Source organism: Phyllostomus hastatus, unplaced genomic scaffold (genome assembly GCF_019186645.2).
Source record: "Phyllostomus hastatus isolate PE091 unplaced genomic scaffold, TTU_PhHast_1.1 phas_contig_283, whole genome shotgun sequence".
In the NCBI taxonomy this organism is placed as follows: domain Eukaryota; kingdom Metazoa; phylum Chordata; class Mammalia; order Chiroptera; family Phyllostomidae; genus Phyllostomus; species Phyllostomus hastatus.
The window spans coordinates 18122389-18192097 of NW_025333833.1; the positions used below are offsets into that span (position 1 = coordinate 18122389).

Below are 69709 nucleotides of genomic sequence, written 5' to 3' on the forward strand. Positions count from 1 at the left end.
AATATGAGCTATTCTTATTGTTGAGCATTAATCGCTGTCTAAGCACAAGTTCCTATTAAAACGAATGGAACAGGAAGGATGGAGAGGAGTCGGCTCTCTGCTCCCGGATGAGTGTGGCGTGTGCCTGTGTGTGTAGGGAGATGAGCAGACTGTAAAGACCAGGCCCTGAGAACATATTCTTCTGAGATCCAGGACTCTCCTGTCTTGTGATTTCCTAAGAGGATTTAGGGTAGGACCAATATAAATGTATTAAAGACAGATTCTGGGTGACAGGGGAATTTTATAGCCTCTTGCTAATTTGCCATCATCAGAGTCTGCAGTCTAAAATGTATGAACTTACGGCCAGTTTGGATAGAGGCCTTGCACCGCCGGTGTTAACCACATAGAGCATTTCTGTCAGTTTTGACAAGCACTTGACAGGCCAGATAGGAATCATGCTATAGGCATGCCAGGCCCCCCGAGACCTGCCTGCTAAGAACCTGGGGAATCCAGAGAGAGGGAAAGATGCTTCTTTGGCCTATCACAGTTTAATATGGCATAATCCAATTAGTAATGTATTTCCTCTATCCTATGTCTTTAGGAAATAAAATGCTGTGGTTCTTTCTGTGAAAGAGGCAACCATATTGGGAAAAGCAGGAGGATGCACTCCTAGAAATCATTAAGACAACAGATTGTTTGGGACTTCTTGACATGACCGTTAGCTGCCCTGGTGACTACTGTATGACCAACTACATTCGGAGGCAAATACGTGTTACTCCACAGGGTGCCTCTGCACAACAACCTGATTCTTGGAATCAAGGAAGAGTTTGCTCTTAGCGGGCAGGGCACTGGGGTTGAGAGGTGAGATGACAGCAACTGGCATCCCTTCTGTCTGGTCCAGAGCTAAGGTAGACACTGTAGCTCCAGGCTCTACCATTCACCATACATTTTTAACGAGTTTATTTATTTATTTTAGACAGAGGGGAAGGGAGGGAGAAAGAGGGGGAGAAACACATCAATGTGTGTTTGCCTCTCACCCCCCACCCCCCACTGGGGACCTGGCCCACAACCCAGCCATGTGCCCTGACTGGGTACTGAACCAACAACCCTTTGGTTCACAGGCTGGCAGTCAATCCACTGAGCTACGTGAGCCAGAGCTCACCATGTGTTTTTGATGCAGGAAAGTAGGCACAGATATGTCCCAGGAGAGGGTGGGATATAGCTGAGTTCCTTGTTGTGGTGAAGAATCATCTGAAAAAGTTAAAAAAAAGTCCTAGGGTGGATGGGAACAGGGAGAGGGACTTCTAGTCAAGCCCCAGTATTGGATTAGAAGAGGTTGGCCATCTCTTGAAAGAGTGAGATAGGCATTTTTTTGCAAGAAGTGAAGTCCCCCAGTTTTTTACCGTGCTATGAGAAAAGTCACTTTTAATTATGCTAATTACAACAACAGAACACTTAACTCCTCAGGAGAGCTTTTCATCTTCAAAGGGGCTCCAGGATGGAGCATTAGCTGTTGACAGGAAAGTCTGCAGTTTCAAAGCTGGAAGTAAGAGGGGCCCCAGCTCTGTGGGCTGGAGTGACTGGTGGGGGCCTGAAGGGCCAGTGCCCAAGGACTTCTCTGGCTTCAGGGTGGGGAACAGGTCAAAGCGAGGATGTGTGTCCAGAAACTGGCCCTCATCTCCCTGATATGGGATGTGGGGGGGGTGGGGGGGGAGGTGAGAAGTGTGGTGAGTGGGTGGGGGGAATGTCAGCCTCAGCATAGTTCTCCTGAGCCCTGACCCTCTATATTGGGGTTGCCAGATGAATACAGGACATCCAGTTAAATTTGAATTTCAGATAAACAATAAACACATGCATGAGCCACACACACACACACATGCACACACGCATACTCATACATACACAGCTCATGTGCTATCAGGGGCTGGACTTTCTACCTGATAGACAGACTCTTTCCTACCTCAGAGGTCAGCAAGTCAGGGCGTGTTCCCCAGGGCCACAGGGAACAAGCTGGCTCTCCAGACCTGCCCAGACCCAGCCCCTTTCCCACCCTCCTGTGGGAATCAGCGAAAGTCCTCCTTACAGCTCTGGAGGGGCGGGAACTCAGAGTGTCCATCCTTCTCACCTCCTTTAATTGCCTTGGATTTGGCGATGAAGCAGTCCCAGACGTGGAATGTCTAGAGTTTCCCTCCCTTCCCCTTCCATCTTTTCTTCTTTACACCATGACATTCACCCTACCACCCTGGTGCCACCTCCTCCCTTTGCCCTGAGCTGCTGGAACAGAAATTCCTCTGTGACAAACAGCAGAGAGACATGGTCACTGGGCTGAGATGAGCTTCCTGCCTAGGCAGTGGAATCCAGGCCGCCAGGACGGGTCTGGGCCTGAACTAGAAATGCTGCTGGTTTCCTGGGCTGGGCGGGAAGGGAAGACAAGCTGGCACTTGCCGCAGCACAGAATAGTAACTGGGCGGCGGGGATGCCTGCTTTGAACCAGAGCGAAACTCGCGGGGCCTCCAGACATTGACTCACAGGGTTTCCCAGGCCCCTGAAACCCCAGATCCAGCCCCTGGGCTCTGTCAGCCAGGGTCAAGGACAGAGCGTGTTGCCTTCTTCACAGCCCCAGGACAGACAGATGGGCACACACATCCTGGGATATTACTTCAGGCCTGTGGGCAAGATTAAAAGTTCAAAGCTTGAGTTCTCCTCCATGACCTAATGGCATGGGCACGAATGAGACAGAGTGGGCGCGGTCAGCTTCCTGCTCACCATCTACCAGCTGAGTGACCTCGGACAAGGCTCTTTTGAAAATTAATTTTTAAAAAATCCCTCAATGTGCTTGAAAATAAATCCCTTCAAGGAAAATGGAAGTGTATGAAAGATGAACCTGGCTGACTGGCTGGCAATGCTGTGCAGGGGGTTGGGGCACTGGGCCCCAGCTCTTCCTTCTACTGCAAGATTCTGAAAAGATCCCAGAAAAGCCCGTAGTGGTAAATGACTCTTAGAATTGTATTGGGGAATAACAACACCTTTCCTGTGAATGGTAGTATTAGTAAAACATGCTAGTAGTGTTTCCTTCCCTTCTTATTCTTTTTTCCCCTTAAAAAAAATGGTCCCAGAAAGAAGGGAAGGGAGGGAGAAGGAGGGGGAGAGTAATGTCAGGGTGAGAGAGAAACATCGGTCAGTTGCTGCACACGCCCTGACTGAGGACTGAACCGCAACCCAGGCATGAGCCCTGAATGGGAATCGAACCTGCCACCTTTCAGTTTGCAGGATGATGCCCTACTCACTGAGCCATGCTAGCCAGAGCCCTTTTTATCCTTTCTTAATTAAACTAAAAGTGTATGAATATATGAATAAAATGTGACACACTCAGTTCATGGGTATCATTCAAATTTACCTGCCAGTTATGGAAATATTTTACACTCTGGTCAGTAAATGTTTATTGACTGAATAACTAATCTACTGTCTGATTAGAGGAAAGGGGGAAGTGAGGCAGAAAGGAAGGAAGGACTGACTTGATGTCAACTAAGTGGATCTTAGTAGAAATCTTGACTCTCATTTTAAAAGCCTCATCTCTGGGGTTCTATTTCCCCAAGTCCCCCTTCATCATAGAGCCAGAAAATATGACTGGCTCTACTATTTTCCCACCTTCTTCCATTTCTATTTCTGCAGCAGCCTTGCCCAAGCTCTGCTAATAATGTTTTGTAAATAATGAACAGAAAGAGCTTTGAAGCTCCCTGGCTGCCCCAGGGGGTTTAGTCAGCCAGGCGCCTAACCAGTGAGGGCCTGGAGGGTCCTTCTTTGGATCTGAAAGGCTACTGCAAGCAGCTAACGTTAGGCAGATGTCGCTGTGCTGGGGAGGGACAGGTGGTGTGTGGGCTGCCTCAGTCTCTGATTCCCAGGTCTGAATAAAGTAAGAGTCCCAGAGAGTGGGATCAGAAGTTTCCCAGGGGGGTTAAAAACAGGTGGAATCTCACACAGGACATTGGTAACAGGTGGGGGCAGCTTGGGGCTAGTGGGCTGGTGTAAGTGTCTAATGCAGAGCTATTTCTAATCTTAGTCGGTTTTTCTTGCCAGTCATTTAGTCTATTTCAAAGTTCAGAGATTTGAACCTGGGCATGGCCACTTCCCTAGTGACCTATTATCCTCCACGAGCTGTTTGCTCAAGTGTAAAATCCACATACTAATAACTGACCCATAGATACAAGGTCTGGCACAAATAAAGCCCACTTTTTCGAATTACAAAATAATAAGCATGTAATTCTGTAAATAACAATATCATACTCAAGCTCATTATATGACCTGTTAGGTGAAATGTTCAAATTAAAACTACAAATGATTACACCCATATTATTACCCTCCCAACCACACTCAAGCAGGCCTTACTTCTGCTGGACCCTGTATGAATTTAGTCAGTATGTGCTGAACACCCACTGTGTGCCAGGCCCTGGGTGCTGCAAGCCCTGAGAACACAGTGGAAACAAGACAAAGTCCCAGTCCTCCTAGAGCTCATTTATACTACAGGACAGAAGCCCCCAAAGGCAGCTCCTGTGGGATATTGTATATAACACATGCAATTCAAATTAAAAAAAAAAAAACGTTGTTGCATACATATAAAAAGTTGGAAGATTTTAAGTAGAAATCTAGATTTCCCAGCAGCAAAGCTGGGCCTGTGTCTCTTTGTGGCAACCATCAGCCAGGGCTTAGTGGCTGCCTCCTTTAAAAGCAGGCATACTCTCCAGGTAGCCAGTCAGCATCTTTAGGCGCTCTTTAAAAAAAAAATTAATTTATTTTTAGAGAGAAGGAAAGGGAGGGAGAAAAAGAGAAACATCAATGCATGGTTGCCTCTCGTGCGCCCCCCCAACTGGGGTCCTGGCCCACAATCCAGGCATGTGCACTGACTGGGAATCGAACCAGCGACCTTTTGGTTCTCAGACTGGCACTCAATCCACTGGCACCGAGCCACACCAGCCAAGGCATCCCTAAGCACTTTTACCTTGCTCAATCTTAAGCAGTATTTATTTTCATTTGTTTGTTTTACATGAAACCTTTTGATGCTCTCTCATTGTACAGAGGAGAAAGTCTGGCTCTTTAACAGGACACCCAAGGTCTTCCAGACCTGTTTCCAGATCTGTTTCCTGCCTGACTCATCCCTGCAAATGATACACTCCCACAAATAACAGTTTCCTGTGGTACCTCTGAACCTTTGCCTGAAATGTCTTTTATTTTTCTATCCAGGAAACTGACATTGACCTTTAAGGGTAATCTTAAAGATTTCCCTTGCCCCCTACCCCTTCCCCTTTGTGAAGACTTCCCCTGAGGAAATGCCCAGAGGGTCACATGACCTGGAGACCTTCAAAGATGCAAATGATCCACTTGAGACGGAAGGGCCATCCATAGTTCTTATCTTATGATTGGGCCCAGGGACATTGCAATTGGTGACAATTGGTAAAAAGTCTCAGCTTTCCCAATAAATGGGGACAACATATAAACATGAAATGAAATTATGTGCGTAAAGGAACTTCATATCCTGCCTGCCCTAAGAGTAAATATTTAGCAACTCATTTCTTAATTCTTCAGGTTTTTATGAAGTAAATGCTGGGGCCCAGAACTGTGTCAGATCCTTGCCTGAACATGGGAGGGTGCAGCAGCAAAGAAAAATAACTGTTGCTGGGACCTAGTACTGTTTTGTTTATTTCACTGAATTCTCTTGTCAACCTTGTGAAATAGGCAGGACCCTCGACTGTGAGACGAGTGAACTGAGGCCCAGCTAGCTCATACAGCTAAGAACTGAGAGAAGGATATTGGAGACAAATTCCCAAGCACAGGCTGTTTTCGTGAGGACAGCAGCGCCGCCACTTGAACTGAATCCTGGAGCTAGGACTCGCGACGGTTAGAAGGTGATTGCTCCTTCAGCTCCTTCAAGACGAAGGGCTCAGGCTCAGATGACAACAGGGACAAGTGTGACCCAGTGCCAGAGAAAGGCCTGACACCCAGGTCTCCTGACTCCTGAGAGCTCTTTGTTCTTTCTTTTAAAAAACCACAGTAATGATAATATTTTCTCAAATATTATGCATATCTGCTTTAAAAATCAAATAGTACTGACAGCTTTGTAACCAAGCCACCAGCCCTCTCCACTCCCTATTTTTGTTGAAATAATATTTCTTCTCCTAATGTTTCTGGTGAACTCTCTCATTCCTTCTTAACTCCCTTCCCATGCTTTTCGTCCTATCTTAAACTTGTGGGTCAATATCTTTTTAAAAATTCCTTCATTGTCATAGACTGGAATGGTCTGGAGAGGGAGAGGGGGTAAAACATGCTTGATCAACCAGTCCAGTTTCTTATCTCACTGCCCCCCTCCCATTCTATATACCCAGATAACTCATTTTTCTGAAGCCAACACACTGTCCAGTGCTCGCAGAGCTTACCCTGAGGCTAGCCCTGTGCCAGGACCTCCTGGTTCACACGAGGCCCTGGCTGGCCTGTGCCTTGCTGTCCCCCAGGATGTGACTGAGACCTGGAGAGAATCGTTTATAGGAGGAGACAAAGAGCAGATAACAGCAGTGGCGATCTCTGAAGTCTGCACAGCAGTTGGCCAGCTTCAGAGAGCTTTTGTATCCTCAACCCCACCCCACAGCAGCATGTAATCACTCAGTAGGTTGTTTGGTGTTGACCATGAAGTCAGAATCAGGACCCTGATCTGTCCCAACAGGGCAGTGTATTTGAAATCAGGACTGTGAACCCTCATATTCATGACAGTTGTGGTTTCTTATTGGGCTCTTTTGTCTGCAGGGCCAATGGAAGCTTCCTTCTCCAGGGGAGATGGAATTGGATCCCTAGTATGGCACTGAAGGAAATAAGGAATAGATGAAGGGTCCCCAGGAGCGGGGGTCGGTGGGTAGCTTATTTCCAAGTGATTTACCCGGCCTTGTATTTCCTCTTCCTCCTCCCACATAGACCCAAGTTTGGAATGAAGAAAGCTGCTTTTTTGAGAACACTTACCAGTGCCCAACTTGGTTCAAGGATAAAAAGAGTCTGAAAACTTAATGAGAATCCTCCTACATTCCCACAGCAGTCTGTTTCATTGACTGGGCTAGAAAGTGAGATTCATTTATGAATTTATTTCTGGTGCAGCTTCTGTTGCAGAAATAGCGACAGTTCTAGGATTTGTATAGCAGTCAGGGATAGAGTCAATGGAGGGTAAGGGGACAGAGGAAGGGGCAACAACTGATACACATTAAAACTTAGCCCTGGCTGGTGTAGCTCAGTGGATTGAGCGTGGGTCTGCAAACCAAAGGGTCGCCAGTTCAGTTCCCAGTCGGGGCACATGCCTGGGTTGCTGGCCAGGTACATTCGAGTGGCAATACCACACTTTGATGTTTCTCTCCCTCTCTTTCTCCCCCCCTTCCTCTCTCTCTAAAAATAAATAAATAAATAAAATCTTTTAAAAAAATTAAGCTGTAGTTCAGGCAATGTGTAGGCTCATCTGTACCTCAGTACCTTAAAACACTTGAATGGAACCAGAGGGAAACCAAGATGGAGAGAGGACTGGGGTAGACCTGATGGACTCCAAATGCTTTCCAGAGGGCTGTTTGGGGTCTGAGCGCCTCTGAGGGCACAGAATTGGATTGTATTGCACCAGCAGCCCCACCAGCCTGCAGCTCAGTCTCAGAGAGCATGTGCTATCACTCACTCCAGGGGCCCTAAGCTCTCTACTGCATGGAGCCACTGAGAGTCTCCCTAGTTGCCATGCCCTCTGCTCTGCTAAGGAGAGTGGGTTTGGGGTCACATGACTTTATTGTCCCACGCTTGATATTGTAGAGGCTAAAGCCTCTGAGTGGTGAAAGAGACCCCTCCTCACCAAGTCAGAGCTGACTGGGAGCTGGAGTGGGGAATCCCCATTCCCTGTCATTGTGAATCAGAGACCCAGTGCTGAAACGTACATCCTACTGCCTGAAACTCGGACTCAGTGGTGAGTCAGCATCGCCCTACCTGAGCAGGGATGGAGAGCACACAATGGGAACATCGCAGGCCTGAGCCACACAGGGGATGCCTGAATCCTGAGGACCTCTTTAGGGACGTAGAACTGATTCCTCCAGAGCCTCGAAGGGCTTCACAATATGTTTTTATTCCCTAGACCAAGCAGCTGAGGTGTGCATCAAGCCAGATTTCACCATTCGAAGAGTCAAGAAGTTCCTCCTGAACTCTACTTTAATTCCTCCTGCTTCATCCCCTTCCGTTGGTTCTTCAGCAGTAGCCCGAGTGTTGGGACTTAGTTTTGTTCACCGTAGTATCAAAAGTGCCTAGATACATAGTGATTTTTAGAAATGAACAACCAGTGCAGATCTAACAAGAATAAACTCTCACTGGGGTGGTGAGCCAGGTCCAAGTGGAAACAGCCCTAGGTTTGGGTTCTAGTCTTGGCTTTGTGGCTAATTTGCTGTGTGACCTTGAGCAAATCATTTGACCTCCCTGGACCTCAGTTTTCTCACCTATAAAAAGGGGGAATTTGGACTAGAGGTTGCAAACTAATGCAGGCAATTAAAGTAAATAATGGAGTCCAATAGGGTGGGGTTGTGCTAAAGGCAATGGTAGACCCCTCTACATGGGTGGCTGTTGTCAGGTGGAACCGCTGGCCCAGGGTGCTGAGAATTCGGTTGTTATATGTGAAGTCTCCTGGTGCTAATACTGTGTGGGTCAAACAAATATAGCTAAGCCAGTTTCACCCTCCAGACTAGAGGATGTTAAGGGCCCTCCCAGCTTGAATTTTCTGCCTCTGAAATATTTGTCTTCTAAAGAAAATCCTTAATAAATCACCTTAGTTATGGCAATTTCAGCCAGTGCAAACGTGAATGCCTATGTGTGGGCTTATGCTCGTATGCCTTTGGCTTTTAGCTCCCCTAAATGAGACCCTCCTGGTCGTCTTCCTCCAATCCCTTCCACCTGCAGCAGACTGTTTGTCTGGTTTTTGGAGCCCAGCCTTGGGCTATATGGAAGATGCTGCTTGTCCACTGAGCTCCTCAGTAGTCAAGATCTGGCTGTGCTGATGAGATAGCCCTTCCCGTGCATGAAGGGAGGGTGGCCACAGGCAGGAGCTGGGACAGAGGCTGACTGAGTCAGGCTTGGGGATTTCTGTCTTTCCAGGCCTTGGAAAGCTATGTCCCCAGGCTTAACTGGGACTGGGAATCAAGTCCACATTATTACGAATCTGGAGCTCTCCAATCTACCTGTATTGTAGTTTGTCAGGGCTATCAAAAAAAAGTACCATAGACTGGGTGGCTTAAAGAAGAGAAATTTATTGTCTCGCAGTCCTGGAGGATGGAAGTGCAAAGTCAAAGTGTCTGTAAGGTTGGTTCCTTCTGAGGGTTTTGAGGGAGAGATCTGTTCCAGGCCTTCTCTTGGCTTGTAGATGCCCTCTTCTCATCATCTTCCCTCTGTGTCTGTCTTTATGTCCCAGGTCCTGTTTTTATAAGCAACAGTCATATATTGGTTAGGGCCCATCTTAATGACCTCATTTTAATTTGATTACCTCTGTGAAGACTCTATCTCCATGCCCTGGTGGGATAGCTCATTTAGCTAGACCATCATCCTGACACACCAAAGTTGTAGGTTTGATCCTCAGTCAGGGCACATACAAGAATCAAACAATGACTGCATAAATAAGTGGAACAACAAATTGATATTTCTCTCTCTCTCCTTTCCTGTCTCTCTCAATTTCAATTTCAATAAAGAATGTGACCCTTAGTAAGGTCACATTCTGAGATACTGCAGGTGATAGCACTTCAACACACAACATATGACTTTAGGGGTGATACAGTGAACCCATGACACTGCTCCTTCGCAGTCTCTCACTCATTGCTTTAAACTCCCAAACCTGAGTACTCTGCTTATGCCCCTTCCTACCTGGGACAGCGCAGTGCTTTCAGGGCCTCATACAGTGGTATACAGCTTACTGTAAGTACTGTAAATGTAACTTTTTAAATCTTCACCTGAGGATATGTTTTTTATTAATTATTTTAGAGACAGAGAGTAAGGGAAAGAGAGAAACATCGATGTGAGAGAAAAACATCGATCGATTGCCATCTGTAGGTGCCCCAACTGGGGTTTGAACCTGCAACATTTTGGTGTGTGGGACAGCACTCCAACCAATGGAGCAACCTGGCCAGGACTGTAAGCATGTACTCCATACCGACGGGGGTTCACTGCAGAGGGAAAGGTGAGCTAAATGTCATGGATACCTGTTCGGGCATATACAGGCCTTGAATTTCAGGTAATAACAGGAGATCCCATCTTGTTCTGTCAGGTGCTGTTTATATAGGACTTTTATCTTCATGCACTGATAAAAAATTGCAAGTATTTACATAGCACTTGATAAGTGCCAAATATTGTTCTGAGCACTTTATATTAAGTAACATTTTGATTCCCCACAATACCCTTCAAGGGGGGGGGCTATTATTTACCTTGTCCAACCTCAGATAAGAAACTGAGGTCCAGATAGCTCAGAAATCTTCCCCAGTCTGTAGTAACCAATGGAGTTGGGGTTTGAATCCCAACACTTTGAAATGAGATAGCAACTGGGGTGCGAATCTCCAGAGGCCATGTTTTTCATCTCTAGGAGAGCGTTACTAGAAAAGGCAGGGAGTATTATTCTCACTAACAGGAGAAACTGAAACCAAGAAACTAAGTACCTTAGCCAGGGTCACACAGGTAAGAGGTAAAGGCAGAATCCCTGCTCTGAAAGCCACCGGGCTTCTTTTCCCCCAGGAGGGACCAAGAATACCTTCCCCTATCCTGCATCCACAGGCCCGTGGGTAGTCGGGCCAACCCAGAATCTTTAAACACTTATCTGTGTTTAACAGTCTCCATACCGCAGGGTAATTAAGGGGCATGAAGGAGGCGTGTCACCCTCTAGACTTAGATGTGACCTCCCAGTCGCTTCCTGTTCGCTAGACCACCAGACCCTCAGCATAAGGTGTGAACTTGAATATGGAAAATTTCTCAGCCTGGCTAAGAAGCAGGGCAGCGTTGTGGGGCAGGGGCAGGGGCCGGGGCCGGGGCTGGGCGGGGCTGGGCCGCTCCAGAACAGCAGGTTCATATTTCTCGCACCCCGCCAATCCTGAGCTCAGGAGGGCGTGGCTACACCTGGGAGGCGTGGCCAGGTGGTGAAGGGACTGCGGCGTCCAGGGAGAAGCGCTGACGTGAGCTGGGCGCACCTAGGCGGAGCAGGTAAGGGCTGGTGCGGGACTGCGAGCGGAGCCCGCCGTCCTTACCTCCGTAGAGCCAGGCATTACTTGCCCGACCCGTCGAGGAGCACAGTGGCGACTGGCGATCTTAACTGGGCCCATGGTTCGGAGGGACGCCCGCTTCTGGTAGCCGGATTGAGGAAAGGTGGGGACACCAACTTCTGGAGGCTAGTCTGAGGGAGGAGGGACACGCCCGCTGGTGGAAAAAGGTCCGCTTCAGCGTTTGTGGGATCAGGGAAACTTGCTTCTGTATATCTTTTTTTTTTTTTGAGGGTTGTGCCCTCTGGGGCTGGCTGCCTGTCGCCCTGTCCAGATGGCTTTTGGGCTGTCCCAGCCCCAGAGCGCTGGGCCCTCCCGACCCTACCTTCTGTTGACTGCCTTTCCCTCCCCGCCCAACCCGCTCTCGGCTCCTACCCACTCACCGGCTCCTACCCACTCACCGTCGGATGGAGCTAAGACGTCTCCACCCCTCCGGTCTTACCGGCTAGCTCTGCCGCCGGCCTCTGTGTACCCAAGGAAGGAATTCCGGGGTCCGCAGGCCCTAGGTGCTGGGAAGGGGGGGAAGGTTGGGAAGTTGGGGGTGGGGAAACCAATTTATCCAGTTTGTTTTCTCTCCCGAATTTGTTTAGCACAGTCAGGCCCACCGCCCTGGTAGACACCAGTGGGTTTCCAGGTAGACCAGCTAGGTGTAGGGAGGGTGGTGCCGGGCGTGGTTGCTCGGGGGTGAGGCCCTTTTCCCCCTTAGGGGCTGCAGGGCAGGTGTGGAGAAATGTGGAAAATCTCCCAGGCTTACTGGAAGGGAGGCCCGGGGTGCCACACTTTACAGGGATTCTGCTCGGTGGCAAAGAAGTCATCGCTGCCCCAACCCTGCTGTTGGTGGATGTCAAAAGTGGAAGCCAGGGAAGGGAGAGGAGGAAGACGCTCCAGTGCATTGGTGAGGGCTGGGCCGTCACCAGGAGCATCGAGTAAGGTTGAATGTATACACGAGGGATGCGTGACAGCAGCACCCAGTACCCTGCACATTGCTCTCAAACCCCAACTTCCCTCCAGCAGAGAAGGAAGGGCACGGGAACTGTGGCCACCGACGGAGAATTTACTCCTGAGCAGGGCTAAAGTAAGGCAGGAAAGACTGGGAACCTGGAGGTTGGCATTTTAATTCCGTCCAGGAGGAAGGGAAAAAATGCAGACCACCACTGAGGCCTGTCTGCAGGAAATAGGGGTGTGTTTTATTCTGTGGAAAACCACTGACAGCCAAATCTCAGCTCTGGGGGAGCTGTGTCCCTGGAAACTGTCTGGGCAGGGGCTGCAGAGGTGTCTGTGGTGTGTTCATAGAGCACTTGCCCTCTGGAATGGGGGTGTGAGAGAGGACAGTTAGTGCCTTGGGGAGGTTGAAAGTGTGCCTGCTCAGTGCCCCGTGTGAGGGGAGTGGGTGGGCTAGCATCTTTGTCTTCAGCTGGTTAAATACATGTTGGTGATACAGGCCTTGAATTTCACTGTGATGGCAGTTAGAGATACCAGGGCCAAGTTCAACCAGACCAGGGTTGTTCTTCTGTAGGCATTCGGGTTTGGGTGGTGAGAACGTTTTGAAAGAAAGCTCTGATTTAGGTGTGTTCGAAGGTGGGTGCCATGCAGTCTTCTCCTAACCACTTCATTGGCTCTTCAGGCTGCTGGCATCTTTGTTGCTGTTTTTGGTTTACTCTCAGTGTGGGAGAAGGGAGGGACTTGGATGGCAGGGTGCAGTGGTAGGATTTGGTACAGCACACTCTGACTCAGGAGTGTTGGATCCAGGCCCCAGATAAAGTACTTAACTTTTTTGTGTCTCAGTTAACCCAGCTATAAATGGGCATGAGAATGATACCATTTCCAGATCAGGAGGGTGAAATCAGACATGTTAAGCAAGCACTCATGTAAAAACTGTAAAGCCTAAGATATAAAGGGTCATTGTCAACATGGTCTCATTAGCTAAAGGCCATTACCTTTTGTACCTTCCAGTGGCCAAGAAATGTCTAAGCTTCCCGTGGTTAAAAAAAATACTACTTGTAGTTTATTTTTTTTTGAAAAAAACAATTGAAACATGTCATGGCAGGAAGATGTAAATTATATATAAAATTATATAGGCAAGTATAAAATTCACTCATAATCTTATCACCAGGTTTTCATTGAGAATATCTTCTTGCATTGGTGTACTCTTTCCCTTTTGAAAATTCTGTGTGTAGGTGTATACGTACCCACGTGCGTTGTATGTTACAAAAAGGGGATACTACTATACAGTTGGTATTATATGCTGCATTTGCCCCCTTTCCCCCCAAATTCAATAAAAATTCCTCAGATGCCCTGTTGTTAATGGTTGCTTAATATTGCAGCCTGTGAACGTGTAATTAGTCACTCTCCTCTGTTATTTGGTTGCTTCCAATTTTTCCCTCTCTGACTGTTTCTAGAGTCTTAGTTACTGGGTGGCAGGTGGGGTGGGGAGATCTCAGCTGACTTAAGAAGGTGGAGAGGTTAGCAGCGATGGAGGTGCGGATGGAGGTGCGGCGTGGAGGAGGGCAGGCTGGGGCGGGGCTGCTCCTGGCTACTGCCATCTTGGGAGAACGCTGAGAAACCAGGGCTCCAGATCTTAATCTTCGGACTCTATGGGTGGCTGCTTCTCCTTCCCCATCGCTATGTGCAGTTCCTTGTGTTGGCCTGGGTGCCTTAATTTTATTCTTCATGGGCTGTGGATCAACCAGAATGAGCAATTTTCTTCAAAGTCCATGATCCATCCATCAAGGGGTGGATTTCACGTGTCAGACAGGCCCAGACACAGGACTTAGATGTGTTGCAATATAAATTCTCAAAAGCCCCTTGCTGGGTTGACTGATTCGCTGCCCGTTTTTCTGTTCTTTTCATCCTTCCCTTGCCCCATCCCCCTTGCAGTAGACTAGGACTGGGGAGGAGAAAGTAGAACTTGCCTTTGGGAGAGTGTGTTTCCTCCTCCTTATAAGGTAAATGTTCCCTGTGTTTTGATGGCTTGTCTTGCTTCCCTGCAAAACAACCTAAACCAGGGCCAAGACCGGGGGGTGGGGGGCGCTTGAACACAGCACGCCAGCCAACCGGACCTGCCCACTGAGCTGTGCTCCCAGGGGGAAGGTTTCAGTTGCAGGAGTTGGTAACTGGGTCAGAAGGCTCAGGTGAGAGCAGTTCCAGCCCTGCTTTTAAAGTGCCAGGGGTGGGTCTGGGTTTTCCCCACTGGATGGGAGTCTGGCTGGGGAGAGAAGTGGTGTTAGGGGCCACCCCTGCAACTAGGCTCCTCTGAGTGGGAGCCTTCCATTGACTCAGCTGATTTGGTTTCTGAACCCTGATCCTGTTGGGGACCTTTCTGAGTGTGAAGGTGACTTAAGTTCCTTTCCTCCGCAAGTCTTTGTGGGACTCGAGCAGTTAGTTCCACTGTGGATTTCTCCAGGCAGGGGTCTGACGAAAACACTGAGCTTGAGTGTTTGGTGACTAGCATAGTGCTGATGACCAACTGTTTGTTGAATGAATGCTATGTTTCAGATGTTTCTTTCTCACCTTAAGTGAAAACAAAGTAAAATAAGAACACCAAACAAAAAGTTTAATGCAACATCGCAGGCAAACAGTTCTCCAGTGACTGGCTTTTCCTTGGGGCACACAATCCGGGCAAGCCTTTGTTTCCCGCTGTGGGTGAGGACGCCCTAGTGTTATCTGCTCTGCTTGGGTATTTTTATGAGAATCAACTGCAGACTTTACCCAGCCTGGCTCTGCAGCCAATCAGTTCGCTTCAGCCTCTGTGGGCAAATAAACAAATCCGGGTAAGCAGTCTGTCCTAGCAGTGCACCGACTGTCTGTAGTACTGTAGGGTTAGGAACAGTGGTCTTTGATTACGCTAGGGCTTCTGAGCCTTACCAGACTCGGTTGCAGGGCAGGATTCTCGGAGCCTTTGTCTCCAGCGTCCCCCAGTCTTCTCCCACACACTGGATTGTTCTGTGGATAACCGGGTACGAACCCTTTTTCTTGGTGCAGAATCCTTGGGTGGCCCAGAGAAAGGACAGCTGACCCCAGGCCCAGCTCTTCACATCCCTACGGACACACTGCCTGCTCACCTCTGTAAGTGAGGCCATTGGAGCTGGGTTCCCCGTTTCCTGCCCAGTCCACTCTCTCACCACGATGTTGTCATTTTTTACTGAAATATTCCCATTTGTCTTTAGTTGTCTTGTCAAAAAAAGAGAGAGTGCTTCAGATTCTTGCCCATACCCTTATTGTTTCCACAGCTCTTTTTCCCCCCTTTCCTGAGAGATGAGATTGAAAAGAGCAACTTTCCTTCTCTTCCAAAGCCCTTGGTATTTCAGGAAGGACTGTGTTCCAGCAGGGATGACATCATCTTTTCATTTTTCTGTTTCAGGGTTTAAATAGAAGAAATGTGATCTACTTACATGATAAGTCTGATTTGGCTAGAGCATGAAGTATAAATGGCTTTGGAATAAGAATCAAAAGAACCTTTTAACCTCTTTTCTTTTCTTCCCCACCTGGCACAGTTTATTCCCATATTTAGTTTCTTTGCTGTAATCTAATGAAACTGTAGCTCTATCATGAAGGAACGGTGGCTGGGAAAAGCTCCCAGTGACTGGCCTAATTCTCCTGTTCTCCCCATTTCTTCCCCCTCCCCCACGCAGATCATGGCCCTCCACCCCCGCAGAGTTCGGCTGAAGCCCTGGCTGGTGGCCCAGGTGGATAGTGGCCTGTACCCCGGGCTCATCTGGCTACACAGGGACTCCAAACGCTTCCAGATTCCCTGGAAACATGCCACCCGGCATAGCCCCCAGCAAGAGGAGGAAAATACCATTTTTAAGGTAAAGGACCTTACCATGTGACTTGAAAGGTTTTCTGGTTCTCTCAGACCATTTTGCTTTTATGTCCCATTTTGTTTTCTCTTTTGACATTTCCCTAAATCCAAAATGCTGATGCAGCAGTGTTTGTGGTGCGGGTGCTCAAACACCGCAGGCGTAGTACTTTCTCTTGTTGGGGCACGTCTGTAACGGTTGAGGTCATCTGTTCTTTCCCACTGGTCGAAGGTACTCCTCTCACATTCCAAAGGGTCCCAGGTACAGTTGGCCAAACTCCTGTGAGTTGTTCCGAAAGCTCCCAAGTGCCAGCAATCGACCGTTCCTCTCCCTTCACCCCGGGCTCTGGCTGTGAAGGAAGGCGTGTGAGCCCGGGGAGGGCTCTGTGGGTGGGGCAGAGCTACTCAGTGTTAGCGGGCTCCCGGCACAGTCTGTGGGAAGGGTGCAGAGGGCCCTCTGCAAGTGTTTCTTTTGCTATTAAAATATTGTGCCCCATCCAGACCTCTGCTTAAAAATTAATGGTGACTTCCCATCGCCAGATAGCTCAGTTAGAGTGTTGCCCCAATATGCCAAGATTGTGGGTTCAGTCCCCTCCGAGGGCACATATAACAATCAGCCAATGAGTGCATAAATAAGTGGAACAGCAAATTGATGTGTTTTTTCATTCTCTTGTCTTCTCTCTCTAAAATATTCAGTAAAAAATAAAAAATTAAAGGGGATTTAATTTTATTTTTATTATACAAATTAAAAAAATACAAAGCAGCAAAGGGGATATAGTCTATAATATTGTAATAATTATGTAAATCGTCAGATGGGTACTAGATTTATCAAGGTGGTCCCTTCCTAAATTGTATAAATGTCTAATCACTATGTTGTACTCCTGAAATTAATATATTATACATCAACTATAATTTAAAAATAATTAACAAATTAAAGAAATAAATAAAAATACATGAAAGCAAAAAAAAAATAGCTCTGCTATGAGGGTAATTTAACTTAACTGAAAATAAGATTTAATCACCTGGCATTTTCCAGAACTGAAGTGCAACCAGAGCTGGACTTAGAAGACCTAGGCGGGAAGCTGGTTGTGGGAAGGGGTGTGACGTGGTCGGTCACTTGGGAGTGCAGGTTGGCCTGGACCCCAACTCTGGGCCCACTTCTCTGTGCTGGTCAGGCTCCCATCTCATGAATAGCTTTTGTTACTGCACCTCCAAGACACCAAGAAGTGATTTCATCCTTTTTTTTTCTGACTATGAGCTTCATGTCACGAGTGAAATCCAGTCTCCAGCATGGGCCTCTTAAGATTGATGCTTCAGGTTCTTGCTGAGGTTGGATCAGGAAAGGAGGGCTCACATCTCCAAGGACAGCCATCCTGCAGGTGGCTCTGACCCAACTCAGTTATGTCAGGTATAGAGACAAGAGGCAGAGACAAGATTGGGCTGAGATTACTTAGAAAGTAAGTGAGCACTTAATTTAAAAATTAAACAATGGTATAAAAGAAATAGGCAAACATCTGTAGACCAGCACCAACTGTTTGAGTTGGCAGGGAGAGGGGGATGGGCCTGCCCTGCTCAGCTGGCCAGTTGTGGCCTTGGTCTGAAGCTGGGTTTGCTGTTGAAGTGTCTGCTGGTGGCTGGCTATGGGGGAAGAGGCTGGTTCCTGGAAGCCCCACTCAGGAGAGCCATCTGTGTGCTTAGGACTTGAGAAAAAGGTGGCTGTGGGAAGCTGCTTTGTCTTCTTCCTTTCCTATTTTTAAAGATTTTATTTACTTATTTCTAGACAGAGAGGGAGAAAGAGAGGGAGAGAAACATCAGTGTGTGGTTGCCTCTTGCACTACCCCCACTAGGGATCTGGCCCACAACCAGGCATGTGCCCTGGCCAGGAATTGAACCAGTGACCCTTTGGTTTACAGGCCGGTGCTCAATCCACTGAGCCACATGAGCCAGGGCTGCTTTGCCTTATTTCCATCTGTATATCTGTTTGCAGAATGCTAAGGGAGAGCCTCAGAAGTTAGGAGAAGAGTGAGGTTGCTTTCACAGATCCAAAGCTCTGATGGACCTTTGACAGGATTGTGGGGCAGGGGTACTAGTTATAAAGTGGGTGCCTGGTCCATACCCTGTGTCCATTATCTCATTTAATTCTCAACAACTCTGTAAGGGACATGTTGTAGATGCAGAGGCTGAGTCTCTGAAGGGTGAAGTAACTTACCAAAATCACAAAGCCAATAAGTGGTGGAGCCGTGATTTGAACCCAGGCCTCCCTGTTCTCCCATTCTCAGACCTTACCTTCTGACTAGAAATCGGAAGACCTGGCCTCAGACCCTGCTACCATCAGTCGCATACGTGGTCTCTTTGGGCTTTAGCTTCCCCTCCAGTAAAGTTGGGATGAACCCAGTCTTGCTCACCTCACAGGACTGTTGTGAAAATTGAATGAAAGAATATATGGGAGGGGCCTTATAAATTATCATAAAAATGGAGGGGTCATTTCCATTTTAAAAAAAGATTTTATTTCTTTTTAGACAGAGGGGAAGAAAGGGAGAAAAACATCAATGTCTGAGAAACATTGATAAGTTGGCTCTTGCACGCCCCCAACTGGGGACCTGGCCTGCAACCCAGGCATGTGCCCTGACTGGGAATTTAACCAGCAACCTTTCAGTTTGCAGGCTGGTGCTCAATCCAGTGAGCCACACCAGCCAGGGAGGGATCATTTCCATTTTAGGAAGTGAAATAGGGACCTGTATGGTGACCAGAATCTCAGAAACATGACTCAGAATGGGCTTGAACAAGTGATGTTTATAGAATAACTCACCATGATGGCCATGTGGTGAGTGCTACCTTCGCTGCACCAGCATGGGTCCTCCATGTCATCTGCGTGGGCCTGGGGGAGTGCTCTGCTGTGGGTGGGAAGACTGGGGCTGTGGATCTGAGTTAGTCTGGCTGCTTTCCATGGAGGCACAGGGATTTAGGGAGCCACAGAAATTTGCAGACCTAAGCCAAAGTCAACACGGCCCAAGCCAGTTGGGTGGGGCCAGAGTGGGAGTGGACACAGAGGATCAGATAAACAGGGGACACGTGGTGAGGCCAGGTAGCATGAGGCACAACTGGAGATGTGCTTCTCAGGCACTAGGGACCAGTGAAGTTGAGATCTCCAGTAGAGGTTGGATGGAATGGTGCCTGCTAAGCCACCTGGGGTGGCATGACTCTGTGAAATCTCTTCACTTTATACTTTATAACAAATGGAGGAGCCCCCATGTCTGGAGAAGATGGTAAGAAGTGAGCCTGAATTGGAGAAGAATTTGCATTGGGTATTGGAAGAAACTTCTGCATGATTACAAGGCTCTGCAGGGAGTGACTGAGGCCAACCAGAGATCTCAAAGGATGGGGCAGAAAAATTGCATTTCAGCTTGAGGAAGAAGTCTTTGGTCAGGAGCAGAGGTGGGGAGTTGGGACTGGGCAAGGGAAGTGTATGCCCTGGTAGCTCCAACAAGTTGAGCTTCCTGACCTTGAGTACCCTGCTGACGACATCCCCCTTTCTGCATCAGAACACGTCACCCTCCTGGAGAAAGCATAGAGATCTGAGAATATGTTAGCAGGAGGAGAGTGTGGCCGTCCTGCCAGCAGATATGTAAAGACCTGAAGGAGGAACCAGGGAGGAGGAGCCAAAGTGGTTTTGGCCCATGCCACCAGCCACTGGTGTTTCCAACAGAGTGTTTCCAGTGAGGTGGGAGTTTGAGGAAATAGGAAAAGGCAGAGGGTGCGGGCCTTCAGCCTTAGGCTGAGTCAAGCTGACCCCCCATTGTGCTTCTTGTCCTCCTATTACTCCTGAAGGCACTTGCTTTCTACAATTATTTATGCATTGAATTAAAGACTGAAGGGGGAGGGAACAGCACAGATAAATTCTTCATATTGCATGCTATTTTCTTTGCCTTATTATTAGATAAGTAATTCATGTCAAAAATAAGAAACCCCTCTCCCCCTCAAAAAAAAATTACTGGAAATCCTGTTATTTGAAGTTACCATTAGCATTTTGGTGAATATTTTTTCCAGAGTTTTCTTTATTTCCAACCCTTCATTATAGCCAGATGGTGCTAGTACTAACACTCGAGATAAGGCTCCTCCTTTCCAAAGACTATGTTTGCATATGGCTTAATATCCCTTAGGCCCTGCCTTGCCTGGTCCTGAGCATGATATTTTTCACTGCAGTCTCAGTAAACTGGGGTCGGATGATGGGGCAGTCAGGCAAAGGTGTGTGTGTGTGTGAGAGGGTGAGTGCACTTTGCAGAGTTTCTGGACATCAGCAGGTACTCACCGCTGTTTCCTGTTCCTCAGGCCTGGGCTGTGGAGACAGGGAAGTACCAAGAAGGGGTGGATGACCCTGACCCAGCTAAATGGAAGGCCCAGCTCCGCTGTGCTCTCAACAAGAGCAGGGAATTCAACCTGATGTATGATGGCACCAAGGAGGTGCCCATGAACCCGGTGAAGATATATCAAGTGTGTGACATCCCCCAGCCCCAGGGCTCCATCATTAACCCAGGTGAGGCCCTAGCTGCTGGGGTGAAGGTGGACAGTATGCCAAGTTCTAGGCTGGACTCTTAAAGAGATAGTCAACTTGAAAATTGCCTGGCTTAAGAAAACCTTTTCTGGGAAGGACCCAAAGAACAGAAGATGTAAACTCAGCAAAATCTTCTTGCCCACTTAGGGGAACAGATAGTAGCCTGATTGCTTAAAGAGGATGATGAGAAAGTTAGAGGGAATATAGATTCCTACTGAAAAATAACTTCTCTTGGGACTCAACACTAAGAGGAGAGGCCAGGTAATTTAGAAGAAGGAGGAATTAGAGCTTAAAAGGTTTGAGTTCTAAACTTGGTTTATCACTTCACTACTTGTGGGACATTGACTCCAGCCATTTGAACTAGTGAACCTCAGTTTCTTCAACTGTAAAATGTGGGTGCTCATCCTTCCTGCCTACTTTAAAGCCTGATGTAAAAATCAATCCACATAACATATTAAAGCTCTTAAGTTCTCTTTATAAATGTTGTGGTGAGTGATTATTTAATTTTAGGATACTTTTACTAAGAGAATACCACCTGATCCTTCTATTTACCCAGTCCTTAACAAGAACTGGCTAAGAGCCAGACAAATTTGATTTGTCCTCCAGTAAATGGAGTGCGGCCATGCCATGATGGAAGGGTTTGTCCTCACGTTAAGCTTACAAAGGAGAAAAGTTGTCCTTAAGTCCTTGAAAATGATGCTAATATGTGGAAAGATGGTTAGAGTACAAACTAAGAGATTTCTGGAGAAAGGAGCAGGGTTTGTAGTTCCTGAATAGGGGAGGAGAAGAGAGCTTCCATCAGGGCTCTGTGGAAAGAGTTGGAACTAGAGATTAACCCACCCTCAGCTCCCACTCCTTTTGGTTGGGGCACCAAGGGTACACACTGCACTCGAGGACCCGCTGTGCCATCTGTCCCTAGCTTGTGCAGTAGGTCAGCTGCAGGGATAATAGCGCAACTTGTGGGCTTGTGTGTCTGTTTCTTGGTAGGATCTACTGGCTCTGCTCCTTGGGATGAGAAGGATAATGATGTGGATGACGATGATGAAGAAGATGAGCTGGATCAGTCACAGCACCATGTTCCCATCCAGGACACCTTTCCCTTCCTGAACATCAATGGTGAGTAGGGGGGATGGGTGGTACAGAGGGGTGAGGAGGGCTTTGACCTTGCTACTGCTGGCCCCTCAGCCACCACTACACTGGGAGCAGTGACCAGGCTCCGTGGCCAGGCTGCTGGTCTGTTAGCAAGTAGGGGCCATAGGTAAGAGAACTCTGCTGGCCTTGTTAAACATTTTATTAATTCCCAGCCCCACATACAAGTACATAAACATATAAATGTTGTTGATTTCCTTGAGACCAAGTTGCAGATGGCATTTTCATGAATTGTAGGCAAACTCTTCCGCCCTTTCCCTCAGTATAAGTTCCGTGTCACTTCCTTCACAGAGTCTGCTCTGCTAAGGCTATGTGATGGGAGCTTGGGTTTCTACAGCTCTCTGTGCTAGACTCTGATGACAGAATTTACCTGCAAGGGACTTTGCTTTTGTGGACTTTCTGAATTCAGATTCAGCTTCCCAGAAAACAGGAGTTGAGAGGTTGGAATGTGACTGGGTAACAGCAGGCACGGAATCTCCCACTGCATGCTCTGAGGGTGCTTGCCCACAAGGCGGACCGCTCCTCTGTGGCATCCTCCCTGGAACCGTCCACTGAGATGCCCCTCGACGTGCATGCAGTTGAGCAGCTTTTCACTGCCCGTCTAGTCCCATCTGGCTGCTTTGAGTCAACGAGATGCTTGTGGGCTGCCCGGGATCCTTTTTAGGAAGAGGTGGGACATATATGAAAAAGAAAAAGTAAAATGAGTGCATAGGTTTAACCAGGCTTGTACACAAAGGGTCGAAGAAACATTAACCTCTGTGATTTCAGAGCTATTGGGGCAGAGGAAGAAGAATTGTTGAAGAATAGATGCCTAAGAGGTGAGGCTAGGAGGAGTCACCTGCAGACTTTGGAGACAACTTCGCCAATAGCTGGGGAATAAGATGGGTTTTTTATTCTCTTTTAATAATAGCTTTAATTGGATACTTTTGAATAAATAATATTTTTACAAAATTTAAAAGTTGTAATGATACATAAAGATAATCAGTGGAAAGGCTTTCCTTCCATTCTGTCTCTGAACCTTCTTTCCCTGGAGGAGACAGATCTTTCTAGTCCTTGAGTATCCTTCCAGATGTTTTATACATATAAAAGTATTTGTTTTTAATGGAACTTTTTGTAAAGTAATACTAATCAAAGCTAATCAGCTAATTCAGTTGAGTTCATTTTATGTAAGACAACCAGGTTCCATTTACTTGCAGGGTTCAAATTCTACGACAGGTGGCCTCTCGTACATGCCCATACTCAGTTCACCCCAGAGAAAACTTACCCCTCTGTGAATCTGCAGCAAACAAGGTTTCCATAAGTATGAGTTTATGCGAGAACTAATATGATTAAGTTCTCCAGCAGCAGGGGAACTGTGTTGCTTATTGTATTAGTTGTGGGAATCAGTGATGGGCTGCCATCTCGAGTCATGGTCCAGTGTTTGACTCTTGTCTGTTGACTTTGTCAGATTTTAGAGTCTCAGACCAGGTGATGTGCATGTATGGTGCCCCTGCCTGCTCACCCACATCGTTTTGTTCTAGGCTCTCCCATGGCACCAGCCAGTGTGGGCAACTGTAGTGTTAGCAACTGTAGTGTGGGCAACTGCAGTCCCGAAGCAGTGTGGCCGAAAACCGAACCTCTGGAGATGGAAGTACCCCAGGCACCTATACAGCCCTTCTATAGCTCTCCAGAGCTATGGATCAGCTCTCTTCCAAGTAAGTGAGCCCTGGTCTTTCTTGATAGGTCTTCTGCTCCTATTATTATTCCTTCCTGCCCTGTCTTCTACATTCATATCTTTGCCTTGTATAGAAGAGCTATCTTTTCCTTAGGTACTTTCTGTATCTGGTTTCTGGCCAACTGATGATGAGCCACCAGGGAAGAAGTCAAGATGCATTAGCTTATAAATTGCCCGTGGGGATGCTCTGATTGGTTATAGCCCCAGGCTACTCACCTCTTAGCTGGGTAGAAGACCTGGGTTTATGAGTGTGGCTAGAGAATTTGGGGAGAAGGCCAGTTGTGGGATAGGAAGGTAATGGCCATAGATATGATCAAGGAGGTTTTTGGATCAGGGGCATTAGTGCCCAGAGGAAACCTCTTTCTGGTTTGGGCATGAATTTATTTCAATGAAGAATCTTTGTCCTCCTGGTGGAGTGGTTAGCTGGTTGGAGCATCATCCTATGCACCAAAAGATTGTAGGTTCAATTCCCAGTTCAGAGCACATACCTAGGTTGTGGGTTTGATCCCTGGCCGAGGTGCATACGGGAGTCAACCTATTGATATTTCTCTCTCTCTCTTTAAAAAAATCAATAAAAACATATCCTCAGGTGAGGAATAGTAATAATAATAGTAGTAGTAGTAGTAGTAATAATAATAATAATAATAATAATAATGGCATTGTTAATGCTCCAAATCCCTTTTAATCTACATATGGTGGGGCAGGGGATGTGAGTACTAGAATTTTGTCTAAGAAGCTAGTGGCTTTCTTAAGACCAAAGGGAGACTTGCTGAGTGAAAATTTAGTTTGCTGTGAACTGTGTCCTTTTTTTGATATATTGTTAAAACAGAAAGGTGACTTGGTATTTCTTCTTATCTCTCTGGCTTCTTTAAACAATGAGTCTAAAATATGACACAAGCCAGATTCCTTAGTTTTTAGCTCCTTCCTATGCCTACTGATGCAGAGGCTCAGTATGAAATGGGGAGAGCAGGACTCAGAACTTTGCTTGGAGAAACTCTAGCCTTCAGGGTGTGGTGACTGAACAGAGACAGTGTAGATGGACCTTGAACAGTTCGCTTCAAGACAGCCTTTTGAGTGCATATTCCTGGGTTATGTTGATGTCTCCCTTTATTGCAGGCAGGATAACCATGGCAATGGCCTTCCTGAAAGCTGGTTGAGAGGTGGCTTGATCTTGATGGACTTGCATGAGTCTCAGGGATATAAGTAGGCAGAGCAGCAGAGCAGGGCTCTCACTGTCCTCTCTCACCTTGCAGTGACTGACTTGGACATCAAGTTTCAGTACCGTGGGAAGGAGTATGGGCAGACGTTGACCGTGAGCAACCCCCAGGGCTGCCGGCTCTTCTATGGGGACCTCGGTCCTATGCCTGACCAGGAGGAGCTCTTTGGTCCTGTCAGCCTGGAGCAGGTCAAGTTCCCAGGTCCAGAGCATATCACCAATGAGAAGCAGAAGCTGTTCACCTCCAAGCTTCTAGATGTCATGGACAGAGGACTGATTCTGGAGGTCAGCGGTCATGCCATTTATGCCATCAGGCTGTGTCAGTGCAAGGTGTACTGGTCTGGACCATGTGCCCCATCGCCTGTTGCTCCCAACCTGATTGAGAGACAAAAGAAGGTCAAACTATTTTGTTTGGAAACATTCCTTAGTGGTGAGTCTTTTTTCAAAAAGTTGATGGTGGGAACTGGTCCCTGAAAATATGTCTTCCTTCATCCCTTCTCCCTTTCCTGGCTCTGCAAAGATTTTAGCCAAGCATTTTTTTTCCTGGAGCAGGTCAAGGTTGAAGAGAACCTTGGTTCTGAAAAATGAAGTGACCTGGGCAACTAAGAACGGTGTTCTGCTCCAATGTCACGTACTTAGTAGCTATTTTTTGGTTGGTTTTGGTCCCTTCTGTGGCAGGAGAGGAAACAGCCTTGTCATTATGCCCCAAATGCTACCAGCTTATCCCTAACTTTGGAAGGAGACCCTTTCATTATAATCAGCAAAACATATACTCTTCTCCTTTGAAAATATCTAGCCCTGGCTGGCGTAGCTCAGTGGATTGAGCGCGGGCTGGGAACCAAAGTGTCCCAGGTTCGATTCCCAGCCAGGGTACATTCCTGGGTTGCAGGTCATAACCCCCAGCAACCGCACATTGATGTTTCTCTCTCTCTCTCTCCCTCTCTCCCTCTCTCTCTCTCTCCCTCCCTCCCTTCCCTCCCTAAAAATAAATAAATAAAATCTTAAAAAAAAAGAAAAAAAAAGAAAATATCTGAGTGGTGAATCCAAGCAGACAGATTTAAGGAGAACACTGAGTTGTGAATTTTACAATACGGTTTGAATCCCAAGTCTAACTCAGTGGTGTCCTCTGAAATAATGAAAATGTTCTATATTTGTGTTGTCCAGTAGGGTAGCCAGTAGCCACATGTGGCTACTAGTATGTACATGTGACTAACGTGACTAAGAAACTATTTAATTTTTCTTTTTAAAAAGATTTCATTTATTAATTTTTTTAGAGAGAAGGGAAGGAAGGGAGAAAGGACAGAAATTATTTAATTTTAATTAACTTAAATTTAATAGCCACATATTGTAGCTAGTGGCTACTATATTAAGATACTATCAAAGGTGGTATTTTGCCCTGGCTGGTATGGCTCAGTGGATTGAGCACCAGCCTGTGAACCAAAAGATCAGTGGTTCGATTTCCAGTCAGGGCACATGCCTGCATTTCGGGCCAGGTCCCTGGTGAGGGGGTGTGTGAGAGGCAACCACACATGGATGTTTCTCTCCCTCCCTTCTCCTCTCTAAAATAAATAAATAAAATCTTAAAAAGAAAAAGATGCTATTTACTGAGTGGACATAGAATGACCAGTGCACCAAACTTGCTCTTCCACCCTCTGCAGAGCTCATTGCCCATCAGAAAGGACAGATAGAGAAGCAGCCGCCATTTGAGATCTACCTGTGCTTTGGGGAAGAATGGCCAGATGGGAAACCCCTGGAAAGGAAACTCATCTTGGTCCAGGTGAGGAGATAAGGATGTGCCAACAACTCTTTACCTTTTTAAGCAAAGCTTTTTCTGGAGCAAGTCCAGGGTAAAGCCCTGGGCAAGGACCCATCAGCCTGTGTGGATTTTAATCCCATCAGATGGAGTTGCAGGAGTCCAGCTTTTACACTGTACGGGAGGTCCATGTAGTGGAATACAGGGTCCTCAACACGGTGATGGATTTAGTGGAGACTTTATCTTTCATTCTCTCACTGACACTAGAGTCTTCCTGAAACTTAACAGGATATGACCCTTTCCAGCTCTTTTACAAAAACCTTTGAATTACTTTTAAGAACTTGACCTTATTCTAGGAAGTAGAAGCAAGATCACATGGGTTTGGCCCCAGGATCTGTGCAACAAGACAGGCAATGGATACAATTTGAGTAAAAGTCTTGCTAAGTGAGCAGTTATTTGCTTAGGTATGTGGTGGGATGCTGCATCTACGTTCTTTACCTTCATTTGAATCAACTTTTAGAGTGAACCTTGGTAGGATGGTTCAGAGAGATGAAGGCATATCCCATATCCAGAGTAGGGGGACTGCCACGGGGCCTCACTTGTCCGTCCCTCAATCTTGGCTCCCTCCTGCTGTTTCAAAATAACTTTCCCTCAGCAGATACCTGTGTGCTCTGTGTCCTGAACAGGTTATTCCGGTGGTGGCTCGGATGATCTACGAGATGTTTTCTGGTGACTTCACACGATCCTTTGACAGTGGCAGTGTCCGCCTGCAGATCTCCACTCCAGACATCAAAGATAACATCGTTGCTCAGCTGAAGCAGCTGTATCGTATCCTGCAAACCCAGGAGAGCTGGCAGCCCATGCAGCCTACCACCAGCATGCAACTGCCCCCTGCCCTGCCGGCTCAGTAGCCATGAATACCATCTTCCTTCCCTTTTTTACAATAGTGTACATATGGATATTTTTTATTATTCAGATTTAACCAGCTTTTAAAGCCTCTTTTCTTTCTAACAATGTGAGTAGTTTTTGATTCTCCAAATATGTCTGGCTCTTCAAGTTGATTTAATTTATGGAAAAATCACCTTTCATACTTTCCCTTTCTTTTTTTTTAAACATCTCCATGGTAGTATAATTTAGTAGAGGGAGAATTGGCCTGGGGGTGTTGGACACCACCATTCTAGTTACAGTTTTGCTTCCCATGTGTGACTTTGAACCAAGTCATGTAACCTCTGGGCTTCAGATTCATTACTGTAAAGAGAAGGGGTTGGAATGGTGCCTGAAATAATGCCTGCTTTAAAACTCTGACTTGATGACTTCACTCTACTTGTCTAAAACTGCCTGGAACAGAACCCTTCTGCATTGTTCTTGTCTCACATTTTTTTCTTGCTTTCATTAAAGTTCCCTCAAGCACTGATTTGTCCAGGATTGATCTCTGTTTGACCTGTTTTGCTAGTATAGTAACCTGGCTCCCTTGAAGTGAGAGGGAGGGGAGCTGGATCGTTGCTTAGGAACCAAACTTGATATCTAAATAGAAATAGGTGCCAAAGTCTGAAAGTCACCCAGCCTGCGGAGTAAATGCTCATAAATTGAGCTTCTAAAGGGAAGCTGTTGACTTAGAAGGCCCAGGGATCCGGTCACAGAGGTGGTTATCTAGTATTTACCTTGCCACCATGTGGATCCCACTGTGTGGGGGTGGGGGTGGGGGGGTAGATGAGTGTGACTCAGTGACAGCCTTCAGAGAGGGTAGAGAGCTCTCTCTTTTTTGAGGAAGATCTGGGGATGAGTTGGGCAACTCGGAAAACTTCTGTAAGTGTAAAAGGGACAGTCCTCCTTGTTTGGAGAATTTTAGTCTTCCTGTCATTTGGATTATTTGCATTTGGGAAAAATTGGGTTTGAGCGTGGTAAGGTGAAGGTGAAAAATGGCTGGTCATTGTTTTTCTGGAATAGGCTCACCTAGCATAAACTTGCTTGTCTCCCTAGTGGAGGTAGCTGGGCATGAATAATTAGGGTGTAGAACTTTGCATCTATAGGTGCCACAAACTAGTCTTATATATTAACTTTTGCTTGGTCCCTGACCCTTTTGCCTTTTTTTTTTGTCCTTGCTTGAGGACTCCCCCCCTCCCCCATTGCTTTTTTTTTTAGAGAGAGGCATTGATTGGTTGCCTCTGGTACGTGCCCAACTGGGGATTGAACCTGCAACCTAAGTATGTGCTCTGATAGGGAATCAAACCCATAACCTTTGCAACCTTTTAGTATAAGATGATGTTCCAACCAACTGAGCCACACCAGCTAGAGCTTTTTTTTTTTTTTTTTGTTTTTTTTAAAGGATGGAATCATGCTTTAAACTTCAAAACCTAAATGGAAAGCAAGATACTAATGTCTGGTAGCTGCCCCAATCCTCTTAAATACTGAAGGCTGTTGGTTCCAGGCCATATTGAGAAAGCATTAAGGATCTGCTACCCTCAAACCAAGCTATCTCCTACTTGCTGTTGGAGTTGAACTAGGTGAAAAGTTGGGCTAGCTTTATTTCAAAAAGCATAGCTTCAACTCAGTTGCAGGTGGCAGTGGGACTTATTTAGAATGCTTAAGCCCTGGTGTGAGGGTCTCTAAGGATCTACTGTTACTGAAGTATGACCCCGAAAAATCTGGGTAAAGGGGAGGTGCTCAGTTGTGAGCAGTTGTGTTTCTAGAAACCAAGAAACATGCAAGGTATAGAAACTTTCTATTTTTTTGGTTATTTTGTTGAGCGGGTGAAGTGAGCGGTTTGGTATTGATGTCTGGCTGCTTCTGTCTGTTTGCATAACTCAAAATTATAAAGAAACAACTAGATAAATAAATTGGTAGAACAACTAGTGGATCTGGGCTGGCCCCTTTCCCTTACTCGGTGAGATTCTAACGGCCAGGCTGTCCATCTGAATTGGGGCCCAGATAAAGAGTTGGCCACAGGGATTAAAAATAGTGTTCTGAAGTGCCAAGAAGCATGAAACTTTTAGTATGTGACTGTAATAAAAACTTCATAAACATCAGAGGGATGGATGAATGGTTTTATGTGGTCTTAACTAAAGCTCAGTTTCCTCTTTTTAAAAAAATTCTTTTCAGAATGCTGGGAGACTGCAGGCAAGGCTCTGCACTGGTCCCCTTCAGTGTTCCTTCTCCAGTCCTGATGGACAGATACCAGGTGTCCTTTCTTTCTCGGAGATTCAGTTTACTATTTCCTTTGGTGGCTGAACCACACACCCTTGTCTTCTACTTCCTTGCCTTCACTTTGCTGAAGACTGGGAAGGGAATTAGATGGTGTCAACCAGCTCTTCTTTTTCATCCCTCTTCACTCTACCACCAAAGTTATCTCAAAGTTAAGAAGAACCACTGTAGGTAAATAGGGAGGGCAAGTGCTGGATCTGCACTGATCCCTTCCGAATATATTGGGTCCCTGGCCAGTGTTGCCATAGCACCCTAAACTTCCTTTTTCAGAGTAATCAATTCTGTTGTAATTGCTCAGCATCTGTGTCTTGCTTGACTACGAATTTGCTGAAGGAAGAAACTATTTGTTTTGGATTTTGCTGCCAGCATTTAGCATATTGTCTGGTAATAGTATGTTTTCAAATATTTGTTAGAATAAATGAATGGACTAAATAAGTCTTTCATTTTAGGGATTTATTGGTAACCACCATGGTAAAATAAATATGGGAAGGAAACAATTCTAAAATTAGTTTCCAGTCCCTGATTCTGACTTCCTCAGAGCTAAGGTCCAGTGTCAGACTAGGAGCCCTTCAAGCTCCTAGGTCCTCCTAGGAGCTCCTAGGAGCTCCTCCTTCAAGGTCCTCCTTCCAGGCCGGCTCCATCTTTACTCCACAGCTGTCTCTTCAGTGTCTGAGGACACCACCAACGTAGAACCAGGAGTGAAACATCCAGTGTATGTGTGTGCAGTGCCCTTACTCCCCCACCCTGCCTATGTTATCCATCAATTTGGGCCATATTCTCAGATACATGTTTTCTCAAATTCTTTCCCTTTGTAGTATGGGTCATATCTGGTAGTTAACCCTTCTGTGAAATAACACTTTTTCTTCTCAAATACTTGATTAAAACCCTCTGCATCTCTGTGTTTCATTTCTCATGGGAACTCAGCAGGTTGAACTCATTGACCTTGAACCCTTGAAGGTGGGGTGTTTGTCCGTTTTGCACACTGTGATACCTCCAGCTCCCAGAAGCACGTCTAGCATATATTTGTTCACACCCCGTTTAGAGATGACAAACCTGGACCAGGATAGCACTCATCCACCCACTTCTCAGAATTCAGCCTCTCAAACTTAGAGTTTAGGTGGGCCAAGCTTCCTTAAAAACAAAAACAAAAACAAAAACAAAAACCCTGAACTTGGTAGCACCACCCGTAGATGTGGAGATTCTGCAACGCTTATCGCTGGCCTTGAAATAACTTTCCATTAGAGGGGCAACTGCATTTCTCCAGACACAAGGAGTGTTTTTGTGCCATATGTCTTGCTTCTGATTTCCTACTCAAGTGGGACAGCTGCCACAAAGCAAAGGGCGAGGGCGGTGAGCCACAGGCCACCAGTTCGCCAGGTCCCGCCTTCTCTCGGCCACTTCCGCCCCTACCGGGGTCTACGCCGACTCGCCGGGCAGCTTCTGATTGGTCGGAAGGGGCCGGCCACGGGCGCCCACAGTGACAACTCACAGCCGGATGGCCTCGCCAGTGGTTCTAACGCCAGGCGGCGTGCTATGACGTCACGGAAAGTGGCGGGGGGGGGGAGGAGTCGCGTCGGGCATGCGCAATTGGGGACTTCGCCGACCGGAGGCCGGGCCGACTGGGTCTACGGTGTGGTGGCGGAGTTCTTGGCTTCTCCGCCGGTGTGGCAGCACGGAAGAACTGGGAGGAGTTCCTGAGCCTGAGAACCGGCAGCGGAAGAGGAAGGGCGTAGGTATGTGGGAGGGAGACCTGTGCCCAGATTAATAAACCGCGATAATTTGCTCACGAAAGGGTGTGGGATCGGAGTGAGCCCATCTGCTGTGGGTCCGTGGTTGTCGGCCAGAGGGGATGGTGCGGACAACAGAAGTTAAAATACAACCTTCCTATAGTTCTAACACAGCTCATTTATTTTGATGTCTCAAGGTGTATGAGTTTAATCAGAGCTCTATTCGCAGAACTACTCTCGCGGGAAGAGAAGGGGAAATTGGCAGTGAAAAGAGTGCTTTTGAAATCTACAACTGTCTCAGAGGGCAGTTTTAGGTGAAATACTCTGAATTTTGCCAGAGGCTGTCTTGCCTCTTCTGTGCCCCAAACTCCTTCTGGTTTGATTCAGAGGAAGTAATTTACAAAAGATACCATTTAGGCTAGAAGCCAAAGAGACTATAAATCTAGCCCCAAGACCATACAGACACTTGTGTTTGGGACGGAGAGAGACTAAGTCACCCATAGTAATCAGGCAGCATTGCTGACCCCGTGGTGTCTGGCCTGGGTTAGCCTTCAAAGCAGAGGGAGGGACAAAATGAGCTTGAGAAGGTGCTGTAAGACTCAGGGGAAGGCTGCTGGCAGGTGACCTGGTATGTCTCTGGCTGGTATTAATAACTCCCTGGTCCTGCTTTGTTTTTAGGCCCTTCAAATGTCTGGAGCTCAGAGACGTGGCCCAGGAGAGGGAACTGTGGCTAATCAAGGAGGCCATGCTTGATGTTGCTTCCAGATCCCATGTCAACACCGAGTCCTCAGTTGCTGGTGGCAGCTGCTCAGCAGACCCTGGGCATGGGAAAGAGACGGGGCCCACCCCAACCTGTCTGCCTTCACCTGGCCGGAGAAATACTGGCTGTGGCCCGGGGACTGAAGCCTGCTCTGCTCTATGATTGCAATGGTGCTGGGGCATCAGAGCTCCAGCGCTATCTGGAGGAGCTGCAGGGCCTGGGCTTCCTGACGGAGGGACTTCACATCCTTGAGCTTGGAGGAAACAACCTGATTGTCAGACCTGAGCATGTGTGTCAGCACCTGGAACAGGTGCTCCATGGTACTATAGCCTTTGTGGATGTTTCCAGCTCCCAACCTCACCCTTCTGTTCGCTCCCTGGACCAGCTTCAAGGCTTGAAGTCCCTTATAGCTGAGATCATCACCCATTTGCAGGGGTTGCACAGGGACCTGTCCCTGGCAGTCTCCTGCAGCAGGCTCCGCTGCTCAGACTGGAATCTCTGTACTGTGTTTGGGATCCTCCTGGGTTATCCTGTTCCCTATACCTTTCACCTGAACCAGGGAGATGACAACTGCTTAGCCCTGATCCCACTACGGGTGTTCACTGCCCGGATCTCATGGCTCCTTGGTCAACCTCCAGTCTTGCTTTATTCCTTTAGTGTTCCAGAGAGCTTGTTCCCAGCCCTGAGGGACATTCTAAACACTTGGGAAAAGGACCTTAGAAGTCGATGTAGGACTCAGAATGACTTTGCTGACCTCACCATCTCCTCTGAGACAGTCTCACTGCCAGCTGTGGCCCTCTGACTGTCTCCTGTGGAGCAAGTACTCAGTAAATGTCCAGCCCTAAGTCAAGGATTGCAAATAGCAATCATCTCCAGTGCCAATTCTGAGCATCTTGAGAACACTAGGGAAGAATGCTGTCATCAGTTGGCCACATCTATGATGGGCATGGGGACAGGTGGTGGCTACGGCAGCATTGGTAGTACGTTTTTGCCATTTCTGTAGTAAGGAGTCCTGGCTTAGCTGAGATGGCTATTCCTTTTTCACTGAATAGAAGATGGAAGGAAAGAGACTGTGGAGAATAAGAAGGGAGGTGGAGGACAAGCAGTGTATCCTTGTCTACTATGTATGGTACGGTACGATAAGGTTGTAAATATGCCTGCCCTGTGTGTGAGTAGTGTTCACTGGAAAGTAGCAGGACTGGGCTTCACTGCATGTTTATATACCTCCAACTGAATTGGGTTAAGAACAGTAGACCAGGATGCTCAAGTGTCTTATATTTGTGATGTGATAGGTCATCCAGGAATAAACAATTCTAGGGACAGAGACTGTCAGGCAACGTTTATTCATTTTATTTACAGTAGGTTAAAAAAAATAAAGTCAGAAATTTCAGTTGCATTGGGAAAACCCACACTTGAAGGTGACCAGACCTTCTGAGTTTTTTATTGAGTTTCTTCTGATTTTCACCCGAGGAAGCTGTCACAAGTTTTTCAGATCATCAGGCTGTCCTTGTTGGCCAGGAGCACCGCCAGTGCTATAGCGGCTATTGCCATCAACAGTGATAGCCACCAACCACACCGCCTCTGAGGAGGGAGGAGGGGAAAAGAGAAAGAAGCCACAGGTTGGTTGGAGAAGAAATAGGCAAAAATAACCTTCCTTCTTCCCATTCTGGCTCAGTGGGAAATCTTAGTTGGTGGAGGAGGGAAAGGTTTTTACATCAGTCTGTCACTTGTCACCTCCCTTGGAATAGAACCACTTTACTGGTGGTCACTGGCCCATAAGCCGATTATTGACCGAGGGAACTATGGCCAGCAGGGCCTAGATACTTAAACACTGATACGACCATTCAAAGGTAGAAAATAGCAAAATTAAATTATTCTGTGTTCATATTCTTTGGTACCTTTTCTCTCTCATTCTGTCCTTGCCACTACTACATTGAAAAGGCTAAAAAACACCATTTCATACTTTAGCTAACAGTAAGTCTTTCCCTTTAGGCTTAAGAGTTCTATGAAAATTAAGTTTAGATGCATAAGCCAGTGTTTCTTTCCATGGTTACTATACTCTCAGTATAAACAAAGCTGAACGGGACAGGCCGGTTAGATGTTGGCATGGGCTGGTACATTTTATCTGCAAGATTTGGCTAAAGGAGGAATAGTCCCACCATCATCTATTGCTGTATGGGAGGATTGACACTCTTACTCTGGGAGGCAGCTTCTGGCTCTGGTTCAGCTCTTCTCGACAGTGCTGGAGCTTACGCAGGCAGGAGAGGTACTCGTCACTGAGGTTGTCTAACTCTGAATGCAGTTCTCTGCACTGAGGGGAAGAAGACCACCAAAGTCACCACCAGATAGGGGAGAGGGCCCCATGTAAGTTACTCCTTCATTCATTTGGAATTTGTACCACCTTCCTCCCTTCCCAGCCTTTCTCAGAGATTTCATTTTGCATTTTGACTGTCTCACCTAGTTTGTTCAGAATGTGTTCATTTACATGATTGATTATAATGCGTATTATATAAGTAAGTGCTTTCATACGTTCATGTGACAGTGTGCACGTGTTTTGTAAATGGGGACACCAAAAATGAAGTGCTTACAGTACAGAAGACCTGAAAGTGATCAAAGTCCAAGTCTCTCTGCCAGTAGCCAAGGGTACGTGTCTGGGAGTTTGTAGATGGGAAGAGTGAAGAGTTTTGTTACTTAAAAGACTATCAAGTTTTAACATAGTGTAAGGTGAAGATTGAAGAGTTAATGTTTATTAAATATGTTTGCATTTAGGTTGACTTTGTACAAGGTAACTAATAAAGTGGATAAGGATTGGTGTAAATGAGGAAGGGGAAAGATTGACAAGTTAACCCTAAAGCAAAGACATTTTTTATAAGCAAATGAATGCCCTCAGGCATCTAGTTACAAGTAGCTGTTGAAATCCCTGCTCTCCACCGGCCTCCCAGCAGCTTTCCCTGCCACTGTGGGCTGAGCTCCTCACTAACTGAGGTCGTGTCTCACCTCCTTTTCCTTGGTCTGGAGCTGCAAAGTCGTCTTTTGCAGCTGGTCTCTGAAATCCCAGTCTTGCTCCTTCCCTGTACCCTCAGGCTCCACTTCGTTATGGGAGGGCTTTGGACTCCACTCAGACAAAGCCTGATCTAAAAAAGCAGCCACATTCCCAGTGACAGTGAGGCCCACACCTCCGAGGAAGGGCCCTGTCACTGACAGAACCCCAAGGAGGGAAAGGGCGGGGAGGGAAAAAGGGAGGGTCTGTCTTTGGTTACAATTCATGGAACAGAATTCTCTGACTTTTAAAGAACTCCCATTGAGAGCCCCCGCTCAGCCTGGACAGAGCTGGAATTTGAGCCCCATGGAGGGCAAGGTTGGCCCTTACTTTTCTTTGTATCAGTCCTGTTTAATGCCAGATACTTTCATTAGAGCACATTTATTAATCCAGTTTCTTCTGTTATTGGCCACATCCTTTCTAGTTAGTCTGGTAGGTTTGCTGGATGCCTCAACACAACTCCCTTTCCCTTCATTCTCCGTTCAGTCACGAGAAGGCAGTCATATCCTAGAATTCATCTTCATGTGGTTAAAGATGGCATTTCAGCCACCTCACAGTCTTCGTCCTGTGAAAAGCACACTGGACTAAAAGTTAGAAATTCTGAATCTTTGTCTTAGCTGTGCCTTTAATTTGTATGACCGTAGACTTACATTTTCTTATCCTTGCTATGTGGGCATAATAATTTCTGCCTTCTATGTTACCCAGTGATTGTGAGAAGTGAACAGAAGGCTACGTGCAGTGGGTAGGTGAGGAGCTTCTGCCCCTCCGTACACCACGTGACGAGTTCTTCTCTGGAAGCTAAGGCGGCAGACTCTTCAGGGCTGACAGTGAGGTAACTGTTGCGTGCAACATGGTTTAGACTTGGGAGGTTGGATGTGACTTGGAAAGGCAGGTGTAAAAATTGACATGAAATCCTGAGTTCAAAATCAATTTATTGAAATGTTCAACACAGACATCTGTTTTCAGGGGGAGTAGAAATCCTCTTTCACAGTTTACCAGCTCTCACAGTAGGAGGCTAACTAGTTGTCCTCAGAGCCAGAGATTAGCCCTTAAGAAGCTTCCCCAGATCCCTGACCTCACAGACTCCCAGAACTGGATGGAACTCCAAGAAGTCAAGTAGCCCATCCCCGTGCCTCTAGGCAGGCAAGGCAAGAGCCAGTGTCTTAGAATTTGTGGAAGTAAATTTGCTGACCTTTCTTTGTTAAGAGTTTCTCCTGTTCTTGGAGCTGTGTGGACTGGCTCTGCAGCAGACCTGTCGGCAAACACAAGAAGCTCGTCTGTGCTAGCATATTCACTGCAGGGGGTGTATTTTCAGAACTTTGCCCAGAATCTTAATTATTGAAGATGCTCCCATCTGTTACTGGTTGAATGGGGTTACCCCCAAATTCGTAATTTGAAGTCCTAACTCCCAGTACCTCAGAATGTGACCTTTTCGGAGATCGGTATTTTACAGAGGTTAAAACGGGACATTAGTGTGGCCCTAATCGAATGTGACACATCCTCGTAAGAAGGGGGCCTTTGGACACAGACATGCAGAGACGGGGGATGTATGAGGAGACACAGAAGACAGCTGTCTACAAGCCAAGGAAAGAATCGTGGGACAGATGCTTCCCTCACAACCTCAGAAGGAACCAAGCCTGTGTGGACACCTTGATTTTGGCTTTCTAGCTTGCCAAACTGTGAGAAAATAAACTGTTCTTGAAGTCACCCAGTCTGTGGTGCTATGTTCTGAATACACCATCCTTATATCTCTTCCTGCCATGTCTTTACCCTTAAGTCTTTCTTAAATGTTACCCTAGAAGAAGGGCTTTCCCTGATGGCCCTGGATAAAATAGCAAATATTTCCCTTTAACCTGCTTTATTTTTCTCCACAGTAGTTACACTACCTGCTACATATTTTATTTGCTCATAAAAACTCCATACTTCATTGTGGAGCTTACTTAGAATGTAAACTTCACGAGGGAAGGATCCTCATCAGTTATGTTTGTCACTGTATCCTCTGCACAGCTGGAGTGCCTGGCCCTTGGTAGGGGCTCATTAAATACGCATTGGATAAATAAAGGCATGACTTTCCAGTGACTTGACCACTCAGTGCCTGGTCTGCAGGAGCATAGCTTCTGCTGGTGTTTCTTCTCCCTTTTCCCTGTGGTTGCCTTGCTATTTTAATATTCATTGCTGTGTGCATGAAACTTCTCATCCAATCTCAGACGTTAAGGTGGTAGGCAACCAGCAGAGCTATTTATTTAATCAGGTTCTCCAGCTTCTCAAAGATTGTCTACTTTTTGCCCTGTCCAGGTGGCTCAGTTGGTTGGAGCATTATCCCATGCACCAAAAGGTTGTGGGTTTGATTCCCATTCAGGGCACATACCCAGGTTGTGGGATCAATTGAACCGCATACGGGAGGCAGTCGGTCGATGTTTCCCACATCAATGTTTCTCTCCCTCTCTCCCTTCCCTTCTCTTTAAAAATAAATAAAATCTTTCAGAAAGTTGTCTACTTATGAAAGGCCCCCTTTCCCCTTTGGCGCCAATATGTAGTTTTGAAGTGGACTGAGGCATCTGTAGTGTGTGCTTATTTCTGAGCCATTCCTAGTGACAGAGCTCAATGTGACATATTCATGTACGTAATAATACACAAAATAAGAACTACCTTGGAAAACTTCACACTTTAAAAAATGTGCAGTTCTGGGGGAGATGCAGGTGGTTGTCATTGGTATGGAAGGAGAGAAGTAGAAAAGGGAAAAAAAGGACAGGTTAATATATAACTTGTGAAGAGCTATGTAGATGACCTCACTTCACAAGAAGAGGATCTGAAAATGCACAGAAGTAGAGGAGATGCCAAAGACCGCACCCCCCAGCCCCTTTGGGTGTTTTAGGAACACCCAAAAGCCACCTGTGTTACTTTTAGAACCCGGGGAGGGAACTTACTCTGCAACTGCTGTACTTTGGTCACCAGGGCGAGTTTCTCCTCCTCTGACCTCTTTAGTTGATCTAAAAATGAAATAATGCAAACGAAAGTAGAAGAACCCAAGATTAATGAACTTGATACCCGAGGGTGGGAATTCGTAATAGGTACTGCCTGGACCATGGCCTCTGATATGTGTCAGGTGGAAGTTCTACTTTTCCTAGTTCTGCAGAGGTAAACCAGAACCAAATACCTTGGGTGTCATTGAATTAACAAGTGGGGTTGGATTAGGTGTTGTATTTACGTACAATTTGGTCCTCAGCTAACTGCACAGGCTGTGACGGCAACCTTTCAACTGACCTTTCAAATTAGGAATGTGGAACTGACACGTGACTGATGTGGGAGCAGCTGTGATCTGGCCCGGAGGGAGGGGCTGGAAAAGAGAGCTGATACTACAAGATTCTCTAGTGCTGCAAACTTATATTTCAGTCTTGGGCGATTAAAATAGCCCTGCCTTTCCCTTAAGGTAAAATGAAATCTTAAAGTCAACCAAACAAAGGAAAGACTGAGTGAAGCCTTTCTCTCCACCCGGTTTCCTTCTCTGGGCTCACTCAGCCAGAGGCCCCCAGGGAGAAGGGTACCTTGTAGGAGCTGGCTGTCCGAGCTGCACAGGTCTCTGTCCCCCTGCAGACACTCAATCTTGGCCTGCAGCTCCAGGTGCTCGTTCTCCAGGAGTCGCAGGGCCTGGTTCATCTGAAGGTCTCTACTGTCTGCCCCCTGCAGGGAGGAAGAGGGGCCAACACAGGAGCAGGTCAGTGCTAGGGTAGAGGGTGGGGGCAGATCCCCCGGAAGACAAAAAAATGTAGAACATTGTAGAATTTTAGAGGTGGGAACGTTAGGGAAATAGAAAAATAGGAAAGTTAAAACAATTTCTTCCCTTTGCCTTGCTCTATTCCTCTTATTACAAATAATGCATTAGATTTTTCTTTTTGATATTCACAAGGGACTCATTTGGGTAAATGCCCAAATTAAAGAATATTGAATCGTTCTTCTGGATGTCTTCACTTTATTTTTCATTGTGCACTATCAGTTTTTTTTTGTGGTGTCATTTTCACAAACAATTGAAGAAAAAGATCTTTATAAGCGTTGCCTGGTAGGTGACTGAGGTATGGTTGCAACGCCATGGCCAGCTGGGTTCGCTCCTTTGATGAGACACCCTCTCATCAAGTGACCTGTGGTCAGATTTCACTTCAGTAAAATCAGGTAAACTTTTGAGGTGGGTCCTCAAAAATTCCAAAGCAAGTAAGGAAAAATAATAATGGCTAATATTTACTGAGGGCTTATATGTACCAGGCACTGTGCTTAGTGCTTTGCATGGATCACATCACTTAACCCTCACAGCCATCTTTGATACAGCTATTCTCATTCTAGAGATGAGGAAACTGAGGCTTAGGAAGCTAGTTAAGGTCTCCAAGGTAAATGCAGATGAGAAACCGTTGAGAATGCCAAGGACATGGCAGGGTGTGTTAGTTAATACTCTGTCCATAAGTAAATTAATGACATTTGCTCTCTGCCCGTAGAAGTGATTTCTGAACTGGCTGCTCTGCTGGGATGGGGTGCAGAGGGTGAGTTGGGGTATGACAGTAGGCCGATGAATATTTCAGCCTTTTGCATTTGGACTGTGTCATTCCATGAACTCTGAGTTCATTTGCATCAGCAGGGCAGATGTCCTTGCTACACTGCAAATTAGATTTCAGAGCCAAAACAGTGAGACTGGTGCAAAGTGGGCAGTGAGGAACTGAAAGCCAGATGGTCTCAGTTGCCTTTGAGGACACCAACCCAGGTGACAGCTTCTCTCCATCATTGCTGTCACCACTCCTTCTTCCCCTAAATCCTGCCCCCTCTCCCCACCACCTCACCCCCAGGGCCCCGTACCTGCAGTTTGGACTGGAGCACATGGAACTGGCTCTCCAGCTCTCTGTGCTGGGTCCCCAGGGTCCTCCAATCTTCCTTCAGAGCTTCGTACTGGCTCCTCCACTCTTCACACTTCTGCTCAGCCAGAGCCAGGGACCGCTGAGGGAGACAAGGGGGAGGGTAGTACCTTGGGGTTCCCTGGAGTTGTGCAGCTGGCTCCCAGAGCTGCCCTGGTGTGCCCAGTGCCAAGTACTATGCAGATCCCCGAACCTGTGTGCTCTGCAGTTGCTGCTCTGCGCTCATTTTCTCCTCCAGCACTTTCTGCAGTGATTCCTTGGCTTTCTGCTCATAGCTGTTTTTCTGGTCTTCCATCTCCATTAGCACCTTTTTCATTCCCCAAGGGGAATAATTCTGTAAATTTGATGCAATTCAACAAATACACATTAAGTTTCTGTGTGCCAAAACCTGAGCTGGGTTACAGAAATGAAAAGAACTTGGTCCTTGCCCACAGGGCAGAGATACCAGTAATCTGGTGAAGCTTTTCTTCTAGGCTAGAGGTGGGTAGCGAAGTCTCTCGGGTGATGTGAAGGGTGAGTGGGGTTAATAAACAGGGCCCGTGGCATGCTGGGCATTTCTCCCAGGCCTTCCACAGGCACTTGAAATGCAGCATTTCCAACGCAAAATTATCTTCCTAAATCTGCTTCTTTCTCTTGGGCTTCCCCTGCCTCAATGACCAGCATCACCATGCACCCAGTCTCCCAAGCCCTAAACCAGAGTCAACTTGATTTCTTTCTTACTTTCTCCCAGTATTCAGTTGGTTAAGACCCTTTGTCAAGTTAACCTCCTTTACAACTCACACCTATTTCCTCTCTATCCCTATTGCCACTAATTAGTTCAGACTCTAGTAATACTATTATATGGATTAATACAATAGTCTCCCCATCTTTAAGACTTGCCACCCTTCAAACTCTTTTAGTCCTGCAGCTACAGCATTCTTTCTAAAATGCAAATCTGATCACATCACAACTTGCTTAAATCTTGCTGGATTCTCAGTGTCCTCAGGATCAGGTCCAAATTTCTTGGCATGGTTTCTACTTATAAGCCTAGACTTTCATTCTATGCTTGTCTCACCCAAGCTGAACTGCTTGCAAATTCCCTGAGCACTGTACTGTCTGGTCTCTGCCTTTGCCCCTAGAGCTGCTTCTGCCTCCTAGAGCATCCTTACCCACCCTTTCCATCTGGTTAACTTCTACTCATGCTCAAGATTCAGCCTAAGAATCATGTAAGTTCTGATAAATCTTAATTAACTATCCCTACCCCCAGCTAATTATGGACTAGGTAGCCTTTCTTAGTGTTCACATAGTACCCCCTGTATGCCTATACCTTTCCACTCTATCTGTTTCTCTTATGACACTGTAAACTCCTCAGGGAAGAGGCAGGGAGCATGCTTTAACAATTTTTAATTAATTAATTAGTTAGTTAGTTAGTTAATGATCTTTGTAGCTTCAGGGATCCCCAGTAAATATTTTAAAATTAATATATTTGCATTTAAAAATTCCTCCTGGCTTCAGGGTCAAGAAAAAGACAAAAGAGCAATTTTGTGAATTCACTGGGGGTCTTGATGTCCCCATGCCTTTCATCTTTTTTTTTTAAAGATTTTATTTATTTAGTTATTTTTAGAGAGGGAAGGGAGGGAGAAAGAGAGAGAGAGAAACATCAACGTGTGGTTGCTGGGGGCCGTGGCCTGCAATCCAGACATATGCCCTGACTGGGAATCAAACCTGCGATACTTTGGTTCATAGCCCATGCTCAATCCACTGAGCTACACCAGCCAGGGCACCTTTCATCTTTATGCCCTGTGATTTTGGGGAACACAGGCAGCTTTTACTGTCAATTCTGGATTACCCACTGGGTTAGAAATAACCTAGATAATGCAAATTTAGGGATCAATATGAAATCATTCCCATTTAGCTTTGTAATCATCTGAAAATTTGGATTAAATATGAATGGGTCTTATGTTCTTGGAATTTTTATTAGAAAGCATATCCAAGAATTATTGGTTGAAGTCATACATAGGTATGTCCCAGTTATTGAACTTAACTCTGCTGGTCACTGGCCAGCTTTGTCCTCTACAGAAAATGAATTCATTGGCATTCAGGATTGTATATCAGTCTCTTATGAGCTTGGTTGGCATCATTTAGTTCCTAAGAGCCTGACAAAGGAGGTCATACTGAAAAAGTAGAAGTTGCGGATCAGCAAATTTACAGACTATAAACCCTTCTCCTGCAAGATTCCAACTGTGTGGCTTTATCTCCCTAACTCCAGATGGGAGCAGACTTCCTGTTCCACCTCATCCTCTTCCTTGACAGGTCCCCAACTACTAGAAATGCATCGCTTCTCAAGCGAAAGCCAATTTCTTTCTATCTCTTGTAATCCAAAGTAAGGCCAATCAAGAGATTGCTGAAGCTGGATAATAATGTCGCAGGGAAGACAAAGTCATAGTCTTACTTTCTCCAACAGGTTGCTAAGAGATAAAATTTGCCCACTGAGTGAAAATTACTTTGCAAAATTTCATTAGAATGTTCAACTCATCTGTTCAAAGATTGGGATCTGTGCAGGTCTACCGGCATGGTGTGAATCTTTACCAAAGGCTCCCTCCTACAGTTCCAGGTATTCTCAAGGTTGCCCTGGAGCCAGCGTAGTGCTTGGTGCTCAAGTTCCTTCCCAGGGCGTGAGGGGAAAAGCACTGGGAGAAAGAGAGAGGTGGATGGACGAAGACCATGGACAAATGGTAAATTGGGGATCAAAGTGAAAATGGCAAAGTTATCCACTCAACTGGGTGAGTAGGAGTGGATGCCTTTATCTCTATCAGGTGGCACTTTTAGAGAGTAAGATTGAGGTTCAAGCCTTCTCCTTTAATTCTAGATTCCTGGGTTGGTAGTGTTCTCCAGAATGCTTACCTGGGTACAGGTATGCAGCTGGTTTTCCAAGGACCTCAGTTTGCCCTTCAGTTTGTCTTCATTAAGCTGTCCCTGGAACAAAAGGGGTTGAGTAAGTAGAGTTTGGGCTAAAGTATAGTGTGCAAAATATTTTGTTCCATATTCCCAGCCTACCACCTAGAACACAGTCTGTGCTCAATGTTTGGGGAACTGAACTCTTTCAAGAGATAGGGAGGAGAAGAGATGTCAGAAGATGTTTGGGTAGAAGAGGATCTTTCCCTCTTTTTCTGGAACAGGAGAAGGAAGAGTCAGCCTAACCCCCAAAGACCTCTTTGTACCTTGGGGTCTTCTATTAATTGGCTCAGGGTATCTTGCTGTTGCAAGACATAGCATAGGAAGAACTCTGGGACTGCTCTGCTGTTGCTGGCCAGCAACTATAGCATCCTGGTTGCCAGGCAACACCTTTTAACACTTAGGTAGCAACTGTGAATGAGTGGCCAAAGGGGAAATGGAGGCAAGTCCCTCACCATTACAATCTAACAAAGAATTTAATACAGGAGGCTAAAAGCAAAGCTTGCATGTTGACCCAGTAATCTAGAACCTGGTTTGATAAGGCTGCCAGGCATCCCAAAAAACAAGTGAAACTGTAAGTGTGTGATGGGGGAGACCTTGAAAGTCTGTGTGTATCATCCCCACTAGCCAGGAAGAGGAAAACCTTGAGACTATGTATTTATCCCACAGCCTAGAAGGGAGAAGGGGAAGGACTACAGTGCCCAAAAGAAAAAGCCCATAATCAGCTTTGTTTAACTGCCTGTCTCCCGTCACATACAAAATGAGCAAGTAGAGTCTGGAGCAAGATAAGGATTCAGGCTAACAGACCCCCACCCATACGTGTGTTTAGGCAGTTATGTCCCCATGGAAAAGTAGCATCATCTTTACCCGCCAATGAAAATGGAACTCCCTCACCCTCATCGTGCCAACTATACAAGTCCTCAGAACAAAGGACTCTCTTCTCCTGCCACATGGGGGGCCTCTGGCCACTCTGGCCACCAGGCCCCTGACCATCTGGGCTCTGGCCACCCAGGTGCTGGCCACCTGGCTTCTGGCTACCCTGCTTTTGTCCCTCCTGCTCTTGCCACCTTGCTTTTGCTCTCCCATTAAAATTTAGCACTAATAAACATTTCGTGCATGCTAATAGGTTTGCTGATCTGTAATTCTTTACTGTGTCGGTGAGAAGAACCAGGGTTTCTCCCATATCTCTATCAGGGGTCCACTTGAAGGAAAGCTACTAAGGCGTCCTTTACTTCTCTCATGACCTCTCTTTGCTCTCTGTCTGGGTAGTTCTGCACTCCTCACCTTCTCTCAGTCTTGTACATGGACCTTTCCTTCTAAAATACAGGCCAATAAGATTAAAGGAGTCTTCCCTCCCTGGGAGAATGTACATTCTCTCCCTTACCCACTGTTATGTGCTGAATTTTGGTCCCTCTTCCCCCAATTCACATCTTGATATCCTAACCCCAGTACCTCAGAATGTGACTGTATTTGTAGAAAGGATCTTTAAAGAGGTAATTAAGTTAAAATGAAGTAATTAGGGTGGGCCCTGTTCTAATATGACTGGTGTTCTCATAAGAAGAGGAGGTTGGTACATCAGGACAGCAGGGGAGAACAGCCATCTCCAAGCCAAGGAGAGATGCCTTAGGAAAAACACCCCAATCCTGTCAGCATCTCACTCTCAGACTTCTAGCTTTCTGAATTGCAAGAAAATAAATTTCTGTTGGTTAAGCCATTCAGTCTTTGGTGCTTTGTTATAGCAGCCCTAACAAACTAATATACTCCCCTCCCTGCCCCATCCCTCGACTCAATATGAGAAATTCTTTAAGAAAGCAAGAAATGGAGGAGAGATATTAATGCAAGGTGTGTGTGTGTGGTGGGGGGAGTGGGGTGGGAAGGAGGGTGGTGAGAGGGTTTTCCAGAAAGCCACGTTCTATTTACTCATAAACTGGGTTTGTCTAAAGGCATTTGGGACATTGCGAGAGGGATGCTAATCGCAGGGGTGAGATTAGGTGTTCAGTATTTCTGCTGAGTAGCTAAAAACTTCCTTGCTGCTTTGTTCTTCCCTCCGCCTGTAGACTTGTCCCTTTCCCCCAGGTAGATGTTTTGTTCTTCTAACTCTGAGTTTCATTTAAGGTTCCATAGGTGAGCAAATCAGGGAGAGGGGAGGGAAAACTGGTTTCCCAAGGGGACTGCTGTGGATCTCTTTAGCAGTAACAGCAAGTGACTTTCATATCCTTTCCTGGCGTTTTCTAAGCAGGGCCTGTGGGACACTTGTGAAGTCTAGAAATTACATGTCTCCTCAGGCCTGAGGTGCCATGGGTCTTGTCAGGCGAGTTTCCAACCTTCATAATGCTTTCCAGTCTATAACAACCTGGGGGTAGAGGACGGGACTTTGTTTTGAGGTCTGACCCCCTCAGCGAGTTTCAGGGCACCTGGGTTAGGCAGGAAGTGGTATCTCACAGCTCCTGTTTTGCTCTTGTTTGGCTGATTCTTCTAACCAGGGGAGCCAGGAGGTGCCCCCACCCTTTCTGCTTCCTGTATTACTCAGCTGGGCCTTGCAAAAGCAAAAGGCTTTGCCAAAAATAATTTTTCAAAGTGTCTCCTGCTATTAATGTTTTTCATAGTGTCTCCTGTGAGGGCTGAGAGTCAGGGATTTTGGACATACAATAACCACAGGCTTTGGGGCAGATAAAAGAGATGGACAAAGACTTCCACTGTTCTGGGCTTTGGAATGACTGGTTACAGGGCTGCATTCCCTGGAGTGGCCTGTTCATTGTCAATGAGCTGCAATCCACTCCCTCCCACACCCATCTCCGGCTTCAGATCTTCTGACTCTGAGCATTTTCTTTTGCCTAAACTCTTACTATGCAGATTGTAATCAAACCCACCAAGTTTAAGGTTTATCTTGTATAGTTTGAAAAGAAAACAGACCAGCTCAAAGCAATATTCCTACATTTCCCCCAGTCTTCTACCCCTAGTTTACCTCTTCTAATTGTTTTTGTATTTTAGCCACACCCCAGATTACATTTCATCTTGTGATGTATTACATTCATTGTATTACATTCATCTTGCAATACAATTCAATTCACGATAGCCCCTTGGCCGGGAGGTGGGGAGGGGGGGGAGGGAGGGCCACCCAAGTCTGGGGTTTAAAAATACTCTTGTCTACAGCTCTGCCTTCCCAGACTTCACAAGGCAGGCAGTACAGTTGCAGCCAAGCTGTTGCAAATGGGTCATGTAGTTTCCTGGTCTGAGTCCCAGCTCGCCCCGCATGAAGCCTAGTGGTACAGTATGTGGGGAGAAGCACTGTTTACAGGCCTACTGTGAACTTTTATTGGGCAATCGCGCCTCTGGAGACCAGGGCTCAGGGAGCACAGTACCCCTATTTGGAAGAGGGAGCAAGGTGAAGGCCATACACACCTGGTGCCGGTCTGAGGGCTTCAGCGGCTGCTTCTGCTTGGCTTTCCCCTGCCTCTGTTCTTCAGAAACGCTAGCACCTCACCGCAGAAGTGCTAGCTCCCAGCTCATCTCTGCTGTAGCAGAGGTGGCTTAGGACTTGCAGCCAATCCTCTTCTGCACTGTCATCTCAAGATCTCATTTCTACTTTGCGGAACTTCAAAACACACTTGTGCCCCCTTCTGTTTTTGTATTGCCCAACACTGAAAGCTAGCTTTCTTTCCTGCCTGAACTGTCTCTGCTTTGAAGGTTGTACCCAGTTTAGGACTCTGGTCGTGCCTTAGGGCCTGTTGCAAACCAAAGGCCCAGAGTCAACTTGGAGGTTGGAGGCAATACAGGGAGCTGATCCTTGGAGTTCTATCAGGGCTTGCTGTGAGCTGCTCTGCATTTGAAGTTGAATATTCAAATCATGGAGGCCAGATGGGGGTGGGGGCGTGGGGGGGGTCGTGGGGGGCAACAAAGGCTTGAACTGCGCCCCATCCCTGTTCTGGCCACATCCTCCCAATTATTTTTCCCAAATACCACCATATCAGAGACTGGGGCTATCCTTTCATGGAAGCTGAGGTTTCCATGGAAAGAATAGAAGGCTGAATGGTCTTGTTTTGGGGGTAAACTAACTGAAAAGTCTTAATTGAAAAGTCTGAGACCATTTTTCTTAAAAACAGGAAGCTTGGGGGTTGGTGGGGAGGACAAAGAAGGGGAGGGTGAGTAGTGGGTGGGATGGACAGAAGGGAGGGAGAAAACCACAGCCAGGGGAACTCCTGCTTGCCTGCTGGAGTGTGGAATGAAACTGCCCCTCAGAGTCTACATTGAAAATGCCTCTTAACGTCTCCCCTGCCCCCCATTCCCATCCAGCTTGCTGTCACTCAAGCGCTGACTCTGTCCTACCTGGGATATTTTAAGTATTCACCACCCCCACCCCCACCAGGAGCCAGGGTCCTCACCTTTTGAAATGCAGATCTCATCACTCTAACTGAGTTTCTTCTAAGCATGGGCCAGATGCTGTAGGACTTTCTGAATAAAGCGTAATTCCATGGTTACCCTACTTAATGTCCATAGCAGTGTTTCCCAAACTAGGGATAGCACTCAACTCATGGATCTGAGATATCTGTGTTTTCTTTCTAAAGTAGAGTCCATACATTATTTAAGTTGGAGATTACATGTTCAACAGTAAAAGTTTAAACCTCGCCTGGCTGGCATAGCTCAGTGGATTGAGCATGGGCTGCGAACCAAAGTATCGCAGGTTCGATTCCCAGCCAGGGCACATGCTAGGGTTGCAGGCCATGGCCCCCAGCAACTGCATATTCATGTTTCTCTTTCTCTCTCTCTTTCTCCCTCCCTTCCCTCTCTAAAAATAAATAAGTAAATCTTTAAAAACAAAGTTTAAACCTCATAATTCTAGAGACCTGTCTGAGGTCATTTCTGGTCTTATCCTTGAAGTACTCTGACATGATCTCTTCATTTCAGCCACACTCTGCTATATCCAATGTTTTGTCATATGTAGGCCTGTAGTCATTCCGATTTCTTTATCTTTCTGCTTTTTCTTCCTCATCATCATTCCCACTTCCATATTGGTAAACTCCTATTCATCCTTCAGGACCCAGCTAAAATGGTCCCCATCCTTTAGAACCTACCCTGTCCCATCTCAGGCAGAATAATTTGCTCTCTTTTTGTTGTGTCACTTTGTAGACACTGCTGTTATAACTTTATCACATTGTATTAGAGTTCTTTATTCCATGTCCCTCTCTTCCCTGCTGGAGTGTGAGCTTCTTGGCAGCAAAGACCCTGTTCCTCATTTTCCCCTGTAGCACAGGGCCCAGCACACAGTTGGAACGTATCACATGTCTGTTGAATCAATGCATGAGATGACCTCAATTTAGTTTAGCACTGAAAACCACCGGCATGCACAGATGTCTGCCTCAGGCTCCCTACTCTGATGAAAAGGTCTTCCTTACCAATCAGGAGTCCTAAACATAGATACCTAAACCCAGGTACAATGATGGATGTGAAGAGAGAGGGCTGAGCTTAGGAAATCTTTTTTATATCACTGCAAACAGCTGGTTTGGTTCCATGCCTCTCACTTCCTCTCTCTGGCTAAGCACAAGTCATCTACGTGGTAGGTTAGATGTTCACAGAGGCCCGTGAGGGTGTGTGTTCTCTCTTTGCACTTGGTGCTATATGGTCTGATGGTGTCAAACTGCTTGTAGCTCTCTAAACATACTAGTCTAGGGGTTAGAGTGTGGGGTCTGAAGACCCCTGGGAATCCCTGAGATCCTTTCAAGGAAGGTCTTCCCTTTTCTAACTACAGATCTGTTTGAGGACAGATTTTTGTCATATGCTTCAACCAAATCAATGTGTTGCAACAGATAGAATGCAGAAGCAAATATGAGACTCTAGCTGTCTTCTGTTCAGCCAGAGATTAAAAAGGTTTGCAAAAGTTTAAAACAATGTGAGGCTTCTGGTCAAGAGCAAGGCATAGGCACACACGCTTTGCCCCTTCACATAACCACACAAAGGAATTACAACTAAATCTCAAAACAAATAACACCGAGAGCTGTCACAAATTGAACTGTATGGAAGTCCAAGGACCAAGGGTTTAAAGAAGCCACATTCATCCAGAAGGGTAGAAGGAGCAGAGACTTGGAGATGGGGTGGAGAGGTGAGGAGATGCTGTGTGGTGTGGGAAGGTGGTGGCAGTGGCAGAACGGGCATGGGTGGTCCCACATCCATATGTGGTAGATAAAAATCAAGGGATACCTTGAGAGCGTGCGATCCCAGCAGCAGGCCAGACCTCAGAGCTCAGGGTTCCAGCACCGGGAAGATAAAACCCTATAACTTCTGACTGTAAAAACCAGTAGGGATTAGGGAAGTGGAAGAAACTGCTGGATTTTCAGGAAACTTTACTTAACAGGCCTGCATGGTCTTAAAATATATGCAAACCCACCCAGTCTGGGATTTAGCACCAGGGCAACAGTCAGAAGGGTGCCAGTCCCACATGTGAAGTGGGTAAAGTGACTGGAAACAGGGCGAGTGAAGGGCAACCCCCCTGAAGCCAGGCAGCCGCACAGTCCCCTCTCTGAGCCCTCCCCCTACACTGAGCCACAAAGCAGTGAGGCACGTTGCCCCGCCTTGTTGATTACCTAAGACTCTGCCCCACACAATTCACAGGTACCTTTTATAGGGAGTAAAAGCAGCTCTACTTAATACACAGAAACAAACACAAGGAGGCTGCCAAATTGAGGAGACAAAGAAATATGATCCAAATGGAAGAACAGAACAAAACCCTGGAAAAAGAACTAAATGAAACAGAGATAGCCAACCTATTAGATGCAGAGTTCAAAACACTGGTGATCAGGATGCTCAAAGAACTCATTGAGTATGGCAACAACATAAAGGAAGGAATGAAGGTTACACTGAGTGAAATAAAGAAAGATCTACAGGGAAACAATAGTGAAGGGAATGAAGCCAGGATTCAAATCAATGATTTGGAACACAAGAAAAAATAAACATTTAACTAGAACAGAAAGAAGAAACAAGAATTCAAAAAATGAGGACAGTATAAGAAGACTTTGGGATATCTCCAAAAGAGCCAACATCTGAATCATAAGGATGTCAGGAGGAGAAGAGGAAGAGCAAGAGCAAAAATTGAAAACTTATTTAAAAAAATAATGAAAGAAAACTTCCCTAATTTAGCAAAGGTAATAGACATAGAAGTCCAGGAAGCAGAGAGAATCCCTAACAAGTTTGACCCAAAGAGGACCACACCAAGACACATCATAATTAAAGTGCCAAAAATAAAAGATAAAGAGAAAATCTTAAAAGCAGCAAGAGAAAAGCAGAGTTACTGACAAAGGAGTTCCCATAAGACTATAAGCTGATTTCTCAAAATAAACTTTGAGGCAAGGAGGGAGTGGCAAGAAGTATTCAAGGTGATGAAAAGCAATGGCCTACAATCTAGATTACTCTATCCAGTAAAGCTATCACTTAGAATGGAAGGGCAGATAAAATGCTTCCCAGACAAGGTAAAGCTAGAGGAGTTCATCATTACCAAGCCATTATTATATGAAATGTTAAAGGGACTTATATAAGAAAAATATCAAAACTATGAACATTAAAAAGGCAACAAATTCACAACTATCAACAACTTAATCTAAACAAACCCCCCCCCCAAAAAAAAACAAAAAACAAAAAACAAAAAAAGAAACTAAGCTAACAACCAGAATAGGAACAGGATCACAGGTATAGAGATCATTGGAGGGTAATCAGCTGGGAGGGGGAAAGGTACAGGGATTAAGAAGCAATATTGCTGGGTACAAAATAGACAGGGGAATGTTAAGAATGGTATAAAAAATGGGCAAGTCAAAGAATTCACATGCGTGGCTCATGGACATGAACTAAGTGGAGGGTATTGCTAGAGGGAAGGGGGTACTGTGTGGGGAGGAGGGGGAAAATTGAGACAATGGTGATAGCATAATCAATAAAATATATTTTAAAAACTTTAAAACAATGTTACTCCTCTCACTAATTTTTAAAGGTATACTTATTTTTCATAAAAATATAAAATTTAGGTTAACATGTAATAGATTTACTATTTTTGAAATTAATATATATTTTAAGATTCCTTGTTTAATTTCTAATGTGATAAATTCTAATATGGTAAATATAAAAAAATTGAAGGGATTTCAATACATTTTTTAAAAGAGTATAAAGGGGTCCTGAGATTTAAAATTGACCACTCATTGTACTAGATTCTGTCATGTCTCTTCATCTTTGCCTGTGCCATACCCCCTGCCCAGAGTATAGTTCCTTCTTCCACATCTGCCTAGAAAACACTTATATAGCTGTACATACTTCCTTGGCTCTCCTCTTCTCTAGAGTTATTTATTCCTTCTTGTATACTACTATGTCCTGAAAGCATTTCTTTTACTTGTCCTGTCCCTGCATTGTTTAATCATCTGTCTCCCCAGCAAAACCACAAGCTCTCTAAAAGCAGGAACTCTAATCAATCTCATTATTTCCAGTGCTTGGTACAGAGTACATGATCTATGAATAGTTATTGAATAAATGGGCTAAAATCAGGAGGTCTGAGTTTTAGTTCCAGTTCTGCCTCTAACCAGCAGTGTGACTTTGGATAGGTCACTTGACCTCTCTGACATTTAGTTTCCTCATGGGCAAAATGAGAAAATTAGACTAGGTGATCTCTTAGGTTCTTTCCCACTCTGACTCATGTCTGGGCTGAGTAGTAGGTGCATGCTGGCTTTGAGTTCATATTGGTGTGAATCCTATACAAAAATATGGGACATTTACCACGATTAGTAATATTAACTGTGGTAGGATCTTCCTTCTTTTATCCTAACAAATTAAACATTGGAGATTCTTGCCACTTTTGGTTCTGGGTTTTCCCTGGGTATGTACCAGCTTTGCTCTCAGTTGATGATCCTGGATTTAGCTGGGCTGTCCCATATATTCACTGGGGTCTCCAGGTCTTTACTATTTGACTTCTAGGTCTTGGGATCATTCCTTACCTGCTGCTTCTTCAGTAGTGAGAGAGAAAAAAAAAAAACAACCCAAACCCTTCTCTTGCGGGGAGAGTGTGGAAAGAAGAATGAGATGGGCAAACTTAGATGCTTGTGAGCTGTGTTCAGACAAAGGTTTCATTTTCCCTTACCTTCCAAGAACTATCAGAGGCCCGAACCAGGGTAGACAATAGGTCTTGGAGAATCACCATTTTCTGTTTTAGAACCAGCTCCCTTTGTAGGGCCTCCTGGGCAGAAAAATGCAAGAGGGTAAGATTAATTAACCTAGAGGAGGAGGGAGCAGAGGAATGACAGAACTGAAGGGAGAGTTCACATGTAACTTACTTTGAGGTACTCAGAGAGCTGGATGATTTCCTAGGGAGAAAGAAGAAGGGTAGTCAAGAAGACTCCTGTTCTCCTGGAGGCCTGGACCATGGAACCAGAGCCGGGGTGACTTGTGGATGGTAAATTTTCCTCCTTGGTTCAGACAGAGTCCCTCCAGCCCCTCAAGTCTATGCTCATCCAGGGAGAAGGCGCTGCCCCCCTGCACCTCCAACCTATCTGAGTTTATCATGAAATTCCAGAATATCAGAGCTTGGAGGAGCTTATATACCATCCGATTCAACCCCCCGCCCCCAGGGTAAGGATTTTCTTACCTTATCCAGAACTGCAACTCCATAACTGGGAAGAGAAGAAATCAAAACAAAAATGATAATGGATCAAAGAAACATGTCAGGGGGCAGTGGGTTGATTCCATCTGTATTCTCTTCTGAAAAAGTGACAGGGTGGGGAAAATCTTCCTCTTTTTAAATTCAGGTGGGTATGGAAAGTCATTGTGTTTCCTCTCTGCATACTGGGTGAGGGTATTCAAGTAAAAGCTTAGAAGAGGGGAATGGATGGGGTGTGAGGGGGTTGGAACACAAAAAGGAACACAATCAGGAACACAAAAAGCACTCACTTGGTTTGCTGACTGGCATCATTCTTAATTGTTGGCTGTGCTTCTTTGGCCTTTGTCTGAGTGCCTGAGAGATGCAGGATAAGGTGATTCAGAACCAGGGGGGAAAGTGGGACAAGTGGGGAGGGGCAGGACTCTCCACCAGCCGTGGCAGGATTCTTTGCAGGCCTCAGCGAGGGAGGGAGGTTCTGCTCTTACCACGGTGGTGTTTGGGTGGCTTCTTGATGGGAATATCCTGTGGTGGAAGGCCCCCAGCCTGGGAGGGGAGGTGATCTGCTAGATCCCTCCAGACGCTGGGGAGAGGATGATGCTGGTTTGGAAGGACCTCAGAGCTGGTCCCTGACACCTGGAAAGCAAGTGGGGGATGCTGGAAGCCTAGAGCCACCGGAACAGGATTCTCCAGCCATTACACAAAGATAAAGCAGTGATCAAATTTCAGGTCCTGAAAACCAAAGTAACCCCTTCAAGCCTTCAAAGCTATACTATAAGGTTATTTGCTTTTGCCCTCTCTTGTCCTGGCTGGCAGGAATGGTCCTCCTCAGGCCAGGAAATAAGGTGCTGGGCTTGTCTGCAGTTACAGTACACCCTCCAGAGTCCCGATCTGCCTTGTTTAGTCTCAGTCACTTACGCAGCCCAGCACAGTGATGTGGAAGGAGAACTGACCTGAGTGGGGAGCGAGGGCATCTGTGGCCAGAGCCTGCCCTTTCCAGGTCTGGGTCTCCTGTCCATGTAATGAGTTTGGGGGTAAATGAACTCTCAGGTCCCTTCCATATTCTAGAGTGGCTTCCTTCCTCTTAGTAATGGCTGGGATATCACTGAGGTGTACGTGAAGAGAAGGTAAACTAGGGAGTTGTAGGGAGGGATGTAACAGTAGTTGTCACAATTTAGTCTGCTCTTGTTATATTTTCTTCTGACACTTTAAAAACCCTATGCTTGTGACATAACAATCAAAGGCTAAGAAATGCCTGTGGTAGTTAATCATGCAGACTGACTCAATCTCAATAAAACTTGACATAACTGATAGGCTCAATGGAATTCTTTAGTTAATTGTGTTTCCTGATTTTCTTCTCCTTAAATTTTTTTTTCAACCAAAGTATTCGGAAATCTTCTTGCCTTAGAAAGTACACAGGTTTTTTTTTTTTTCTTTTTCAATAATTGGGCTCAAGGACCATATTCTGAACAGCGCCCCCTATTGTGGACAACAGATCCACTAGTTCAGAGACCGTGATGAAATACCTACTCGGGGTGGGGCACAGTGCCAGGCATTTCCAGGGAATACAGTGGACCCACCCCTGCTGTCAGCACGCTCACAACGCGGATAGGAAGACACAGACAGTTTGCTGGCCGAGCTCACTTTGATGTACCCTGTTGCTTTTGCCAACACAGCTTCCTCCCAGGTCAGACTGATGGGCACTCTAACGGTTACTTAATCTTCGAGGATTAATAACCTCATAAGGACCAAAAAGAGCAGACGTGGTCTGGAGAAGCGAGGGAAGGCTTGCTGGACTACATCAGGTCTTGGCTGAGTGAATTTAGTGAGGGATGGTGCGAGACAAAGAAGGTGGGCGGGTGCAACAGCTCACAGAACAATAGAGGACAGGTGTGTCTCTGTGTGTGTGTGTTTGTGTTCTGAGAGGGGCATCAAGAAGATTGGCCCCTGTACCTGGCGTACAATAATCATCAATCAATAAAAACTCATTGAGTGATGGATGAAGGAATGCTGTAGAAGATATGTAGGTTGCCTAAATTTGAACTGATACTAGGAATTAGCTATGGAGTTGTTGTGAAACTTATTTTTCTCTCCTATAAGGCAAGTGCAAAACAAAAAGTAGCTGAACAGACAAACAGAAAACACAACGACAGAAATCTCTGAATGAGAAAGTGGATGGCTAAGGGACACTTTACTACACGCCTGGGGAAGCAGCAATTCAACTTAAATCACTTTTCAGTGGCCTTGAGCCCACCCATTCCCCAAGAGAGCAGTGTGTCCCTCGACATGGCCCACCTGCTGTCTGGGGGCAGAGATCCTGTTGGCCCAAGACAAGGGCTTCTTGAGGTCAGTCGCCTGGCCTGTCCTCCTGGAGAGACCTTGCTCCCCAGTCCGGGAGCTGTGTGTTTTGTCTTTCTCCTCCACTTCCAGGTTCCGTCTCCTGAAGAACTGCTGTTGTCGGGCTCTCTGCAGCTGCTCCCTCTGCTGGGTCCTCAGCGTCTTCCCTACCTGGCGGCAAGTGGTCATGTTGGGGCGGCAGCGGCGGCTTTCACGGGTCTCCTGCCGGCGCTCACATTTGGCCTCATAGCTCTCAGCCCACCGGGCCAAGCCAGGGGAAGGCCTGGGGTCCAGGCCGATCATGATGAGCTCCTGAACACCTGTTGTGCTTGGCTTCCAGTTCCTGGAATAGCTGCTGGGGTCTGCCAAATGCCAAGAGGGAGGAGAAAGGGAGGGGTCAGGAGATGGGCAGAAAAATGACGATCTCCCTGGCCAAGGGAGCAGAAATAGTACATACATGTGGGCTGAAAAGTGAGGAGGTGATGATGTCAAACTGAGAGTCAGGACTCCAGGGTCCAGTCTCTGGCTGATTTCTGCTTTTCTCTGGCCTTTGTCTCTTCCTCAGCAAAGGGGAAAGGTCTTTCTGGCTGCCACGTCTTCATTGACCAAACATTTCACGCTGCCAGGGGATCATGAGAAATAATCGATAAAAATATCATGAGCTTTTACCTTTTGGATGGCAGGCATGTGTGCATTTTCCAGGAACTCCTAGAGAACCACTTAAATTGGTTCCCTGTTCCCAGATCTAAAGGAAAAGCCAGCATTTATACTGCTATCTTGGCCCAAGTTATTAAAAGAATGAGCAAGTGACTCTTCTCAAGGCCTGGAGGGGTAGTCAGACCCCTCCAAGGTGTGGCCAGTTCTGAGACCAGCACCCACTGCTTTCTTCGTAGCCCTTAGTATCTAGCTTGTGAGCTGGGTCCTGGGCATGGTTCAGGAGGGAGACACCACCCTCCTGATTCATCCAGTCATGATGTTCTGACAGCGGTCCATTGGTACCCCACTCCCAGCCCAGGCCCGGCTCTGACTCTCAGTGCAGATCCTCTTGAATCAGTGTTGGCCAAGTACCTGCCACTGGCCCAGGGCAGGCAAGGCCCATCTCAGAGCTTCCAGCTCAATAATTCTCTGGGCTGAAAGTTCTACTTTTGGGGGGATCACCTTCCTGTCAGAGTTAAGTATGGTGCCAAGTCTGCTTCCTTTAGCCTGGACATAGACTGTACCACTAAAACCAACAACCAACCACCACACGGATTATGCCTCGTTACGGCCATGACAGACAAAAATGCAAATAAAAACCCAAACAGAAATAATGACCCCAAGTCCCCAGGCGTTCACGCAGAGGCCACACTTTGTGGGCCCTTCACACGGCCTCGCCTGCCATTCCCATGAGCCCCGGATTCTTCTTTCTTCTGTGCCTCCTCTCTCTGCCCTCCTCTCCCTCCCTTACCTTCTGCAAATCAGTTTATTCTGCAGAACCCTCTGAGAGCTTGGCTGAGCTCAATCCTGAGCACTAGAAATTCTGTGCCCAGCTTCCACTGGTCACAGGAAGGAGAAGGACTCCTGCTGACAGCTGCCACTTCCCTTCTTGGTCCCTCAACCTCACTACCCACCGCCCTGGGAAGTTTAGTTCCTGGGTCGGTCAGATAAGGATACCCCGACTTCACCAACAGCAGGTCTTTGCTGGCTCCAGCCCCTTGGGTTTATTTACAGGCCAAACAGACTCAAAGGGTAGCAGCCGCCTCTCTGCCCCTCTGGTGGAACTTGGCTGCCCGTCTGGCTCGGTCTGGAATTCTCCACAAGACTCTTGCTCTCTCTCTGATCATACTACTCACTCCCCGGGGTAATGGGGGCGGTGGCCTCACCCCCTGAGAGGGGTCTTATGTGGTCAAGCCCTGCACTCTCCCAACTGCCTGAGCCTTGGATGGGGTGTAGTCTGGTCCTGGGCAGGGCTGACGGCAGGCCAGGCTGTGAGGTTGTTGTCACGCTTGCTCTGCCGTCCCGTCCCTGGCTGGCTGTCACCTTCCTTTGGGCTTTTCTCCCTACTGTGTAGAGGTCCCCTGACTTCCCACCTGCCACTTTTTTTTTTTTAATCTAAAAGCTTAGCTAAGGACCTGAGAGGCCCACTCATATTAAATTGTAAATGACTGCACGGAGGAGACTGGGATTATGTGCAGGTGAGCTCCACGTCCAGAACCTGTGCTGTGGCATCCCGTGCCGTAGTCCCTGGCTCTTCTGCCGTGGGTGGGGGAGGCGGGGGGAGCCTGGCTCTGGGCTCCGACTGTGTGGCTTCACGTCCTGGCTCTGTCACCTACTTCCTATGTGCCTTGGAACAAATGATTCAACATCTCTAAGCTTCAGTCTTCTCATTTATAAAATGGGAACCTATCTCATAAGGTTATGAGGATTAAAGAAAAAACGCATGTCAAGCATCTGGCACACAACACGCAATACATGTTAGCTTTTTATACTAATAACAGACCTAGGCTATGATCATTCTTACCCCTGTCCTGCTGATCTCGGCTACTGAAGATGCGGTGCTGTTTAAGACACAGGCCCTGCACTGACCTAGCACTCCCAACACCAAGAGTGCCCCGTCCTCCAGTCCCTCCACCCCTTTTCTCTTTGAAGGGGCGCTGTTTATCTCACGGAGGGGAGGCTGGTCCCGGAGGGGATCCTATTTACTACTCTGCTTCATCTGACCTCAGTCCAGAAGAAGAAAGGACTTGTCTCTGGTCTGGACACAACCGCCTTCTCAATTAGGTATGGCAGGCAGGCAAAGAAGAATCGGTGTCCAGCCTCCTGCACTCCACCATTTCCTGTGGGCTGTGAGGTCCCCACCCTGGGGCCAGGTTTGGCTCTAGCTAATCCACAGGCTGTACAGAGGAGGCGGACCCTCGGTTATGGAGCACCCTCCACCTCTGCTGTGATGAGGGAAGGGCTGTGGGGGGGAGATGGAGCCTGAGAGAAGGGCTCTCTGGGCTCCACTGGACTACTGTGTACCCTAGTCTGCTGAAACACATGCTGCCCTGCTCTACCTCCCCAGGGGCACGTGTTAGGGCTTGTTACCCAAACAGGGAGGTGCAGTAGAAATGGCTCCTTAGAGAAAGGAGCATTCCCTGACTCCGAGGCTGGGGCACCGGGTTGTGGAGTCATACCCAGCTTTCTGGGATGTGTTGACTATTCTGATTTGCTTGCACACAAGAAGCCATGTGGGAGGCTGACTGACAGGGGCAGGCTGGAGAAGAAAAAGGAATTGGTCCCCGTGTGGTTCAAAGAGAGGTCACTGGGCCACTGTCCGGGCTTTCTGGCATCTGTGGGGTGTCCCTTGGCAGCATGACAGGGTACAGTTGGAGCTCCGGAGGTATGTGGCATTGGCTGGAGACAGCTCTCCTTGCTGCCAGAGGAAGATATGAGGGTGCGGCCCTTCAACCGACAGCGGTTTGTCGCTGCCACCCCAAGTCTCTGCTCCCACTTCCCGGCTGTGTGTGCAGTGACTGGCTCCCTTCGTGGGTCAGCCTGCGAGCCCAGAGCTCGGTGTGCACTGAGGGGAGAAGGGCGTACACCTAAGCCGCTGGAAAGGCAGCTTCTTGTTTGGGGGATCCCTGCTTTGGAGGGCACTGTAAAAGTTCATTTAATTTATGTCCCTGACACTGGGTTGCCCGAATCCTGCCATTTGACTCACTCCTAATTTAATCTAATGTATGGAAGGGCGGAGCGATGGAAACTCGACCACTGTGCTGTAGCCAGTGGCTCTGGAGACCAACTTAACACTCATAAATTACACCATCAGCTCCTGTATCTCCCCCTTCAGCCTGGGAAAGCTTGGGTGAGGGAGCGTCTTCTGTTCCACCCCGGAATCGGAGGACCCCAACCTGAACACAGAAACATCCTCCTTTTCAGTTACCTTGGGTCCCAGGCTCCAACCCAAGCAGCTCAGAAAAATTTTCCAGGTCCCGGGCAGATCTTGGCTCTGGTCTCAGATGGGGCAAGACAGCAGCTGAGTAAAGTGCAAGCTCTCAATCCATGGCTCTGGGCCCCCTTAGCATTCTCTTCTTGGTACCGTGTTTCTTTTTGCACAGAAACCTTGCTGAAACAGGAAACAGACAAAGCCACAATGCTTGCTCACCCCAGTTCCTCTCTCCTCCTCTGCGGCACAATCTGAGTGGGCCCCTGAACCCCTGAGGCCTCCAGGGCTGGGCTCGGGAGCTCCTCCTATCAGTGGCACCCCAGTCGCTCTTTCTCTTGCTTTTGGGTTGGTCTGAGCACTTGGACAGTTTGAAGTCAAGATCCGTTTCCAGAAGTAGACAAGGATGGGTCTCTGGGTTGAATTCAAAACCTTACAGTTTCAATGAGGGGAAAAATGCCTTTTTTGCCTAGAAGAGATATTCCCAGTACAGGCTTTCAATTTTCTCTTTCCTTTAGTTACCTCTTCCCAGTCCTGGTGTTGTAAAGAGTTTCTGCTCTTCTGAAGTATTGGTGTCTTTTTCATAATTCTGGAATGAGGCCAGCTTTGAATGTGCTCCTTTCTGAAGCAGTGGTGGAGAAGGAGACGGTGGGTGGCTGGCGATGAAGGGAGCAATAGCAGTCAGAATCTTATAAAATATTTTCTAGCCAATGGCTTAGGGAATTTGGGGGAAAACTGAAAGGAACTGATCTGTATGCATTTACAAAGAAAATCCCCAAGAAGTCAGGAAATCCCCCCCAAATTCGGGATAAGACAGTATTAAGGGAACTGGACAGGGATGAGTTAACTGAATAGCTTTGTAACCTTGTGTGGTTCACCTTGTTTGAACGGCGCACTCAGTACGTGGTTGGGTGATTTATATGGTGCCTGTGAATTCTAAGGCTTGACACTCGTGAGTAACATCATGAGACTTTTAAATAGCTGTAATAACACTTATTAACATACGGGGAGTATGTCACAATCTCCTTCATTGCCGACTACTTCCCCCATTCTCTGAGGAGAAAAAGGACAAGGAGTAGACAGGGAAAAGTGCAGAGGATGGTTCTCAAGCAGAATATGACATCTAAAGGCAGATGTCATATTCCCTCAGGGTGAGAGACAACAGCCTAAGGTCCGGTGTTTGGAGTTTGACATATGGAGATAAGGAATGGGTAGAGGACAGAGGCACTGGGGATAAGAATAAGAGAATTTCACTGGCATAGAATAGTGAGAGGGCCAGGGGAGTTTAGTGCACTAGAACGTCAGACAGGGCAGGGGGTTGTAGTAGGAGTTCCTGTGGACCAGCTATTTGGGCTCCATTCAAAATCAGAATGAAGTATATATGAAGGTCAAAATCCCTTCTAGGGCTATGCACTCAGTGGGCTACTGCTCCCACTTTTACTGGGGTTTCGAGAGGTTAATGGTATGCTCATGGTCACACAGACTTGCTTGACGTCAGAGCCTGGCCTCCTAACACTTTGTTCTGAGAACGATACAATTAATAAGGTTATACTACTTATATATCTACATGGAGAGAAAGAGAAAGAAATACATCCTGAAAAGGGAGAACACATGTTATTTTTAAAGGCCCATAAAGCATCAAAAAATGACCATATTGATTATAAAGCAAACCTTGCTTGCTACATTTAAAAAAGAGTTGATTTATTATGGCAGAATTCTCTGACCAAATGATAAAATTAGAAATAACAAAAGTGGGAATGAATGAATAGTTCAACCCTTTGGAAAAAAGTCCTCCTGCTTTACTCTTAAAATATAGAGAAAACCACATCACAGCTAAGAGTGCCTTGAGCCCTGACCAGTGTGGCTCTGTCAGTTGGGCATCATCCTGCAAAGCAAAAGGTCACTGGTTTGAGTCCCAGTCAGAGCCCATGCTTGGGTTTTGGGTTCGGTCCCCAGTTGGGGCATTTATAGGAAGGAAGTGATTGATGTTTATCTTTCACATTGATGTTTCTCTCCCTCTCTTTGTCCCTCTCTTTCCCTCTCTCTAAAAATAAATGAATAAAACCTTTTTTTTTAAAGAGTGCCTTGAAAACAATACTAATGAGAACATTAAGGACAAAAATCTCTGAAGTCTGACCAAGGCAAGATCCAAGGAAAATTCATAATCTTAAGTATTTATATCACTAAAATAAGGAAGATTAGAAATAAATTAGCTATTTATTTTTAAACAAATTTCTAAGAAATGGTCAGAAAAATCAAGGAAAGGAAGTGAGAATGGAACGAATGTAAAGGAGAAAACAATGTGATGTTAGAATTCGAAGCCAAACTAAGAAATAAATCCAGGAGCTGGTTCTTGTATGTGTATGTGGTGCGAGACAGAAATACCAAAAGAAAACGAAATTAGTGAAATAAATTACCAGCTAGCTAAATCAATTAAAACAAAGAGAAAGCACATCTATAAAATTTATCAACAAGACATGGAACATAAATATATCATACTGTCTATAAAAATAATTTTAGAGTCACTTGTATAACTACACTGTTTTGAAAATCTGGATAAAAGGATTTAAGAAAACTCGAATTAGCTCTGGCTAGTGTGGCTCAGTGGATTAAGCGCCAGCCTGTGAACCAAAGAGAAGCCGGTTCAATTCCCAGTCAGGGTACATGCTTAGGTTGTGGGCTGGGTCCCCAGTAGGGGCGCACGAGAAGCAACCATACACTGACATTTCTCTCCCTCTCTTTCCCCCTCTCTTTCCCTCTGCCTAAAAATACATAAATAAATAAATAAATAAATAAATTTTTTTTTAAAGAAGACTCGAATTAATCAACATAAGCTCAAGTGGAGATATGTAGTTTAACTAACCAGCAGCCAGCCTCTACCTAAGGGTCCATTTCTTCTAGTATGGATTAGTACCGAGGAGGATTTATATCAATCTTGAGCTGGTCACTTGGCATTTACTGGCCAGCACTTTGTGCTTCCCCTCACCATTTTCAGGTCCTTTTGTTGATGGTCATACCCTGGAACTTTGGGACATGGTCTCCTTGCTAGATGCAGAACCCTCTATGGGCTCCCATGAAGGGGTTAATACAGGGTAAATGACAGTTCAATTTATACTCCTGTTGCTTTATCTTTTACAATATCACACAAGCATGTATAGGATTATCATATTTTACTGTGGTGTTGGGGTAACTAGACAAAATTCCAAATATGAAAGGGAAAATTTTAAACTGCTAATATGCCTTTTCCCATACGACAAGAGACAGCACTAAGTTAAACCCTTAAAGGGTGCTACTAGTTCTAATCCTGCATCCCCTCCCATCCTACTGGATGACTCCCTATCCATCTTTTGGGAAAGAGCAACCTTGCGCATCAGAATGGTTCTTGGCTTAAAATCCTCCCCTATATTCCCTCCAATGTTTTCTTACCAATGCATTCCTCAAATCTAATTTATTCTAGAATAACACCACTGACACTCTTAACAGGACAGTCCATGGTGGCCTTGGCACCCCAAGTTTTGCAGAAGGTGGAAGGGGTGGGTGGTGAGGGGACCTTGGAACTCCAAGTCTCACAGAGTGGCTCAGGTTGGGCATACTTAAATCTATTCCCTTTTATGATCTTCCCAACAAGTGACTTGCAAACTCTCCTGGTCTTTCAAGTGTCTAGCTGGTAACTAGATGTTCACATAAACATCTTAAGCACAAATATTCTCAAAGCTGCTACAGTCTAAACCCATCAGGAGGAAAGTAAATATGTCCTTAACATCTACATTTGCATAGTTGACTCTGAAGTTGCAACTTCCCACTTGTGGCAGGACTGAATTCTCAGCCCTCTTCTCTCTTTGGTTGCTTTGTGTCCTTGTAGATAGTAGATCTTTTAGTATAATACATCTTCAAGGTTATGCTGTGAGAGATGATTAATATTAGCAAGAGATCTGTCTGTTTTATAGGTGCTAAGAATCTAAAAGATTTAAGCCTAAGGCACAATTAACTATGGGTCCATTCTTGTGAGTCTCAGCATTGAGAAACAGAAATTAGTTTTCATCATAGGCTCCTGAGAAGGATGGTCTTGTTAGCTTTGACCTTGAAGGCTCTGATAGGAGCCTTAGGCCTGGTGTGGGAGCAGAGGACTGTGTGTGTGTGTGTGTTGTGTGTTACACACAGAACAGACAGAACAGGAAACAGGAAGGTAGACCAGAATTCGGAGGGCATCAACAGTAGTAACTGTACTCACACTGACACTCTAATTCCAGAGGTGTTTGCTCTCTAGTAAAATTATTATTTAACAGTGTTACCCTCCTCCTGAAACCGGCAATTCTGCTCCCTGGTTAAACTGTCACTTCTTCCCACAGCCTCAGTTTAACTATCTCAATGATTTTCCAGGTCGTCTTGCATTCCATGCTAAAATATCCTCCAGAGCTCTTTCTATACATTTACACATTTCTACACTAACCTTTCAATCTACTTTATACTCAGCAAATCTACTATCCATAACAGGGTATTTAAATTGATGCAGTAAAATTGACCCCAAACTGATCTCAACAGAGCACTGGCATAGCAGACTGCTGTAGGCCCCGTCTGCAGAGGGCACTTGAAGGGCTTGCTTTGCAGACTAATAGTGAAAGCAGCTTGATGGAGAAATAAATGGGTCAGAAAGTATTCAGATTTTCTTTTACTTCCCTTTTTTATTTATATAAAAATTGTGATACAATACCATTGAAAGAATTTTTAAAATGGAAAAATAAACGCCTTAATACTACTACTCAAACACAAATAGTTTTGCATTTTTCACATCCTCTTCCAGTTTTTGTCTGTATACTTTTTTTTTCAACAAAATTTAAGTGTAGTAGTCCTACAATTATGTGTTTGTCTTTCTGCTTGATACTATGCTATAGACATTTCTCATGTTTGTACATTTTTCATACTTTTCCCTTTTAGTGTTGTCATACTCTTTCATAAAGTTTAATAATTTTCTTATTATTGAACAGTAGCCATGTCTACCCAGCATTGCTCAGGATAATTATTAACCACTGGTAAGTACAATTTAGTAGACATAAGAAAAATGAAAATCAGTGTGAACCCTGAGAAAAAAAAGACATCTACTAAGAAGGGTTACTGGTGGCTAATTAGGCTCAAATTAAAAAAAAATATAGCCTAGCAGCCACGTCTGCATAGGGGCCTCTCACACAAACTGCTCTTCATGGGGAAGCCAGCGCTGGTCTGCCTGCCTCTGTGCTGGACAAACTGTCTGCCTCTTTGCTGAACTGCCTCCTGCACTGTGTTTCTGCTATCTGAGCCAGCCCTTATAAAGGAGTTCCTGGAATCCTATTTCAACCAGTCAGATAGGGCTAAGGCTTATTTCATCCAATCAGACCTGCACAGCTCCAGCCAATCAGAGCTGTTGTATTCTGAACAATCATGACAATACCTTTTGGACCTATCAAACTATGAAGATTTGAAGTACTCATTTGCATGAGGACAGACCAACCTAAGGGCCAAGGGCAGGGACTCCTGTCCATATAAGCCAGCTCCTTCTGATGCTAAAGCACACTCACTTGTGAAGGTCCCACCACTCTTAGGATGATCCAAAGTCTATGAGTCCTTTATATCTCAATCATTAAGCAAATCTTTTAAGAAAATTTTACTTATTTTTATTTTTAGACAGAGGGGAAGTGAGGGAGAAAGAGAGGGAGAGAAACATCGATGTGTGGCCGCCCCCCATGAGCCTCCCACTGGGGACCCAGCCCGCAACCCAGGCATGTGCCTTGACAGGGAATTGAACTTGGAACCCTTTGGTTCACAGGCTGGCACTCAATCCACTGAGCCACACCAGCCAGGGTTAACCAAATCTTTATACATACTAAAATCTGTGTTCAGTAAATTTAGAGTGCAGTGAATTCAAGTGATAGACAAATAGAAAATGATAGAGGTACTGGATGGGGTAGAGAAGCACCCACCCCAGTCTAGTGTAAGGGAAGAAGCTTTTTTTTTTTGGAGGGGGTTATCGGTGGAGCTGAGCCTTCACCAGTAAGCAGGAGTTGAGCAGACAACGGGGAGAGTGAAGACCTGTCAGGGTAGAAGAGATGATGTGGGTCAAGGCATGGCATGAACAGCAGGGTGCCTTGAGTACCGGCAGTTCAATGTCCTCAGGAATCAAAAACAGGGCAAGTGGCCTGAGATGTCGCTGGGGAGGTAGCCAGCGACATCTCCTTGCACATCACCTTAAAGAGCTTGGGTTTTCTACTTACCATTTTAGCCAAGAATGGCTTTGGATGTTTGCCAGCCGCCACTCACAGCCAAGATCTGTCTTGATTTCCCCACACCTTGCTTTTTCTTTCCCTGTGGAGCTCAGAGCCCCTAGCTTTTGAGGGTGACCACTAGCTGTCGCTATTGAACAGCTCTGGTTCCCCACAGCTCAAAGCCAAAGGTGTCCTTGGCTGCTAGGACCAGGCGGCCCTACCAAATGACTGAGTCCCGCCCCGCCTTCACTGAGTCTGTTCATCCATCCTCAGCGATGACTCATAAGAAGGCACATGCTGTGAAGAGTTGGTGGTAGCCCTTGAGCAGAAAGAACTGGGCAAGAATTGGGGAAAGAAATTGTGGTGCAGTGCGGTACACCACCACAGTCAGCCACGACGTGGCGCTGCTACCCCTGACGGCAAAAAGAAGACGTGAAAAAGGAAAAGTGTTTGTTAGAAAAGCTTTCCTCTGTGGTCTTGGGGTGGCAGGGCTGTCGGTTCACTCTATTACTTGGAATTCAGGTTACCATAGGACTGTTCAAGGACAGTAGGAGGGAGGTCCAGCGACCCAACAGTCCCAGGCCAGCGAAGCACAGCCCAGACAGGCACAACACTGACATTCTCTGCGTCCGCCAGGCCGCACCTGTGTGGGTCTTTTGATCTGTCCCTCAGCTTCCACACTCGGGTTCCCCGGTCACGTAATCGGCCAATGTGCCTTCCCTTTGACCTCTGTTTCTTTATCCTCCTTCCCAGAAACTCCCATCTTCAAAGCCTTCCCAAACGCAGTGTTTTTTTGTTTTTGTTTTTTTTTTTTCCAATCTGGCACTTTTCTATTTCTTAAGAATCCATTTTCCCTGTGGCACTCTACCTTTTGCTCCAGGTCCCTGCCCTCACCCTGTGTGTTCTGGATCTGTGCAGACTTAAAGCTGCTTCTCCTGGATTCTTTCTCCCATGTGGACTTGGGGTTCTAAGTCCTGTTTTACCTTCTGGAAATTTCCCTCTTTTTCTCATCTGCCTCATCCTTTCACATTTGCCCTGTTCCCATCCCTCTCCCCTCACCTCCTTTTAAACATGAGAGAATTCAGACGCATTCTAAGTCTAACTAGACCACTTGTAAGTCTAAGAACTAGAGAACTTAGGTTAAGAACTGCTGAGAGAAGGGAGGATTTGGTATGGAAGGACACCCTGCCTTTCCTCGGTGTTCTCCATGAACGGGGTGACTCTCCAGTGGGATGGAGATTCAGGGGCGCTGAGCGGTTGGCAGGGACGCAGAGTTGCTGGACACACTGTGAGCCACCATGAGTGGTGCATCAGAGTGGCTAATGTAGTTTTCTTTCCCCTTGACACTGCAAATCAGTTTGGTTTGCATAGCTCTTGTGCTGCCTTCTTTCTCTAACATAACTTTAGAGTCATGGTCTCCAAAGGGGACACGTCAGAGGAACCCCTGGGTTATAGGGAGAAAATACTACAATTTCTATTTATTTTTATCTTGTCTTTTTAAGATTTCTATTTTTGCATAGGTTTTATGTTAGTAAATATTATGTGCCTATATTAGAAAAATAATAACCATATATCTATTAGAAATACATATGCCTAATCATTTTTTAATGATGAGGTGTGTGGTCAAAAAAGTTTTGGAGAACTGTGCTATGAAGAATCTTTGACGCTTTGGGTCTGAGATGCTGGCCCAGAGCAGTCCAGTCAAGGAGAAAGGTCCAGCCTGTGTGGACAGACTTGGGTGGTGAGGTGGAACCTAATGGTCCTTGAGCAGGAGCTTCCCAGCATTTGGGATGACTGTCCACTGTGCCCATCTGAGTCAGTGCCTCTGAGGTCACCTCAGGGCTCCCTGCTACTTGACACCTGGGGCCATTCATACATTCTTTACTGAGGAGACAGAATCATAGTTTCTTAGAGGAAAACTTGAAGAGATGGGAAGCCCAAGATGTTCTTCTGCATGGGTGGTGGTGGTGGTGCTGTGACAAACTAGGACCTTGCAGATGGTCAGTGGGAATGGCTGCTGCCACCATAGTTAGGAGCCTGATATCTTAAAGATTGTGTCCTTTTGTTCTGACTATGTCTTTGTCTCTATTGTGATTTATGTTTGTGACAAATACTTTGAGTTGCCTAACAGAACTCCACTTTTGTGGGGTGAGAAAGTGCTCCACTTCGCAACCTCTCTTAAAGGGAAGGGTGATCACACGATGTGAGTCCAGCCCATGGGAGGTGAGCTGAAGTCATGGATAGGGCTTCCCAGTCGGCTGTTTATCAAGGGTCAGGTTCATTTGGCGTGCCATGTGTTCTTTGTCCTTCACACTCTTGTTGTTCTTTCCCGAAACACAGCACGATGCTGAAAGTGGAGCAGATGTCTTCTGCCCACACAGTGACAAGAAGGAGGATGGATAGTTGAGTAGAAAGACAGGAGGAGCTGGCTCCCTGAGGCCCTGGTCTGTCCTTCCCAGGCATTTCGTGATGGGAGGAAAAAAAAAGTCTACTGGCTTCAGCCACTGTCAGTGGGCGGGGGGGCGGTTTCTGTTACTCTCATGGGAGTGCAGTGCTAGTGAGCATGCACGTCAACGTTAGGACTCCCTGACACTTCATCATGCAAGATGCTGATACCTTGAGAGTTGAAAGGTGTGAGTACCCCATCTTTGGGAGCACTTGTTCCTTCCTTCTCTTTCCCTGACAATGGTAGAGGCAAGCTGTTCTGTCACTTTCATGTCCTTGGAGGAGAGAGACACGCAGCTGGGCCTTTAAGCATAGCTGATTCTTTCAGGAATGTGGGAAGTGGAAGGCCGGGTGCTGTGCTGGAGCCGCGCACAGGTTTGAGAGAGCTGATGGTGCATATCTCTTCTCGTAAACATTCATTGAGGTCAGTTGGTATAAACAGTCAGTGAGGTCAGTTGGTGGCTTGAAATCAACCATGGTGAGAGTGCTTACATCATGAACACAGCAAATATTACAAATTAGTGTTCTTTTCCCCTTATTCTGGAGAGCTAGTTTTTAAACATTTACCAGCACCCCCTTGGAAAGGTCAAAGGTTTAGTTTACTACCATCAGTATTGTTTCATAGCTTCTCTTGCTTTCTCCATGCAGGCCAGTAAGTGATAAGTGAGAAGAACCAGGGAGTTGCTGATTTATACTGAACTGAGGCTGGAGTTTTAATATGTCTTTGGGCCTAAGTAGACCCCTAAAAGTTCAGGCTAAAAGCAAAATTAATTTTACTTGACTTTGGCTGTGAACTTATCATTTGATCATGCTTCTGGCTTGACACTCATGTCCTTTCCTCCTGGTCCACCTCCCAGCCCATCCTGCTGATGACTTACTGGGCCTCGGCTCTCGCAAACCTAGCTTCTTTTCCCGTTTGTGTCACCCGCAGAAGCCTCTGATTCTGGGACTGGTGCCACCTTTTATCTCCCGCCTCCAGGCAGCTCATGATCATCTGTGATTCAGCACCTACGTGCCGGGAGCTCCTCTAGGTTCTGGACATACGCTGGGCTAAGCAGCTCCCTGCCCCATGGAGCTGACATCCTAGAAGAGGGCGTACGGTGGATGGTATTTTCCAAGGATAGCTACACCAATGCGTACCCCATCCCACCTGTTGTTTTTCTGTTGTGACATGACACTCCTCTACCAAGACGAGGGGTCTGTTTTTTCCTTCTCCTTTGAATTGGGCTGGGCCTTCCTAAGTGCTTCAACCCACAGCATATGGTTGGTCATAGACAGCAACATAGTTTCTGCCTGGCTCTTTCTCTGGGACACGTAGGGAGCCCTGAGCTGCATGTAAGAAGGCCAGCAACCCTGAAGCTGCTGTTCTGAGAGACCCCGTGGAGGGGCCACTGGGAGATAGTGATGCCCAAGGAGCTCTTAGCTCTGCCAGGCTCCAGCTGTTCAAGTTTTCCCAGTTCAGGCACCAGCACAGGTATGGTCAAGCCTTCAGCTGATTCTAGATCATGGTCTTTGGGCCACCCTTGCTATGCTCAGTGGAGCAGAAATGTGCTGTTCTCTCTGAGCCCTGCCCAGCCTGAAGATTTATGAATGAAGTAAATATTTTGTTCTGAAGTAGTGGGGATTAGAACTTCAACAAATGTTTTTTTGGGGTGGGGGAGGCACATTCCAACCCATAACGGCGCTGTTACAAGAATCACAGGTCTGCTCCTCAGAGGGAAGCTCCTAATTTTGTCAGGTCTTAGAATGGTGAGTTATACAAGCTAGCCTCTGTAACACACACACACACACACACACACACACACACACACACACAAATGATGGGAAGGCATGTGTGTGTTAAAAATTTTAACATAAAATGGATCATATTATACATATTTGTAAGCAACTTGTTTTACACACTTAACAGTATGTCTTGAGGGCCTTTGCATGTGAGTACATATGCATCTACCTTATCCCTTGTCATCATGATATAGTGACTTACTAATATTGATCCCCATGGGTAGACATTAAGATTGTTTTTAATTTCTTTGGTTAGGGTTAGCCCTAGCCACAAATGTAATGTTCAGTGAATTTTTTATTTTCCTAATGGTAGTGCAATAATTCTTGTGGTAAGAGAATATCTTTGTCGAAAAAAATTGCTAGATGGCCTCAAGTTGGAGTCAGAA

At 46.3% G+C, this 69709-nt stretch overlaps 3 protein-coding genes across 7 annotated transcripts; 2 read left to right on the top strand and 1 right to left on the bottom strand.

The window, feature by feature from the left end:
- Positions 1 to 11127: 11127 nt before the first annotated feature.
- Positions 11128 to 27853, top strand: IRF6 (interferon regulatory factor 6). 4 transcript variants are annotated; one of them, XM_045838776.1, is made up of 9 exons: positions 11128 to 11205; positions 15243 to 15326; positions 15893 to 16069; positions 20389 to 20593; positions 21599 to 21727; positions 23281 to 23454; positions 24728 to 25120; positions 26349 to 26467; positions 27130 to 27853. In XM_045838776.1, exons 3-9 carry the CDS (start codon positions 15896 to 15898, stop codon positions 27352 to 27354), a joined length of 1419 nt encoding a protein of 472 aa, XP_045694732.1. In that variant the 5' UTR covers positions 11128 to 11205; positions 15243 to 15326; positions 15893 to 15895; the 3' UTR covers positions 27355 to 27853. The 4 variants fall into 4 exon arrangements, with proteins under 4 accessions (XP_045694732.1, XP_045694734.1, XP_045694731.1 ...); XM_045838775.1 differs by lacking the exon at positions 11128 to 11205 and adding an exon at positions 11212 to 11367; XM_045838778.1 differs by lacking the exon at positions 15243 to 15326 and having other exon boundaries at positions 11134 to 11205.
- A 3365-nt stretch (positions 27854 to 31218) lies between these two features.
- On the top strand, positions 31219 to 33527 carry CUNH1orf74 (chromosome unknown C1orf74 homolog). Its single transcript, XM_045838478.1, has 2 exons — positions 31219 to 31377; positions 32050 to 33527. The coding sequence occupies exon 2, from the start codon at positions 32124 to 32126 to the stop codon at positions 32931 to 32933; it is 810 nt and encodes a 269-aa protein (XP_045694434.1). The 5' UTR covers positions 31219 to 31377; positions 32050 to 32123; the 3' UTR covers positions 32934 to 33527.
- Positions 33454 to 59125, bottom strand: TRAF3IP3 (TRAF3 interacting protein 3). 2 transcript variants are annotated; one of them, XM_045838476.1, is made up of 17 exons: positions 58861 to 59125; positions 55414 to 55575; positions 54915 to 55318; positions 53108 to 53255; positions 52913 to 52976; positions 52611 to 52635; positions 52300 to 52329; positions 52107 to 52202; positions 42950 to 43021; positions 40260 to 40400; positions 40011 to 40148; positions 38717 to 38852; positions 38099 to 38161; positions 36364 to 36423; positions 35129 to 35265; positions 34329 to 34442; positions 33454 to 33712 (listed from the first exon to the last, which is right to left on the bottom strand). In XM_045838476.1, the coding sequence occupies exons 3-17, from the start codon at positions 55257 to 55259 to the stop codon at positions 33620 to 33622; spliced, it is 1662 nt and encodes a 553-aa protein (XP_045694432.1). In that variant the 5' UTR covers positions 55260 to 55318; positions 55414 to 55575; positions 58861 to 59125; the 3' UTR covers positions 33454 to 33619. The 2 variants fall into 2 exon arrangements, with proteins under 2 accessions (XP_045694432.1, XP_045694433.1); XM_045838477.1 differs by lacking the exon at positions 55414 to 55575.
- Between the last annotated feature and the right edge of the window lie 10584 nt (positions 59126 to 69709).

What these genes read in the sequence shown, in the direction of transcription:
- IRF6 (XM_045838776.1), top strand. Translation starts at nt 15,896, where the DNA reads ATGGCCCTCCACCCCCGCAGAGTTCGGCTGAAGCCCTGGCTGGTGGCC. An exon ending in TCCCTTCCTGAACATCAATG is followed by an intron (nt 21,728 to 23,280) that starts GTGAGTAGGGGG and finishes GTTTTGTTCTAG; the next exon opens with GCTCTCCCATGGCACCAGCC. An exon ending in ATGGATCAGCTCTCTTCCAA is followed by an intron (nt 23,455 to 24,727) that starts GTAAGTGAGCCC and finishes CTCACCTTGCAG; the next exon opens with TGACTGACTTGGACATCAAG.
- CUNH1orf74 (XM_045838478.1), top strand. Translation starts at nt 32,124, where the DNA reads ATGTTGCTTCCAGATCCCATGTCAACACCGAGTCCTCAGTTGCTGGTG.
- TRAF3IP3 (XM_045838477.1), bottom strand. Translation starts at nt 55,259, where the DNA reads ATGATCGGCCTGGACCCCAGGCCTTCCCCTGGCTTGGCCCGGTGGGCT. An exon ending in GCCACCCAAACACCACCGTG is followed by an intron (nt 52,977 to 53,107) that starts GTAAGAGCAGAA and finishes TGCATCTCTCAG; the next exon opens with GCACTCAGACAAAGGCCAAA. An exon ending in AGCTCTCTGAGTACCTCAAA is followed by an intron (nt 52,203 to 52,299) that starts GTAAGTTACATG and finishes TTTTCTGCCCAG; the next exon opens with GAGGCCCTACAAAGGGAGCT.